Source organism: Rattus norvegicus, chromosome 18, assembly GCF_021556685.1.
Source record: "Rattus norvegicus strain SHRSP/BbbUtx chromosome 18, alternate assembly SHRSP_T2T, whole genome shotgun sequence".
Classification (NCBI taxonomy): Eukaryota; Metazoa; Chordata; class Mammalia; order Rodentia; family Muridae; genus Rattus; species Rattus norvegicus.
In genome coordinates, this window is record NC_141551.1 from 55,327,914 (window position 1) to 55,390,885 (window position 62,972).

The 62,972-nt window shown below is 39.0% G+C and overlaps 1 long non-coding RNA gene across 1 annotated transcript; it reads right to left on the reverse strand.

Moving 5' to 3' along the window:
- Positions 1-35,028: 35,028 nt before the first annotated feature.
- Positions 35,029-58,567, reverse strand: LOC147999816 (uncharacterized). Its single transcript, XR_015642991.1, has 4 exons — positions 57,606-58,567; positions 52,931-53,043; positions 50,841-50,944; positions 35,029-36,612 (listed from the first exon to the last, which is right to left on the reverse strand). It is a non-coding gene; the product is annotated as an uncharacterized LOC147999816 (long non-coding RNA).
- Between the last annotated feature and the right edge of the window lie 4,405 nt (positions 58,568-62,972).

Consider the following 62,972-nt stretch of genomic DNA (forward strand, 5'->3'; position numbering starts at 1 on the left):
ATAATTTTGGTTCTTACCACTATCTGATTCAAAAAAAGGATCAATGTATTATTTTGAGGATGGAAAAGACATTATAAAATGTAAATGAAATTGTATAGCATTCAACATGAATGAGATGGATGCCTAATTGTCTTTCTCTTTAAATCAAAATAGGATCAAACTATTTTTCTGTTTAAATCAGGTACCACCATATTGTTAACACAGGAAAGTATTGTAGTAAGCCAGGAAAAAAATCAGATTTTCTTTCTAGGGCTTCTATTAATGTTCAGTTCCCACATTTAGTGTCTTGTAGCCAATATATTAGAGACTAAAAGTCCAAAGTACTATGTTCACAGAATTAGTCCAGGACCAAAATGAGAAGGTAAAATACACAATCTGGACAGATAGTGGGCTCACATTCTTGGAAATTCAATGTAGAGAAAAAGATACTTAAAGAGTGGGACCAAGAGTCAGAAGGAATGGAGGGTTTGAAAAACTAAGTTCTATGAGACATAGAGCCTCAGGGTCAAGGTGTTTATAATAGGCTCTATGCACAAGCATGCCAGCTCTTTTTATAATGACGCTGTAAAGATACTGGTTGGTGCTTATACAATTTAGGTCAGGGCATTTAATCTTTACAAGTCTACTTTTTTTGTCTTAGATATGTAAAATTGTTTAACAGAAGTGATGCACATCAAGGATTCTTACAACCATCAAATTACCATTGATTTCATTCACTGCCTCTATATCACAAGTGTACGGCACTAGAACAGGACTCCCTCCTGTTTGCAGAATTCAACCTGACTCGCAATGAACACGGCAATGGTGAAATCCAGTCGTTAGCGTTTTCTAAGGTTGTGTTTCATGGTGTCCTGAAATCACTTGTAACCTCTGTCCTGTGTTGAAAGTCTCCTGCGGCTTCTTCTTGCAATAAGTTCATTGCTTATAATCTGACTTTCCTGGTGAAGCCATTAACTTCACAAGACTAACTCAGAGCTGTTCTTGGCTGCTTTTGAGGAAATCTCTATATAATTAATAGTAAATAATAGTTTTATAAATTATGAGAGGATCAAATATAACATTTTTATACAGCTCTGAAAAATCAACATTTCCATTGTCTCATACACTGCATGTGGTGGGTCTTCAAAATTCCTATTTGTTAAATTTTATTACCTTCCTTTGTTTCTAACAGTACACAGTATTGCAGGAAATAAAACAACTTTAATAAATGTCTGCGGTGTGATGCCAATCAGTTCTTAAATCCAAATCGACATCTCTGCATTGTCATTAGATTTTACTTACAGATCTGTAACTTGTCAAGAGACACAGATACCTACGCTGGACAAATACACAGCACCTTAAGACATGTGGCAAAATGAATCATTGCAATGGGAAAGAAGAACACATTAAAATAATAGAAATTTGGGCCCTGTTAAATGCAAGTATTTACCACAAGAGATCTAATGTGGTACTAGAGATGGTTAATTGCTTCCCAATTCCCCTTCTCCCTCTCTACCCATTTTTATCTAGGCAGTCTGCCACCCAGCTAAAAAAAATCTGAATTCCCCAGTCTCCCCTGCTGTGTGGCAATTCCTTTCTTTAGTCCCCTATAAAAAGCAATACAGGATGAATAAACACACATATGAAAGTTGTCTGTATACTTACTTCTTTGTTATATCCACCTGGAGGATAGTAAATCCTTCCAGGTAGCAACCTCTAAAACATGACCTCAGGAGCAAAAGTGAGGGCTCTCAGGGAAATAAGTAAGTTTGTTCTATCTGAACACGTATTTACATTAATTAACCAAAACAAAACAGAAGAGGGGGAAGGAAGGGAACAAGAGAAGGAAGGGAAGGAGGGAGGGAGGCAGAATCTGGATTGAGGTATATAACTTTAAAGAAGGACTTCTGCTCTAGGCTGCCCCATACTCTTCTGAGTCTAAAGAAGAAAACTAGTGAAGAAATATAGATGATTGGGGAAAGAGTGAAAATGCAGGTTCAAAAAGGTGTCTCTCTTGCAAGTTCAGACCATCATCTAGGTAGACAAGTTCCTCTGTTCATCTTGGTTCTCCAAATCTTAGCTCAATATTTATCCTGACTCTGCCTGTAATTTGTCTAGAATCTCACCTATTCCTCTTTATATCATAACAGTTATAAGAGATTCTAATTAGTGATAAAACTATAGGAGTGAATGAAGTTGGAATTTCATGTCTTAAGAGAGATAAAATGGAGTCCACTAGACATAACATAGCTATAGTCTCTGTGAACTCAGAGCAGCTGTGGTTATCTGCATAAAACTATGGCACCCAAAATTCTTGCACCAAAAGAGAAAATGATATTCAGGCCACATTCCCTGCTGTGATGGTTTGTATATGGATGGCCCAGGGAGTGGCACTGTTGGGAGGAGTGACCTTATTGGAGTAGGTGCCGCCTTGTGGATGTGGGCTTTAATACATTTGTACTAGCTGCCTGAGAGCCAGTATTCTGCTAGCAGCCTTCAGATGAAGATATAGAACTCTCAGCTCCACCTGTACCATGTCTGCCAGGATGCGGCCATCTTCCTGCCTTGATGATAATGAACTGAACTCTGGACCTTAAGCCAGCTCCAATTACACATTGTCCTTGTAAGACTTGCCTTGGTCATGGTGTCTGTTCACAGCAGTAAAACCCTAATTAAGACACCTGCTAAGTAGATATTAGCTGATGTAGGTGGAATAATTCTTTATTGAGGACATGGCCACCGATACGATGACTATCCTTCATTTGATAGCCCTATAGCCATGAGTGTATAGCACTCACTGGATTTACTGCTTACTATAACAAACAAGACATGCAATTGAGAGGGAGGCATGTTAATGAAATATGGGGTAGGGAAGATGAAGAGGAGAGGAGTGTACATTGTGAGAAGCTGGATCTCCTCTATCAAATAGAACCATTTTTCTTATCACTGGCAAAAGGGACAGATGGTTATCCATGGTACCTCTGCATGCCGGAACACATGCTGACCTCCAGGCTCCCTCAGTATCACAAGTGTCTGTTACATATCTCAGATTCCATGCTGGCATCCTAGCTCTTCTCAGCTCTTCTCACCTCCTCCTCTATCCTGCACTTCATTCAGCTCAGGAGCTTCCTTGCCCTATATTCATTCTCTTTATAATCCTGCTATATCTCTTCTCTTGTCCATGAGCTCTTTTTCTTTATCTCCCACCTCTCACTATCACTCATCTCTCCAATTCTCTCTATCTCTCTGCTCTGCTCTGCTTTTGTGTCTCTCAAGGCCAAGTCCAGTCTATTGGCCAATTTCAGTTTACTACTTTCTCTGTACTTTCAGACGTCTCTAACTGATCTCTCTCTATATCGTCAATAAAAACTTTCTCCTTAACTATACCATGGAGTGGTCATGTCATCAGTTTATACATATATGACTATATTTCATTTTATACATGTGTGAAATTTCTAGGAATAAACAAAACAATTAAAAACAACGTAAGACTTCAATTTATACATAAAATATAAAGTTTAAGTATGGGACCAGCTTACATTTAGAAATGTGTTTTTCCAGTTTTTAAAAATGAAGTATGTTCATAGCAGCCTTATTTATAATAGCCAGAAACTGGAAAGAACCCAGATGCCTTTCAACAGAGGAATGGATACAGAAAACGTGGTACATCTACAAAATGGAATATTACTCAGCTATCAAAAACAATGACTTTATGAAATTCATAGGCAAATGGATGGAACTGGAAAATATCATCCTGAGTAAGGTAACCCAATCACAGAAAAACACACATGGTATGCACTCATTGATAAGTGGCTATTAGCCCAAATGCTTGAATTGCCCTAGATGCACAGGACACATGAAACTCAAAAAGGATGACCAAAATGTGAATGCTTCACTCCTTCTTTAAAAAGGGAACAAGAATACCCTTGGAAGGGAATAGGGAGGCAAAGTTTAGAACAGAGACAGAAGGAACACCCATTCAGAGCCTGCCCCACATGTGGCCCATACATATACAGCCACCCAATTAGATAAGATGGATGAAGCAAAGAAGTGAAGGACTGAAAGGGCTTGAAGGGGCTCGAGACCCCATATGAACAACAATGCCAAGCAACCAGAACTTCCAGGGACTAAGCCACTACCTAAAGACTATACATGGACTGATACCTATTCATAGGTAGCAATGAATAGCCTAGTAAGAGCACCAGTGGAAGGGGAAGCCCTTGGTCCTGCCAAGACTGAACCCCCAGTGAACGTGATTGTTGGGGGGAGGGTGGTAATAGGGGGAGGATGGGGAGGGGAACACCCATACAAAAGGGGAAGGGAAGGGGATAGGGGGACGTTGGCCCGGAAACCAGGAAGGCGAATAACAATTGAGCCCCTTCAGCTCTTATAGTCCTTTCTCTGATTCCCTCAACAGGGGTCCCGTTCTCAGTTCAGTGGTTTGCTGCTGGCATTCGCCTCTGTATTTGCCCTATTCTGGCTGTGTCTCTCAGGAGAGATCTACATCCGGTTCCTGTACACCTGCACTTCTTTGCTTCATCCATCTTACCTAGTTTGGTGGCTGTATATGTATGGACCACATGTGGGACAGGCTCTGAATGGAAGTTCGTTCTGATTCTGTTTTAAACTTTGCCTCCTAATTCCCTGCCAAGGGTATTCTTGTTCCCCTTTTAAAGAAGGAGTGAAGTATACACATTTTGATCATCCGTCTTGAGTTCCATTTGTTCTGTGCATCTAGGGTAATTCAAGCATTTGGGCTAATAGTCACTTATCAGTGAGTGCATACCATGTGTGTTTTTCACTCAGGATGATATTTTCCAGTTCCACAAATTTGCCTATGAATTTCAGGAGAGATGGCTCAGCTGTTAAAGGCTAGGCTCACAACCAAAAATCTATAGTGTTTTGAAAGAAACTGGAGATGGTAGCCAGATGAGTAGTTGGTGGGGTAAAGACAGGCACGTGGATCACTCCTCGTTTGAGATCAGCTTGGCTAACATAGTGGTTTTCAGGCCATGCAAGGATACAGAGCAAGACCCAGTTCCAAAAAAGAAAAGAAGGGGAAAGGGGAAGGGAAGAAGAAGAATGAAGAAGACCAAGAGGGAGAAAAAAAGAAAAGAAGGGAAAACAGATAGGAGTTTTTATAAAGTTATAGCATTTGCAATTAATATCTATCATAGATGAAGTCCACAACTGGTTTTGAACTCTTTAAAATTTTCTTAAGTGATTTCATATCCTAGCAGAACCAGGGGTGGAAGAAAACTCCTAATAACTTTAGGAAGAGAACTGGCATGAAGCCAAAGAATACGATTGGTAAAAATTGATAATCAGGAAGCTGGAGAGATGGCTCAGTGGTTAAGAGCACTGACTATTCTTCCAGAGGTCCTTAGTTCAACTCCCAGCAACCACATGATGGCTCACAACCATCTGTGATGGGATCTGATGCCCTCTGTTGGTGTGTCTGAAAAGAGAAACATGTACTTACATACATAAAATAAATATTTTTTAAGAACAGTAATAAAAGTTGACAATCAGTGATACTTTTACAAAGTGAATAGTTTAAAGAAGCAGATCAGTGTTACTATTTATAAACTTAAAGTTTAAAAGGTTGAAGTTGCATGAATGCCAAAAATATTTCCAATGTCAGTTAGTCTGAACAATAACCAATAAGATGTGTTCATTTTTATGCATATATATATATATGCATGTGTGTACATGCATTTTGCAATTAATCTGTATAAGATACCCAGCCTGAAAGATCATTGATTCATGACACTCTACTTTTTTAAATTATACAGTATATGGAGAGAGGAGGACAATGTACATGCCCTGGCTTACTTGTGAAGGCCAGAAGACAACTTGTAGGAGTCAGTATTCTCCTCCCATCATATGGGTTATGGGAATTAAATTCAAGTGGTCAGGCTTGGCAGCAAGCACCTTTACCCACTGAGCCATTTAATTGGCCCTATTTCATGATATTTTGAGAAGTCAATTTTTTGGTGTGTGTGGTCAGCTGTAAATGGGACATCTATAAAGCCCACTGTGCTCTGAGGCTCATGGAATGTGATAGAAGAAAGGAAGGAAAGAATGTAAGAAGAATGTCAGAGTCAAGTAATGGGGAGAGAGACAATGGAATGCTGTCTCCTAGACACAACTTAACTCTTTCCTTTCCTCAGAACATCTTTATTTCTATCTAGGCCCTAAGTGGGTATATAATCACTGAAAATTTTACAAACCAAGAAACAAAATTCATACATGCGAAAACCTACTACTTTGTAAACTAAAAATTATAATTAAAATACACAAATTTTAAAAATAGCTAGGAACATAGATAGTTACCCTTCATGGATGGGTAATGCTGTTCCGAGAAGTCACCACTTCTTACCCAAGTAGTGGTGGCTCATGCCTTTAATTCTACCACTCAGGAGCCAGAAGCAGACTGATCTCTGAGTTCATGGCTAGCCTGGTCTACAGAGCAAGTTGCAGGACAGCCAGGGCTACATAGCGAAACTCTGTCTTGAAAACAACAGCCAAACAAACATACAGGAAAATGAGCAAAAGACAATTATTAATCACCCTTGGTCGTCCTCCAGAACCTGAAGCTAATATCCTATTGCAGAAGAAACGGGACACAGAGAAGTCAAGTTGGAACAAGATGGAAACCCCATGCCTAGTGAAGGGTATCCACAGTCTGCAAGGTGTTAGGCAAGCTGCTTTGGAAGAAAAGCCAATAGCCTCACTCAACTGCAGATCACGTATACTACCACACTGGCCTGGCAAGTGTGACAAGGTATGCCTACCAATTTGATAGTGACACAACTATTTGGGGATACCAACTACTTTATGATTGGAGTTGAAGCTGCTCCACTAGAGAAAGCACACACCTGTTATTACCTGACCAGAAGCATATGAATGGGAAGAACTTGCTCAAAGGGAGAAAAACACTATTTTCCTAAGTAGGCCTGTTATTGTATCTACTTTCTAATTATAAATCTCATTTATGTTACTTCCATCCTCGTTTATTATAGATGTCACTAAATGTGGAAATGAACATATAGATTCAGTTATTACAGATTATCTCATTAGGCTTGATTACAGAAGTACGATTACTGAGCCGTGAAATATATGAGTAATTTTTAGACACTTTATTTGAATTCTCAAATTCATTCCCATGAAGACCTATAATTACTCTCACCAACTTTACACTGGAATAATAGCCATGCATCCGACTTACCTGAGCTAGCTTTGCCTTATTTTAAAGAAGGACTTGCTTAAATTTTTAAAAAAGATAGTTTCTTAGCTTTCTTTAAATTTATATTTGTTTCACTACTTATAAGGTTACTTTATTCATTGACATTTATCCATAATTTATTATTTGTGGATATAAAATACCCAAACTTTGATTGTCTAATTCCTAACTTCCCTGAAGAGTTTGGATGTGCTAGCCCCACAGCTGAGCAAAACGGCGTTTTAAAATGTACCTATCCTTTCTTTCCATCCTCCTCCACTGCGGGAAACAACCACCCTGGAGAAGGTCGCCCTGTATTATAGATACCACGTGGAGGCAGCCCTAGCAAGACAGTAGGCAGCATTTTCTTGTGGTCTCTCTCTGCTTCAGTTTCTGCCTCCCGGTTGCTGCATTGGCTTCCCTCTAGGATGCAGTCTAAGCCATAAGTGAAATAAATCCTTTCCTCCTATACTGTTTTTGGTTGTGGTATGTCTATTACTGCAACAGAAACTAATGAAGATAGTCTGATATGTTTATGAGTCTGTTTCTCGTCATATGAGTTTAATAAACCCTGGGCCCCTACAGTCTTGATTCACCCCCCCCAGAAGATTTATGGAATGCCATCCTTTCTATTCCAGGAATAAGTCATTGATCAGTCAGTGCTTGGTAGGGGCAGGGGGAGTACCAGATAGATGGTGCCATTCACATGTGCACCTAGGCACAGAGTCATTCTTCATCCTCAAAATGGAATAAAACACTCCTTGTAAAGGGGAGCCTCTCTAGGCAAGAGATGCTCTGAAAATCCAGTTTTACACAAGAGAGACTAACTTGGGGCCAGTACACCATCTGACTTCAACAGATTGCCAAGTATGGTAAATAGTCATTTATTCACAACTCCTCAAAAACTGTTAATTCAACAGACAGTTCTTTTATATGAATTTGTCATGGCTCTTTTCAGCTAAAAGAAATATGCACCTCAGTATCTGATCTATACCTTGTCACTATTTTCATTAATTGCTGTGAAATTGTGAAATTGCCAAAAATTTCTGGTCTATTCCTGCTGAGGTCTTCTTGTAGCCTGTGGCCCAAGTTCTCCTAGGTATGTCAACTCACCTCTGTACTCCCTGATAAGCAGCACAGCCTCTGGTCAACTATCTCACACTGCACAAAGTCCCTGGTGACTCTGGGGGCTCACCAGCCATGAGGCAGCTTCTGAAGCAGGGTTCTTTGAGTGAATAACCGTGAGTGGTACACTATATTTATCAGATGGAATCCCATGGGCATCCATGCAGAAATAAATACTGTAAAACAGCTAGGCGTTCCACCCCTCCAAGAAGTCCTAAATAAGCAGGACATCTTATTCTCATCATTGGCAATGACACTGATCCTCTGGTCTACTGAGACGGAGCCAGATGTCTGCCTAGCCAGGAGGCTACTTGCATTCTGATAACATGTTGGAAAGACACATAACAGCTTAACAATCCTTCCTCAACTACGTATTGGTTGGCTGGTTTAAATGCATTGCCAGGCCCTCCTCTGAGCTTCTCATTTAGTTTAGTAAGCCTAAAATGGACAAAACACGTGAAGTAAGACCAACGATATGGATGATTCTGGTCTGAGGACCAAAGCTGAGAACTAAAACAGAACCCTTTCACCCTTCTGCTTGCTGCCTCTGGTCTTCCTAGGCTCTAGTCAACTATAAACTCTGTACTCTGTACAAACTAGGCCTCCATTCTTGTCTCTCAGTGCATTATGCTTCATGGGCTCCTTCAGCCTGGGTTTCCTTTTGCTTCTATAATGTCTCCCAGGGTTGATTTGGGGGCATGGAAGATGAAGTTTCTATAATTTCATGATCTTGGTAAAACTTCCTTTAAAATCATCCTGTCTCTTTAATTTAATATTTTCTATAACTTGGTAAGGTTCCTCTCAGATTACAATGGAAATACTTAGCTAAAATAGCTAGTCTTAGTCATTTGAACAACAAAGTTTATTATGAGAACAATCTCAAGTTGTTTAAACTACTTTTGTACTAGAATTTGAACCTGTTACCATGGGTTCTTTCTTGAATACCTATAAGAAACATTATTTCACGACAAAGAATATAGTAAAAGACTATGAAAGTAATCAGAAAATTCTAAAACTTTTTAAAACCTGGTAGCCTGAGATTAACACTGTGGTTGTATCAGTTGTAGACCAAGGATTTTCAAATCATGCAGTGTTTCTCTGAAAGTAAACATCTTAAGAATCTTTATTTTGCAACAATGTTTTTTAAAACATGTGTAGGACTTTTAGCCTATTTTGATCTATGTAAATAACATGTACAATAACTCACTTTAATAAAAATAATAGTTTATGACTACTGACTTAGAGGGAAAACTAATACTGTCTTAATGAAGGAAAACAAATAATAATAATAATAATAATAATAACAATAATAATAATAAAAGAAACAAAGGATTTATATGCAATAATTGTACAGAGAGATTGGGGTCTTGATAAAGGCAAACCAATCCTCATTATCCAAATCACAAATCAAAATTGACAGCATGACCCTATTGCTGAAGACAAGAAATGCACAACCCATTGAACATGAAGAAGTCAAACTGGTGCCTTCCTGGAGCCTTCACCCATATGGGCTTTGGTACAGGAGGATTCTCTACACACTACCAAAGGAGAACTATACACACCAACCCAGCCACAGTCTTTGATATTCAATGCTGTCCTTCTTGTAGATATGCTAGTGCAATGGTAGCACAGGCATGTGGGAGTAGCCAACCTATTTCTGATTTAACAGAAGGCCCATTCCATACTTAACACTCCTGGGTGATGAAGAACCTCAGACTAGATAGCCTGGCAACTTAGAGTAAAACCAAACTCTACTGTTCTATTAAAACAGCAGCAATAAAATGACTCCTAGTAACGTTCTGCAGTACTCATAGAGCAGAGCCTTACTCAGTCATCATTACAGAAGCTTCCTCCTGCAGCAGATGGGAACAAATGCAGACCCACAGCCAGACAGTGTTCAAATGAGAAGGCTGTCCAGTCCTAAATGGGAAATCTCTATCAAATCGCTCCCCTCAGTACTTGGGAAACCCTGCAGATGAGGAGATGGAAGGAATGTGAGAGCCAGTATAAGGGGATGAAGGACACCAAAGAAACAAAGCACTGTCAATCAACAGGAATGATGCACATATGAATTCATAAAGACTGAGGCAGCATGCAGAAGGCCTGCACATGTCTGCACCAGATGGGGTCCTATAGCCGAAAGGAAATATGGACACATGCCCCCATCCCTAAACCGGAGGCTATTGTAGGATATTCGATCGCACTGTGAATTTCAAGTTTGTGTTATTTATTAAAAACAAAAGCAAGGCAATACTTGTTTCTACTTATGGTATAGCTCAGTCCTTAGCACTCATCTTTAATCCATCTGGCCAGAATCCAGACACACCCTAATCCCAAACATGGAAGGTAAAGTTAATTTGTAGAAGAAAGTAGCCATGTCTGAAAATGATGTCTAATGGAGTGACAAAGTGATGAATCAGAAAAAAAATTTGATAAAATAGGAGACACCCAACTCTCATAAGAAGAAAGAGGAAACGGAAGCTACTTGAGGGGCAGAGTAGAGAGAGAAATGGAGAGGTGTTATTTTTATTGTTGTACAGAGACAGGTTGCATAGAAAGAACAAGCTAGACACAGGTGAAGACAGAACAAGTCAGAGAATGAGAAGGAGCCAGAAGATAAAACAGATTGCCAGAGTTAGTTTGAGTCAAACACAGCAACATTGAGAAGTTGAGAAAAGCCAGATTGAATCAGCTTGGAGAGGAGTTTTGAGGCAGAACAAGCTAGCCAGAAATAAGAAAAAACTAGAAAGGGGTGAGCTTATTGGGCAGTAAGTCTCAGAGGCAGAGAACATTCTAGGGCTAAATTAGCCTGTATGGAGGCCAGAAGCTTCCAGGACTAGCCCTAGGTTAACAGACTGAGACAGTAAACCTCCAGACAATAATTACATCAGACAAATAAAAGTTACATTTACAAGAAGCTATCTCCAACTGATAACCACTTACAAATGAAAATTTAGTTTTCTCCAAGGTAGTCTCCATGGGGAAACAAACTACTCTTAAGAGTAGACCTCGGCCAAGCAGCAGATGTCAACAATAAACTCAATAGCATCTTTGAAAGCTCCTTGTCTCAGAGTGTTCAGTAAATGTTCTCCTCTTTCTCTCTTTATTATTTCATTGATCTTTCTCTCTCTTTTACTTTATAGGTTCATTGAGTATATATTATGGCTTCCAGTTTTGTGTTTTTATGAGATTCCTGAGTGTGCAGTAAGTAATCTCTGTGCCTATGACTGTTTCTCGGGCCTTTTCCATTGCCCTTTTTCTTGGGAGTCTTCTCCTTCTGTGTTCTTGGATTGTACTGTTCCAATATAATAGTTTTTGTTTTGTCTTATCACGTTTTATTTCATTTCATTTTATTATTATCCCTATAATGCCTTACAAGTCTGTTTGTTTTCTAATGAGAGACAAAAAGCTAGTGGATATAGATGGAAAGTGGAGTGTGGATGAACTGGGAGGAGCAGGGAAAGGGGAAACTCTAATATTAATACATAAAATGAAAATAAAATAGAACTTTTAAATGTACAAGGTATGTGTTGCCTTGTAGTCTTTCTTCTGTTTGTTTTCAGGGCAGGTCCTGTGATTAGACAAAGTCTATGTGCAGTGGAATGAAGATGAAACTTCAAATAAAGGACAAATTGCTTTTAAGCTACAAAATTTATTAAACTTAATCATTATAAATATGATTTGTTATGGAATTTTCTCATAGTATCCACTCTTCTTCCATACACTGAACACACTCTAACAAGCCAAATATATGAAATCTGAAATCAGGAACAAGGCTTTTCTGTTTAAGTTAGAAAGAGTTGAGGATATTTTCACAGGTCTTGGGAGGTAGCTCTCAAAGGTACACAAGCTAAGAGCTTGGTGTGTAGCACCTCACTGCCACCAAAGGAAGTTTAAAATGGCCCTTTTCTCCTTGTGAAATCACTGTAAGAGGTAAATGCCAAATTACAATAACTTAAAGTATTTCATGATCTCCTAAAAGGAGGCAATTAATAGACAGATAATTAATAAACATCAGAGGAGGGGAGTGGGCTTAGTGATTCAACTGCTTTTGGATGATGAAGGTATCTTACAGACAGACGCTGAAAGCTATAAAACAATAAAAGAGCCATTTCCAGAATTGTTGGTACTCAAGACTCCTGAGAAGCACATTGTTAAGCTGGTTCTTTGCTCACCAGGTAAACAATTTCACCTCACCTAGGAAGCTCAATTGCAAATTCCTTAAGGCAAATTTAGTGAAGAGTCAAATCTGCCTCCTATGGTCTCGATTGTGCTAAAAATTTCCTTACTGCCTACCAGAAATGTTTGTCAAAACATTCATTGATGGAAATGCCTAGCCTTAAAACCTACTCTCCTCCCAGCACCACTTCTTGGCACCGTTTGGCTACAGTATAAAAAGGACAGCTGTTGGGGAGCAGCAGAGGTCAAAAACTAGGATAACAGCAATAAGCATCAGTATCTGTCACATGCTTCAAAACTTCCTCACAAGACTCTGTGTCCTTGAAGAGAACCCTTCTTTGTGGACACATTGCCAACTTTTCTCTGGACAGGATTGCTCCAGCTACCTATGGAGGGTGTCACGGGCACAGGAACTTCACCTGTACAGTTGCTAAAGGCAACATCAACAAAAAACTTTCAACATGAGCGACAGCAAACAGTGCAATGCCTGCACTCAGGATACTGCTGTTCTCTGAAATGTGCAGCTTGGAAGGCTCACGGGCAGTTTTATACACAGATAACTTTCTCATTAACGGACTATAGCTATATATACTACTTGGCTTCCCAATGTTGAAAGTCCAGTCGAGGGATTTAAATTGGTCTAGAAAATTCCTCAGTTCCTTCCTCTTAGACAGTAGAGGAGAAAGAGTCCTCAGACCAAGAAATAAAATAAAATAAAATAAAATCCTAAAGAAAAATAATAACTGCTATGCTATTAAACCTGGCCATGTACCTATGGTGGTTTGAATATGAATAACCCTCATTGGTTCATATATTTGGATGCTTGGTCATTAGTGGTAGAATTGGGGTTTGTAAGGTTTACATGCACAGCTACAGGTAGGCCCAGGAAGGAAGCAGTCCAGTTCCAGCTGCTCTCCGATGGTATTTTTGGGGTTTGGACATGTCTTAACCTCACTGTTGCTCCAGACCATCTCCATGAATCTCATGATTTTCTGGGTCCATGTTTCCCAGGATGCTGATAATGGACCAAGTCTCTGAACTATAGGTCAGCCCCAGTTAAATGGTGTGGTGTGTTCATGATGTCTCTTCACACCAATAAAATCCTGACCAAACAGTACCTGTGCTAGTGGAGGGTGTCTAATACAAAGTACCCTTATTCAAAATAATCTGAGTTCTTTTAGGCAGAACAAGAAGGGTCCCTGTGAGCTTGAAGCCAGTCTGGTCTACATAGAAAGTTCCAGGCCAGCAAGGGCTACATAGAGGGTCACTGTTTCAACATGAGTAAGTAAAAATTAAAAAGCAAAGGGTTCTAAGCCCTGGATTCTATCATATACTGGGGAAGATCATCTGCAGCCAGAAATAGGAACTAGGACTTAGAAGAGTTGTTCAACATTCCTGGGTTAGGTCCTTTCAGTCTCTAAGGATGATTGTTTTACGGTTCGATGAAATGAAGCCTGACAAAATTTTTTTACTCCTACTGATGTTTGAGTACAGTGTCTAAAAACCTTTTCAAAGGTTTAAATGAAAGATCAGTCAGGATGTCACACATGATGACATTTTTGGCTGAGAAATTCAGTTGAGGTAGTGTTTGACCAATGAAAACTAAGAAATCTCAGACTAATTTTTACCCCACCTGAAAAACAATAAAACTGGGGAACCCTGTAGTACTTTGAGTGGAATGACTCTCAAAGGTTCATATTTTGAAACTGGTTGTAGAACTTTCTGGGAAAAATTAGGAAGTTTGACCTTGTTGGAGTTGAGTCAGTAGGAGCAGGTGCTGAGAGTTCAAAATACTATATTCCCAGTTAGCTCCCACTCTTTACCCACTTGTGCATCAAGATGTAATATCTTAGTCATTTCTGCCACCATGACTTTGCTCCACCATAACGAACTCTAACCCTCTGAAATCATAAGCTTAAACTTGACACTTTCTTTTCTAAGCTGCCTTGATTGTAAAGCCTTGGCACAACAATAGAAAAGTAATTATGACAGAAGTTGATGCCAGAGATAGAACCTTGCTATGACAAGAAAAACTGTGAGAGTTTAGGGAGGAAAAAGGTTTTGGGACTTTGGACTAGTAACGTCCTTAGTTAAAAGAACAGTGCTTTGTAAGGCTTAATGGGCCATGCTAGTAGAAATTTGAATGACAATAGTGGTGAGAACAATGTGAACTATAAAGGCCCAGTTCAAGAGACTCTACTGGGAAGCAATATTAGCAAATAGGCTAGAAGCCATTCTAGTGATACTTTGATGAAGAATGTAGCACCTTTTTCTTGTTGTCCTAAGAATTTGCCCTGCGGCTAAACTGAAAAGCAATGAACTAATTTCTTTGGCACAGGAGACTTCAAGACAGCCTAATATTGACTCTGTATCATGGTTACTAGTAATTACACCTTTACAGGTCTACAATGAAGAACAAAAACAACAACAAAATACTATGGGACAAAAAGACATATAAAATCTATAGTATACAGAGGAAAAAAGAGTGTGCCAGGACAGTTAATGGTGAATCTATTACTTGTGCTGAAACAGATAAGAAGATTAAGCAAAAGAATGTTCTGAAATGAAATAAACTGGAGGTACCCTCATGCAAAGATTCTACATAGCTAAGTTTTCAAACTTTAAAAAGGAAAGGCCTAAGAAATTGTCTGCTTCTCAAAAGTAACAACAATGGAAGCTTCTGCAAATGTGATTCAAGGGAGTCAAGGCTCCATCCCAAGTAATCAGAGCACTGGGCAGTATTGCCCAACCCACATAGCTATGGTTTTAGAGTTCTGAAGTATACGCAAGAAAACAGATTGGTGATTATTTCTCCAAGGTTAAGAACCACTGAGGCCAATATAGTGGCAGGGTGGTCCTACATGGAAACCCCGAGAGGCCATTGCATGAAGTTTTTACGTAAAGTCTGCATTATGTTGGAAACTTCAAATTGTTATAGATGCCAGAGCCATGAGACACCTTCAAGAAAAGGTTCTCACAGAGTAGACCCAACCCAAGAGAGAGAAGTGTCTTGCAAACTTGAAAGAGAAGAGCCAATTTAAGCTCTCTGATACCAGACATGGAGCCACAGAATTTGGAGTTTGTACTATTTGGTTTCAGTCTTGCTTTGGTCCAGTGTTTCCTATCTTTTAGAATGGTAAGGCATATTCTGTGTTAACGTATGTTAGAAGTGTGTCATATGTTCTGTTCTCTTACAAGAGGTTACAACAGAGATTTCTCTTGAGTTCCAGAAAAGACTTTGGAATTTGGACTTTTAAACTCCATTATTAGGACTGTGAAAAACTATGGGAACTTTTGAAATTGGACTAATTACATTTTGCATTTAGACATGACCACAATCCTATAGGGGCCAGGGAATAGAGTGTGTGTGTGTGTGTGTGTGTGTGTGTGTGTGTGTCTGTGTGTGTGTGTGTATACATGTGTGTGTATACATGTGTGTATACATGTGTGTATACATGTGTGTATACATGTGTGTGTCTGTGTGTGTATACATGTGTGTATACATGTGTGTGTGTCTGTGTGTGTATACATGTGTGTATACATGTGTGTGTTTCTGTGTGTATATACATGTGTGTATACATGTGTGTGTATACATGTGTGTGTATACATGTGTGTATACATGTGTGTGTGTCTGTGTGTATACATGTGTGTGTATACATGTGTGTGTCTGTGTGTGTATACATGTGTGTATACATGTGTGTATACATGTGTGTGTGTCTGTGTGTGTATACATGTGTGTATACATGTGTGTGTCTGTGTGTGTATACATGTGTGTGTATACATGTGTGTGTGTGTGTATGTGTGTGTGTGTGTGACACTAACTAATTGTGATGCAACATCTCAGCTATTCTCACCACCATGTTTTGGCTCCACCAGCATAGCCTCAACCCTCTGAAACTATAAGCTCAAATTAAACAATTTCTTGGTCATATTGTCTTATCACAGCACTAGAAAAGGAACTAAGACAGGCATGGAAACTTGTTGGGAGGGTTAAATATGCGTTCATGCACATAGTGACTTTCCAATACCATGAACATGCATGTCTTATCAAATAATTACAAAGTATCGCTTTGCAATTGTTTCTCATGGGAAACAGACATTGACTTGCTCCTATGCACCCTTGGCTTTCGGCATCAGTACATCCTTTCGGAGCTTTTCAGAAGTCTGTAAAACTGTCCATTTCAGTGTATAAGATTCTACGACTAAAAATAGATTCTGATCCATACACTTTGCTGCCTTCTTTTTTGCTCTAGATGTTTGTTTCCATCGCATCCACAATCAAGCAACGCAGGAAATAGTTCACTCATTGTCTGTAACCACAGAGACTTTTTATTTTATCCAGTACTTTGTATTGCAAAACTAAATATTATTCAGAAAGCTCTTAACAATTATGTGTCTCTATTTTAGGTTTCTAAGATTCTTCATATGCTGTCTGGCTTTTAAAAAATAAGTTCTTAGGAAGAAAGAGAAAAAAACAATTTCTATAAAAATAGAATGGTTCGCTTTTTTATAACTAAGAAAAAAAGTAGTGCAATTTTGCTAGAAAGAAAGTAGGAATGAAGTCTGTGATTAAGAGTCTGTCTATCAGGTTTGAGCTGAAGAGAAAAGAATAGGAAGTATGTTAAGGTACAGAAAATGGAACGTATTGAGGGACTAATTTAAAAGAGAATAAACTGAAGAGACGTAAAGGATTCAAAACAATATGAATATGAGCAACCAAAATGTTGAGTAAAGAGAGACTGAAATTCTATGGCAATGTATATTTTTGAAAAACGTTCGTTTAATGTTTGAGTAAGAATGCAGAGATTTCAAGACCACTAAGGAAGGATCTAACAAAGGTTCTTATAGAAAGATGAAAATTCTTTCACATAGACTTTATTTTGTCTACCTAATATTTGCGCAAAGTATATTGTCCCAATTTTCTAAGACTTATGTCACCTATGCACCATATCCATCCCTTCTAATATGATGTTTAAGATATATAAATACATTGAAATACAAACATGTATTCTATTATTAAGCAAAGTTTCTATCTCTATCCCAAGAAGGTAGTCTCACCACCACTTTTTCATCTATAGAAATTATTTAAAGCATCAGAGTAAAAAAATTATACTTAGGCTTCTAGGTCTAGTGTATGAAATCTTATACTTCCAGATGTCATATTCACCAAAATCTAGAAAATACATATACATATAAATTCACACCCAAATTTAAATGGGAAATCATAGAACAATTCATGGCCTGATCAAAAACAGAAGTGGATGGGTCCTGACAAATGATTCCAGGGATTCACCACTAGAACGCAGGTACATGCCTGCAGGATGTTGGGTAGCAATTTTCTCCAAAGTTAAAATTTCCCATTTTGGAGGGAAGCTTTTAAAGACACAGGAGGACATTTCCGTGGAAAACATCAATAGGATGTTTTAAAGGGAGGTAAATCATTTTATCCCTATACTTACCACATTCGCTTGTCCCCTCTTCCTCAAAGGGAAACACTCCTAGACCAGCTGAGCTGCTAGGAAGAAGTGCAGACCAAGCAGCCTGGAAAAAGCAAATGCAAAATGCTGTCTGAAAGAAGCAGAGAGTGACTGGGCTGTTGAGAAGACACAAACCTCTAAGGCTGCCTGGAAGAGGCTCAGACCAATCGAACCACCAGGAAAGGCCACCCAGCCTTCAACTTATTGAAGGTTTGCATATGCTGTGCAGTGTACTCCAGGTTTCCAGCTTTCACAAAACCTTTTCTATCCAGGCTTTTGATGGGGCTTTTGGTGAGGTAGCTGCCTTTGAATCATCTCTGCTCCTTATATAACTTTATATAAGCTTATTAATAAGTTGGTCTTTTTGAGCAGTAAAACTCATTGGCTCACCAAGTTGGGTGTTCTTGGTATCTTGTAGTTTTGCCCGTCATTGGTTCTCTGTCTAGAGTTAGTAGATAAATGTTCATGTCTACATGGGATAGCATTACATGATACCTGCACACACACACACACACACACACACACACACACACACACACACGCATCTGACCATATACATAAACTGAAGCAAAGGGAGAATTCATTTTAAAAAGAAAAGAAGGAAGGAAGGGAAGGGAAGGGAAGGGAAGGGAAGGGAAGGGAAGGGAAGGGAAGGGAAGGGAAGGGAAGGGAAGGGAGGAAAAAGAAAGTAAACTACCAGCTATGCTAGCTTCTACCTAGATATAGCTGCTCTTTCCTTATTATTTTGAGTTTCTGTTTTAAGGCTATGGAGGAAAGTGGACCATGACAAATCTTAGGACATTTTAACTGAAGCTGGATCTTCGGAGGTCTGAACCCTTAGTTAGACACAAACCACATTGTTGAGCACCTCTGCCTCCTTGGTTGACAGAGGAACAAAAAGAAATGTCCTTCCACAGTGTGAACAGAACAGCAGATCTTTGGACAGGTTTAGAACCAAAGTGCTAGAAGGGATAGAATCATGAAGTACTATTAATCACCACTTTAAGATATTCATTATCATGACAAAATTAAAAGGACTTGTGTCAAAAAATATAAAGCAGATAAGAATATTGAAAACAACTGCCTCTTTTACTGGAATTGGAAGACACTAAATTTAGCACTGGTTAAAGACTGCTTGTATTTTGAGGTTGGTAAGACAAAAGGACTTATCTAAGAAATGTACATTTTCGGTGACAGCTAAAGCTATTTATAGTGAATAGCTACACAGCAGCTCCCATTGCATTTCTCACTCGAGGTCCCTCAGAATCAGGACTTTCTGAAGGGGCAGAGCATTGAGCTCAGAGAAAAATAAGAATGTCCTTCCATGTTTGCCTTGTGGGATTCTAGGCTGCTGACATCACATGATCCCTTTCTTCTGTCTCAAACACACCCATGTCTGAATTAGAAGCACCTTCAGAGTGCACCCTCTGAAAATGGCAGCTAGGCAAACAAAGGCAAGGTACAAATTAGCGATGTGTGCTCCAAGGACTTCAGTCTGGGAAGTGGAAGAACTTAAAACTGGTTTGTGCACACAGGAAAATGATGCAACCAAATATGGCTTGGCCAAGGAGGGAAGAAAAACAGGAAATGGAGCAATTTTGCTTTTACAGACAGAAACACTGGTTATTTCTCAGCAGAATGAGAGAAAGACCATCATAAAAAAAATGAACTGATCATTTTTGGTAAGACTAAAATATAGCAGTGTGGCCAGGAGAGGAGCCTGGAGAAATGCATGAGCAAGAAAAGACTGCATGTCTGTGTAAAGAGAATGTTCTCTGGTAAAACGATCACCAAAGTACCTAGTGTGAGTCCAACCATTTCCCCAGTAGCAACCATTTCAAATTCTCCACAGCAGAGTAAGCTAACCACAGATGATTCAGATAGCAGAAAGTGCCAGAAGATACATATCCCTAGAAAAGCCACATTACACATTCATCTAGAAAATAAAAAGTGCTTTTTGAGATCTTAATATAATGAATTTTTTAAATTCTCTGACGCCATGGACATAAGTAACAAGGATAGAGGTAAAGCCATTCTTACCCTGAGGATGCTCCTTGCAGTTGAATACCACACAGTATATCCTGAGGATAGGAATCCACACAACTAAGACTGTGACTGTTTTTTATGTACACACAATCAAGTTAAGAAACTATAGTTTGTATCTATTCTAGTGGCCACACTTTTGACCACTTACTCTATGCTATCTGCCAACTACTAAAGACAGCAGTGAAGAAGACAGGCTAAGCAATCAGTGCCACTTACGTTCTACAAAAAAAAAAATTCCCTCAAAACTAAAGAAGTCTGGGGTTGGGGATTTAGCTCAGTGGTAGAGCGCTTGCCTAGCATGCGCAAGGCCCTGAGTTCGGTCCCCAGCTACGGAAAAAAAAAAAAGAAAAAAGAAAAAACTAAAGAAGTCTGATAGTATTGGCGGCAGTCATTAAGAACACGTGGTCTAACTGTCATTGGACAATGGCACATATCCACATAAGCTGGAGCAAGTTCTTACTATCCAGGGAACTTGGGTGTGGACTCAGGGTAGGGAAGTAGTAGTTCAGGTCAGTGTGTCTGAAGTCAGCTCTGGTATTGTTCCAAGACTTAGTTTATGGGGTGTTTTCCTATTCGTTTTCATTTTTACTGTAATGAATAATGTGTTATTGTATATACACAATTGTGCAGCAAGCACTTTATATCTGGGCCATCATTGCAGTACCTTATGTTTTGCTTATGTCCAACCTAGGGTAGACCAATACTCAAAAACACAATGGAATACTACTCAGCTATCAAAAACAACGAGTTTATGAAATTCGTAGGCAAATGGTTGGAACTGGAAAATATCATCCTGAGTGAACTAACCCAATCACAGAAAGACATACATGGTATGCACTCATTGATAAGTGGCTATTAGCCCAAATGCTTGAATTACCCTAGATCCCTAGAACAAACGAAACTCAAGACGGATGATCAAAATGTGAATGCTTCACTCCTTCTTTAAATGAGGAAAAAGAATACCCTTGGCAGGGAAGGGAGAGGCAAAGATTAAAACAGAGACTGAAGGAACACCCATTCAGAGCCTGTCCCACATTTGGCCCATACATATACAGCCACCCAATTGGACTAGATGGATGAAGCAAAGAAGTGCAGACCGACAGGAGCCGGATGTAAATCGCTCCTGAGAGACACAGCCAGAATACAGCAAATACAGAGGCGAATGCCAGCAGCAAACCACTGAACTGAGAATAGGTCCCCTATTGAAGGAATCAGAGAAAGAACTGGAAGAGCTTGAAGGGGCTCGAGACCCCAAAAGTACAACAATGCCAAGCAACCAGAGCTTCCAGGGACTAAGCCACTACCTAAAGACTATACATGGACTGACCCTGGACTCTGACCCCATAGGTAGCAATGAATATCCTAGTAAGAGCACCAGTGGAAGGGGAAGCCCTGGGTCCTGCTAAGACTGAACCCCCAGTGAACTAGTCTATGGGGGGAGGGCGGCAATGGTGGGAGGGTTGGGAGGTGAACACCCATAAGGAAGGGGAGGGGGGAGGGGGATGTTTGCCCGGAAACCGGGAAAGGGAATAACACTCGAAATGTATATAAGAAATACTCAAGTTAATAAAAAAAAAAAAAAAGAGAAAAAAAAAGATTAAAAAAAAAAACAAAAAAAAAAAAAAAAAAAAAATTTAAAATAGCATAGACATGTGAAGAAATGGCCAGAAGTTAAGAACACTTAGAGGGGCAGAATTTGGTTCATAGGCGCACATCTCAGGTAGCTCACAGCTCCCTCTAAATATAGTTCTGGGGTATTTGACAACCTCTTCTTGCCCCCACAAGGACTTCATACATGTTTGGTATTCATTCAATCTCTCTCTCTCTCTCTCTCTCTCTCTCTCACACACACACACACACACACACAAACACACACACACACACACACAAAAACACAACGGGGCAGGGAGGCAGAGAGACAGAGGCAGACACACATTTTAATGTTTAAAAATAAACAAATAAACCAACAATCAAATACTGGTTATCTCTCTCCCTAATGCCCAGATGCTATAAAAAATGCTGTCAATGCCCCGAGTTCATTCCCTCTCGCTGACAGATACCAGTTCTCACACAGAACCCAAACATATTGAAGAGAATGCATCTGAATTCTAAGTGGGTCTGGAATTTAAAAAAAATAATTTGTCACAGTTCTATCATTACCCAGAAAGACAGCGGGATATGGAGAGGGTAGAAAGGAGAGACATTCTTTTAGGAAAAGTAACATCCACAAGATAGTGCTTTACCTCTGAAAGCAGATGCCAGCCAGCCAGCAGCAAACAATGGTGAGGCACCTTAGTTTCTGACCTAGGGAAAACACAGTCTTGCTTCAGAGAGACTAGACATCTAAATCAACGAAAGAACTGAAAATAGCTGCTGTTGGTACAAGACAATGTAGATATATGGACACAAGACAAAACTAGGCCTAGATACATAGTTGTACATACAAATGTGCATTTGACATACTACAAAATATGAAGAGAATATGTACCTTATACATGCCTTCATGTTTTCTCACTTGCGTGGGGACACTCATCTGTTCTGGAGTATTGTATATGGAACGAAACTAGTATTGACTTTCCTCTCTTCCATAGATCGTGTGTAGTTAGGGAAGAATAGGGCATAGAAAAAGTATGCTAGAGCTGATTTGGGTTAAACATTCGTTTATGCATTTTTGAATTTTTAGCTTAGTGACCTTTGTCTTTCCTAGAGCTGTTCACTGCCAAACCATTTTGTGTGTTATGTACAAAACCATCACTGTGGTTCAAATAGAACAAAGTTTCCTAGACAGAATGTATTTCTTTAGTTCACTCAGGAGGCCGTTTGAGTATTCATTCTGCTTCCAATAGGATCTTCAAGAAAGCAAATGAAATGAAGAAGCAGGTGTTTGGCTACTGAGAGGTCAGGCAGGAGATTCACTATTCTTCCTCCTGCCTCAGAGAAGTTCCCACTGGTCCTAAAAGCTGATGGTGCTCCTAATGTTACACAGTTGTCTTCTGGCAAGTCACTTAGTAACACCCAAAGGCATCTTCCTGTGGGTTCACACCTGACTGAAGCTGGACAAGGTGAGACACTTGTCTCAGTACTCAGGAAATTACAGCAGAAGGATTAAGAGGTCCAGGCCTTCCTGGACTACATAATAAATTTCATACCTTCCTGGACTGTAGTACAAGAACCTGTCTCAAAAAGAAAATAAAAAAAAAACTGGGTTGGAGAGATGGTTCGGACTGCTCTTCCAGAGGTCTTGAGTTCAAATCCCAGCAACCACATGGTGACTCACAACCATCTGTGATGGGATCTGATGCCCTCTTCTGGTGTGTCTGAAGACAGGTACAGTGTATTTATATATAATAAATAAATAAATCTTTAATAAAAAAAGAAAATAAAAGTCAAAAGTGAAACAAAGAAAAGACAAACCAAACAAACACCCAATTAAAAATAAAACAAAGCCTTCTGATAATTAAATTCAAATCCCTTAGGTAATAATTTTTTTCAAGAAGGAAGACTTTGGTTAAGAGAGACAAGTTTAATTCCTTTATAATAAAGTATGTTTTCTGTAGTTTCTCTGCTTTCATGTTTCCATTTGCTCAATTCTGTGTCTGAAAGAAACCTTTTCCTTTTAAATAGAAAATTATTTGTATTTGAATTCCCAATATTAAAATATAGATTACAGATTAAGTAGTTGCCTTTGTTAAAAGACATATGTTTGTAGCCATAATCTCAGTTGTTTATCTGTCAATACGTACAAAACATATTTGAACAAGTTTTAACATTCTCAGAAGGAGTTAGATATTATTGTGGGAAGTACACCATTCTCATGGGAATGAAGGTGGCTGCTAATTCATGCCCCGTGTTACACAGGCCTGGGTTTACGGTGATGGAGGCATTACTTAGGTAGAAGCAGAAGGGAGACACAGAAGTGTGGCAGAGAAGGTGCTGGCACTGAAACCAAAGTGTTTGGTGCAGTTTCTCACCTCCCAAGCCTTCTCTTTGCCATAAAGGGTGGAAAGATGATTTCTACTTGAAAGATTATTTAAAAACCCAAACAGTCACTTCCTGTGAATTTACAACTCAGCTCATTGGCCCTACATGGAATTTTCCTTTTGAGTCAGTGATTTTTTTTTCTTTGTGTCTTTCACATACCAGTCAAACTACCTGAAATTCCATATATTCAAGTTAAGGAAGATCCTGCCTTTCATTGTATTGCCTGGTCCATGCTCGTACTGCTCCATCACTTTAAGAAGAGCACATTTTCATTTGTTCTCTTACGATTTTAAGAATCTCAGGAGTAGTGACCTAGTTCAGAAAGAAATAAAAGACTCCCTTGATTCCTAATGGAAGAACTGGATGTAAATCACATTAGCCAAGCCATTCTTGATACATTTGCACATTAAAAAAGCAGAGACTTGAGAAACTCCCATTAAATCATAAAAAGGATTTTTGTTAAGTTCCCTGTTTGAAGGACATTTTTACTATGTCACTTAACATGCCTTAAGCAGTAAGTCCATTTTACTAAGCCTTGCATAAATTGCCTACTGAGAAAGCATGGTGGAATGGATATCAACTACAAAGGGAAACCATTAAGTAATACTGCCACATCGAGTGCACGGTAAGTTTGGATCAAAAAATCATTAGAAAATATTAAACAAAATATGTTATACTTTCTTCTGTAAATTAAGCAGAGAATGAAACATGTTCTGCAAATCTCCAAACATCATTCTACAAATCACAAGTTTGAGTACAAATTAAGCACCATAAAAAAGGTCACCTAAATGGAATATGATCTAGAAATCATTTTCATTTGGTTCTGAATGGAAGCTTAGGTTGGTTAAGGAGTTTCATACTGAATCGGAGTAAAGCACCAGAGGGTCTGCTGTAGAAGCTCCAGTCTCTACCCCAGAAGGTTCATGTGTGGATCATTTACAAGGATCTTCAAAGACAAGCTTGACAAGCACTCTATGTAAGAAGAAGACTTTCTCACTGGTCCACATCCAAGAAGAGAAAGAATGAAGGGGAGTTGAGGAGTCTGTCAATTAGCACAGTGGACATGATGTGTAAGGACCAATAATAACACAGGGCAGGGAAGCAGTCATGGTCCTCATGTACCTGCGCTTTAGTCCCACACAGACTGTGGGAAATATCTCTTTAGCTTGAATTACACATGAAAACTGCCTAGCTACTAAGGAACTCCCTACACTTTATGATCATAAACACCTCAGCAGTTACTTCTTCTCACCTACAGAGAAAAAAGTCCCTGGAAACCAGTTTACAGTACTGTCTGAGACTTGAATCTCTTTCTGCACTTTTAAGTTGTCACCTTTAGGCAAATGAGTTAGTCTAAGATGTCTTTCTTTGTCTCTTAAGTCAGAGATATCAGTGATCAACCCTTAGACTGTGTCTAGTACCTAACAGGACGCAATAATGAATCAATGATGGGGGAAAAATACTTATTTTGCATAGGTTTTATAAAACCAACATAAGGAAAAGTGTATACAATGACTGAAAACTTAGGAGCAAAAAAAGAAAATAATTATATATTGTGATAAATTAAAGAATAATATAACTAAAAAATATCTTAAACTGTGTTATGAACTCGTTTCAGAGGTCTAGTGTCATTGGCTCTAAGGGTCTTAAGGACATAGACTTTGGTACATTACATGAAATTCTTCCAGAAGAAGTTGGTCAACTAAGTTTTCATTCCTCTAGGAGTTCAGAAACATGTTTTAAACTGGAATCCAATAGCCATGTGCAAAGTGATGATTTTCAGGGTTATGTTGGGGGGAAAGCACTTCAGAAGCAGACTTCACTTACAGGTTATTTCAGCAGTTCTCAAGTTCTGAAGAAATCTCTATCTGATATAAGGAAAGACTCGCACCTCTCTCATCTCGAGCACTTGAACAGCACAAAGGAGTTTTAAGCCCTGGCTCCAGAGACATGCAAGCACATAGTACACACAATTTTTTGGGTATTCAATATCTTGGACATGCCTTGCTGACCTCCACCGTTAGCAGCATTAAGAGAGTCCTGAAGATGCACGATGACTGTATGATGACGTATTTCCGGTTCTACAGCACCTACCACTGCACAGTTTGAAGCAGTACAGTGAGGATGAAGCCTTCCTGATGAAGAAAACTCAGAAGCAGGCTGAGCACTGTGGATACAATGTGAGAAATGACCTCACTGAACAGTGTCAGGTGCTGTGATGTTACAATCAGATCTCACAGCAGCTTATGAAAATTGCAGGGGTGTTGTTACAACCTATAATCATTTCTACCATGGTAGGAAATGGACATATCCAGGGGCTCTCTTGTGTGAAACCTGAAAGAAAAGAAAGAAAAAAAGAAGGAAGGAAAGAAAAAAAGGAGAAAGAAAGAAACAGAAAGAAACAAAGAAACGAAACAGAGAGAGAAGAAGAAACTTCAAGCACATTCTTACAATCTCAATTTTTATTTAAAACATCCAACATTAAAATATTTCATTTTTTACATCTAAATTTGTAATATTTGGAGAATTTTAGCCACAGAAGAACATAAAACAGAAACTCTGATTGTTTCAACACTGGTGAGAGTAGTGGACATACTGATTAAGGATTACAGCAAAACAATAGTTATTTCAAGTGCCTAATGCCAGAAACTATTTCATTTACATCATTTTATTGTACCATAGCACAGCCTCTATGCAAGTGAGAAAAATGAGTTTAGCAAGGCTGTCTCAATCTACTTCCTACTGTAGCATGTGTATGTAATATGTATATGTAATAAACAGTACCCAAGGTTGGGTGATTTGTATAGGAAAGAACTTCACTTAGGAGCACAGCCCTGGCAGCTGGCAGACCAAGGTGGAGGTCTCATGCTGCTTGGCAGAAGACAGGACTTGACTGGCAGCTGCTTCCTCCCCAGCCATGCAGTCACTGTCTCACCCGAGGAGAATTAAACCTGCTCACTGGTCAAGCCCTCATCCAATCTCACAAGAAAGGCATTGACTGGGCTGGAAAATGGCTCAGTGGGTAGGGCACGTGCCCCACAAACTTGACAACTTGAGTTTGATCCTTAGAACCTGAGGTTCCATGAGCCGAAATAATTCATTTCTCCGGTAGAACATTGCCTCGGGTACATATATGTTAAAAACAGATTGCTTAAGTAGAAGGGGTTGGATTTTTGAAGGAAATGGATACAATTCACAGATATAATTAATGTAGTGATATATCTATAGAGGAAATTTTGTATTTATCAGCTTCCCCCTTCTTGTGTCAGACGGTCGCACTAGGCAGGTGGAAGGAAGGAACACACTCAGGAAACTTGTGTTTTGATCACTACACAGGTACTGTAGCTCTGTAGCAAATAAGCACACATATACAAAGATTTTTTTAAAAAAATAATAAGTAATTAAGAAAAATTTAAAAGAAAGTCATTGATCTACACATGAGTGTTTTGACCATAAAATACGTCCCAATGGGCCCCAACCTACCTCAAGGCCACAATGAGGAGTTAGAGGTCAGTGTGTTAAATTTGGAGAGACATGTTTAAACCAAAGGAGAGGACGAGCAATTGCAAACAATGAGTAGCAGAGACCTCGACCGAAACTTCACTGAAGCCCAGTCCCCGTCATGTGCAGACATCATGCGAGGTCACCACAGGGTGATCAGGCTATCACTCTTGGCATAAAGCACCTCATACATGGCTTAAAATATACATAGGACTCAGCCAAGTTCCTCTTTTTCTTTTCTTTTCTTCTTCTGTTTTGAACTAAAGTTAATGACCACAGTGTTATAATTATTATAAAGTATCAGAAAGGGATGACTCACAGTAACTAATGAATTGTTCATAGAAGCTGTAAGATTAAAAAATAATAATAGGTCACTGCAAATAGGAGCTTAGTTATACGAGCACATGTGCATGTCTATAACCAACATACACGTGCCATATGTTCATATGCACACATCTATATACACATAGATAGCTAACTCATTGAATGTGAGATTGGTACAGAAAATAGTTTCCATGACAATAAACAAAAGCAAGCATTATGGTCTGACCACAAAAGGGCAGCATGATGCCGTTCAATGTTCACGTGTCAAAGGCTTGATTCCCAACTGGTTGTGCTACTCCGAAGTGACTAGACTAATAAGCTGACTATTCTTAGGTGGGTCCTGGCTGTGGGAACTAGGTCACTAGGGGCACGATAGAGGCATGACTGTGAGCTGAGGATATCTTGTCCCTGGTCTCTGTTTCCACGGCCCCCAAACCCCCTTGTCTTCTTGGCTGCCATAAAGGAGGATGTTTGTTCTACCTCAGGTTCTGAAGCATGGTGACCTTCCTGACCTGGGACCCAAAAGCAATGGAACCCTCCTAACATGGACTGAAAGCATAATTGCGTCCCTTCATAATTCTATGCCTTTATTATTAGAACCTGAGGCTTGAACAGTTCCCCTCTCTATCAGAAGCAAAAACAAAGTAACTGGAAGACAGAAATTAGCAGAAAGTTGGTCATGAGGAAACAGAGAAGCCTGGTCAAGGAATGTGAAAGTCTCTTAAAGTTACACAATGGGCTACAGGAGATCTTTCTCTTTAAACTATATGTCCTACTCCTTCTCTGGAAAGTCTTTGCAGACCTGGAAGCAGGAGCTCCTATAGCCAGCAGCTGCATCTTCTTTCCAGGCCAATCCCTTACTGTTCTGCAAATCTACTAATATGTGCTGGGGGTGAGGGGTGGTGGGAGGCGACAGAACCTCTTAGAATTGGAGCATGTAATAAGATGGTTTGGAAAGGATGGAGTAAGGAAAGGAAGGTGATGGCATCCTCCTCCTCTGAGACACCTGGCCTAGAAGTGCTTGCCCAGGTGTGTGCGTGCCATCTAGGTGAATAATCTCAGTTACCAAATCGGATCTTCTTCGTTTACAGTTCATCGCGACTGATGCTCTTGTCAAGTGTGTAGGCTTCTCTGCCTTCCTTAATTGGATATGGGCTCAGCCTGAGGCAATGGACAGGACATATTAGAAACAAATTCCTCAGAGTATAGCAGAGCCACTCTAAGCATGATGTCTATCAGATAGTCTCATGAACTACAGATAAATGACCATAAATCCTTTAAAGAGTTCTGTTCAAGCCAAGGAGCTTGCACGGAGGTCAGAAGATAGAATGGAGAGAAAAGGATGTGGAAAAGCCCTGAAAGATAATTAACCTGCCTTGAATATCTTTCTTAGGCTCACATTTGTCAAATCCCACTTTATTAATTATAGCAGACTCAATCAGAGAAGGCCTAAAAATAGAAGGAATTTAGCTACTATTTCACTGTGGAGTCATAGTTGAATTGATAATTTAGGGTGAAGTACAGAGTTGGTGAGGTAGGGATATACGTGCAAGAATAATGAGGGCTAGCAGCCTGACATGAGACAAAAATAACCCCCAAACAAACAAAAACAGCAATCCAAACACTGTATTCATGTCAAGAATTTTACCAGAAGATGGGAGAAGATACAAGGTCAGAACTTGACTCTTATTCAGTTCCAGCTCAACTTGGAAAACCCAGTTCTCTGGCCAGTCTTACTGATTGCCTACCTGTCTATCAGGTACTGGTTTCTCAGCACTCTGGTCTCTAGAAGACATAAACACCGACTGGAGAACATGGTTCATGTTCATTTCCAACACACAGTGGATGCCGTGATCATCCTGGCAGAACTGAAGATACTCTAAAGAGGGAAAGCTATGCCTCTCTGTGGATCGAAGCTCCTAGAAAGAGCCATAGATTATCCTGAACCTTCTGCAAGGCTGGTGGACTGACTGGAACCTCAGTGATGCACAGATGGTGCAATGCTGCAAGTTCAATGGCAGGGCACTGAGGACCATCTCTAACCCACTTAAAAGTCATCCGTTGCCCCCTTGTGCATGCAGTCTAACATCTTTGGGACCATGAGGTAAATCCCCTGGAATGAACACATCAACCCCTAGTTCTACCAACCGAAAGGCTATGAAGATCATCAGCTATTGTCTAAGGCCTGTCTGGTGGGTCCCAGCTTTTCTGAGACTTGCCTACACGATGCTTCCATCAATACATTCAAAAAGACTTATGATTTTCTTTCTTCTGTTACTATAAAACTCCAAGGAACTGTTACCACATTGGAAAACAGAATTTGGCATAACTTGAATTGTTCCAGGGCCATCGTTGCTCATATTTGGTTCCAGAACAAAATACCTATCACCCCTGTGAGGTGAAAGTTGTCTTTTGGAATAGCCGTTTCTCTTTAGCTACCTGATTATGAAAACAGTGTCCTCAATGGATTGACACTTCCTCAGAATCTCATGTTGGAGGAAGAAATAGTTTGATACTCTGAACCTAGCCACAGGAAGAGCTCATCTTCCGGGGAGAGATTTCATACAGGGCTGACAATTTCCCAGACCACTTGCAGGGAGCACAAGAGTAAAGACAATGATGGACCATGGATGGAGGAAGGGAATGCATTGCCTAGGACTACTTAGGTACGCAGTCCTTTGTCGTCTGCTGAAGCTTAAACCTCATGTCAGGATCTTGAGGGTGAACTGTGTGCGTGGGTGGTAGTATCCTCTTAATTTCTTCCTCCGTCCAATGTGATTATGCCGAACAAACATCGTTTCTCCGGTCTTCTCTACTACAGCTCCTTACTAGCATATGGAGAAGGAATGGCCCAGGCTCGTGCCTTGAAAACTCCAGTAACAATATCTGAACTGTCAGCTCAGACTTAAAATTAAATTCCGGGAGAACAGAGCAGATTTCACAAGACTTGTAAGAAACTAGCTATCAATCATGAATTGCCTAAAGTGGTGGCAGACCTTATATACATTCCTTGAAATTCTTACCACCACCCAATGAGATGGGCACCGCAATCCATCATCACAGAGAGAAAGCCGAATGTAAGTAATGGCCCCAGGTTACACACTGATGGAAGAACGTGCGTTTTCAGCCCGACCCTCTTCTGCATTCCACCAAGCCACGTAGAACCTAATCATTTTTAAACGTGGCGGAAAAAAAAAAAGACCTTCATACGAGCAATAAATAGCACCCAGAGGCTCTAGGTTTCTCTTTATGGGACACAAAACCCCAGGCACCTGGAAAAGAAAAACAAGAAATAACCCTAAAGGCTTGGTGTGTATTTCAATAACAAGACTCTGCAGTAAAAGGCGCTAAGGCTGCCAAAAGGAGTACAATTTTCTCTGAAGCAGCAAGGTGAAGACAAAGCTCTTAGCAGCACTGTGCATAATGAAAACCATTATCAAGCTCCCACCCCCGCCGCCTCTTGCTAATTCTTTTATCATGCAGATTGCTTTAATTCGATTTCAGGATTTTTCCCCCCTTCTGCTGTTGCCAAGGACTATAAACAGGATGTGATGTGTGAGAGTGGTGTTCCTACTCTTCATTGCCCTTATTATGGCCTTTTAGTTTAGGGTCTAAGAAAGACTCTACTAGCTAAGAGCAGAGCGCCCATCCTTTCCTGTAAGGTGTGCCAGTCAGAACCCCGTGCCGCGCCAATTCTGCTCATCAGCTTTGCAAAGCTGCCCTAGAGGAAAAGCCACACCGGACTGAAAAGCACCTGGGAAACTCATTAAACGCTCTCGCAGAGAGTGATGTTTCTCTGGGCTCGAGCCACATTTATTAGGTGATGGACGCACCCTTCTGGGCATCCAATTTATTGGTAAAGTACACCCTATTGCTCAAGTCTCCACGCAGCCTGCATCTCCTGCCTACCGTTCCTCACATAAGCATCTTTTCCTTTAAAAGGCAATGTCATAATTAGGAGATTTAACCCCTGTGCTGAGGAGAGGAGAAGGCTAGGCACCTGGAAAACAGCAGGGCGCACCAGTTTTAGAACCTTTTAGCCCAAGCTCCCAAGTTTGCCTTAGGCTCCGAGCCGAACCAACTAATCATTCCCAGATGAGTTCCTCATCTCTCCTGAATTCCCACCTATAAACTGCAGCTTACAATATCTCAAAGAGAAGTTTTGAATGGAAAATGAAAGTGTGTCTTCTAAGCATGTAATGCAAGGCTTGGCGATTATGTGAATTGAGAATAAACCTCTTTGTCTGTATGAAACCTTAGAATCACAGGAAACGTGATAAAGCATCCATTTCAAAATTGAGAATCGTATGACCTGGTAAATGAGAGAATATTAGATAGACAAATAAAATGAAACAGATTTCTTTACTTAAAAGTTCCTAAACTTTTTACTCAAACAACACAAGTTAGGCAATTTCCAGAGACACTTGTTAAATTGTCATTTAAAAAAATAGCTTCAAGGAAGCCATCAGTCAGATGAAGAGAGACACCCAAAAGTTAAGGTGGCATTCCTTTTTGCTCATTTTAAAGATTTATTTAAACTGTCGCTGTCTTCAGACATACCAGAAAAAGGCATCAGATCTCATTACGGATGGATGGGAGCCACCTTGTGGTTGCTGGGATTTGAACTCAGGGCCTCTGGAAGAGCGGTCAGTGCTCTTAACCACTGAGCCATCTCTCCAGCCCTCAGATGGCATTCTGAACGGCTGTCCCAGAGTGTTCTAAGGAAGATACTGAGCAATTCTCATTTCAATCTGAAGGAAAACACACTGAAAACAAGCAGAGCGGGCCAATAAGAAACTCCACAGCAGATTCAGAGATAAACAAAATCCACTTAATCGAGGATGCTTTATGCCACTTAGCCTGTGATGCAAGGGAGTAGAGCAGAGTGAGGTCCCAAAAACACTTCATGCAAAGCATAGGATGCTTGTTATAAAAAAGGAAGCTGGGAAATAGGGAGGCGAGGACCTCTCTCAGTACCACCAGGCTAACAAAAGCCAACTCAATCTATGACACACGTGCAGAGGAGCTCCAAAGTATCTGCTGGTAGCCTGTGGCTCATTATAATAGGAATACACATCCCCCTGTAGAAACACATACCCTGTGTGGAAATTTAAGATGTTAATGAGACACAACACACATGATGTTGCATGCAGAACTACAGGAAAGAGTTAGAACACACATAAGAAAGACTGCTCCATGCAAATGAGCTGGACAGCCCCAGTCTTTGGTGGTGTGGAGTCTTGGAGCTGCTCAACTCCTTTGTTTCATCCCTCTGCCTCCATTGGAAGGACATTCCTTCTTAATGCATGCCCTCACTCTGCTTGCTACTGTCTATGTGTCTTTGTCCTAGGACACGAGAACCTGGGACTCTCATAGAGGAACCCTACAAATCACGTTGACCAGTATTACCCGGACACTCCCCGTCTCTTGAGGTCTGAAGCAGAAAGATGAAGAGGAAGAGATATTTGGAACATGTCTCTATTCTCCATTGGGATCATGTCTCCAAGTGAGGTAAAAAAACTGTCCAACTTACTGAAGACTAATGAGAGTGAGTGGATTTGTCTCTTTGTTTCTTTTGGTTTGCTTTGCTGTTATGCCCATTAGAAATAGCTATACTGAGTTTAAATTTCGGACTCTTATGCACACCAGAAACATAATATAACGAAATAGGAGCTTGCTACTCAAGGTATGGTCCATATAACCAGAATTTTGCCTTACCTCAGAGCTTGCTGGAATGTCCAAGACCTTCAGAAATACAAAAGCTGGAGCCATAAGTAATTCAGACACATTTAGAAGTGAGGGAAGTACTGAGGAGAAGCTTTTCCACAGAGCACACTGAAAGCCTGGTAAAAGCTGACTGAAAGTGGTACCAGCAACCTGGGGGCAATCCCACCACAATTGCCACATTACCCGGGAACTTGGGGTGTCTTTATTGCTCTTAGTCTCATTAATAAAAGAATCTAACAACAGACTCAGAAAAGAAAAAGCTCAGCAATTTCATTAGAGTTTAAGAGAAAAACTCCAGAGCAGCAAGCTGTAAATGTCAGCAGCTGCCCTAGGAGGGAGATGGAGATACTAAAGAGAGAAAAACATGCTACAATTTGTAACCAGTTACATGGTAGGGAGAAGGGCTTCAAGAAAAGACTGAGAAAAGCTCAACATGCCAGAGGAAGCAGACTTTAGAGGAGTCTGGAGAAGGGACTGTGGGGAGCAGGGTGAAGGAGATTGGGGTTGTGGCAAGCTGGTTCATTCTGTGCCTCAAGAGATTATGCCTGAGTTGGTGTCAGAAGCCAACAGGCATCCCTCAACAATGCCCATGGGTCAGTAAAGGGCACAGAAAGAAACCACTCCAGAGACAGTTTCTGGAAACAGCAACTGTTTTGTTGCATGTGAGCAACCACTTATACAATGGAAGTTCTTCAATTGCGATTGAATAGCGTGATAGCATGTTACCTTGAATTCAATACGGAGCATCCTGGTTTCCTATTTACAAGTGCAGTGTGCCAAGTAAAATTTTAATTGTCAACTTGGTTGGAATAAAATGCTTAGAATACAAGCCAGGTATACCTTTGGATGTATCTTTAAGGATGTCTCTGGAGAAGATTGACTTGCAGGAGAGAGAGCCTTGCTTTGAATGTGCTTAGTAGCAGTTTGTGGGCTGGGCTCCTGGCGTAAAAGGAGAGCCAAGGAGAGGATCAGCAAGGCTCCAGCAACCACTGCTTCTTGCTTACTGCTCCATCCACACATGAGCAAATAACCCATGCTTCTGCTGCCACAGCTGTAAGTCACTATTCCCAGCACACCTTCTCCACCATGATGACTGTCTTTACACTGTGAGTCAAAATAAGTATTTCCTTCCTTAAGTGGCTTCAGGGCAGACATTTGGTCATCGCCACAGGAAAGTAAATAGTATCATTTAAAAATTTAGTGACTTCAAGTGGGGCGCAAAACCCTGAGATGATCAGATTCTGCTTTGTAACGTATTACGTGGTAGGGATTGGACAACCATTCATCTGGATAACTCTGGAGCCCAAAGAGCTGTGGTGCAAAGTTGAATGCAACGCAAAGCAAAACTGTGTCCTGGAAAAGAGAAAGTTAAAAACTTACCTTGCTAAACTTGACATTGAATGAAACACAAAACAGAAGAACAACAAAAACCACCAGCAAAGAATTAAAATGTAAGACACATTTGAATGGAAATTAATTCAATTTATTATCAACAATCACTATGAATTCAAACAGAATACCCCATCCACCTAAAATGCATAATGGGTTGAATCAAGTTAGTTATTTATAAATATTCAAATCTATATCTGCTGTTAAAAATGACAGACCACAGTCATTTGTCCGGAAGAATGAAGACAGAGGTGGATTTTTACACTTAAAGCAAGGTGGCCAAGGAAGTCCAACCCTTCCTAGTGATTACATACCAACAGGATGGCTTCCAGCTTCCTGAATAAGATGTTCCTGGGCTGTGAAAGTGGCAAGAAGCTTCTTAAAAAACTTGCATTGCAAAGGAGGCTTAGGACGACTCTATAAATTTGCTAAAGTGAATTCGGTAGGAAAAAGAAGAAATCTCAGAACCGGAAGAAACCTCCATAAAGTTTACTCAAGCTGGAAGCACACTGAAGGTTGTCTTTAAAATAACAACAACAACAACAACAACAACAACAAAAAACAAAAAACCTGTTATTGATCATTTATTAAGAGCTCTCTCTCCAATCCTTGCAATCACTAGATCACTTTTTCTGTTTGTAGATCATTCTTGCTAGCCCCAAGAAGATAGTTAGGAACAGTGGCAGGGTACGTTGCTCTATGAAGCTTTAAACAGGCTGTGCCTGTCTTCCTCACACAGTATTTCTCCTGTGCCACTTTCTCTGGGTTCTTCTGCCTACAATCCTCTCCTAAGACCTGTGGCACTGTTGCAGAATGGCTTGTGGCAGCCACTGAACGACCAGCTAGCTGTATTTGCTGTCCTAGATGTCAGTACCAGCCTTTCCAGTCATAATGAGGTCCCCAAAGAAGTCAAGGTAGTCACGCTGGCTATGAAAGAAGTTGCCCATCTCTAGCAGGATCTTCATGGTGTTGTCAGGCTTCTTGCAATCCATACCTGCTGTACACATACCAGCCATTATGGAAAAATAGAAGGAATAGGAAGCTATATTGCTCAATGGATTTGTGCTTCTTTTTAGTGTAGTAATAAAATCTTCATGGCACTGGGGTGTTCTGATGAGGTCCAGAGTGTGTCTAGTGTCAGTGTAATAGAATTTCTGCTGAGAGAGCTTGAGCATGTTTAGTTAGGACAGCAATATGTCAGCAGTAGAACTCTGGCAGAACATAACTATGGGCTTCCAAAAGCAGAGCATCATTGTTGCCATCCAAAACCAGACTTGGTTGTTGATACCAAGAGGTATGGCCCTGGAGAGTGAAGGATGTCACCTGTCACAAGGAAGAAAGCTCTGAGCTGTTCTACACACCTGTCCACAGTCAGCAACCACTGGAGACTCAGCATCCTCTTTCCTTGACTCCACCAGCTCCAGGAATGTTTGCGCCAGAGTCAAACAGGATTGTACTTGCCACTGAGGCATTGTACTCAATGCCAAGTAATAGCGTCTCTCATCTCCGAGTGTCTTGACTCATCCTCAGTCAATGCCTGGATTCAGGAAGAGCTGCATCCAATCCTGCCTTTCTTGAGTTCAAGCATCTAATTTCTGGTTTTGATTCGTTCTGAAAAGAGAGCACGTTTGTCTGTTCCTAGATGTGGGTTCTAAAGGCCTTTGTGATGGAAAGAAAGAAAGAAAGCAGCAGCTGAGTCAAACATCACTAAATACAGAATATTCAAAATATCACAGGTTTGAATTAATGGGCACGTATAAGTTAGTGTAAATACCAGTTGTGGAACTGGCCCTTGCAAGCACTCTTGTAACTCAAAAAAATAGGGAAAAGCTCCTTCCTTCAGCTACCAGACTACTTAGAGAATGAAAAGCAGAATTTGGAAACTTTGCAGAAATCTTACAAGATAGAGAAGAGAGAGAGAGAGAGAGAGAGAGAGAGAGAGAGAGAGAGAGAGAGAGAGAGAGTCACTTATGTATTTTTGTAGCATTATAGTTGTCTGGTTGTAATGCTAGTTACTGTTGTTCGTCCCTGTTTAAAATTGATCTACAAATTCAGTTTCACCGTGTGCATTTACACACACTAAAGAGTATGATAGCCACGGGGTTTAGTATAATTCCATGGCTTCACTTATCCAGTTGGCATTTGGATAAGGAGGGACCACAAGAATGGGAATTCCATCAGCAGGAAAAATGAGCTTTGATTCTGTTCTGCAAATTGATTTATCAGTCCTATTTCACCACTTTATTGGGTAAAGAAAAGCACATCTTGGGTGAATACATTATCTTGCTTTAGGTATTATAATTTCTAAATAGGTAGTATGACTGGATTTTGAATATATACTACTTCTATTGCCCATTTGCCCATTATACCGCAAAAATACTTTTATATTCATGTTCAATTTTATCTCCTTCCCATATGTCACATCCTCAAAGCTCTGAAATACCACAGTCCTGTTGCCCCGTTGCTAATTCTAACCAGCTTAAAGAGCTCAAGGAAACCTGTGGTCTTACAGCCAGCATAGCAAATAACTTTGCCACAAATTGCATTGAATTTAGTCCAGAAAACTGACCTATTTATTTCATAGACTAATAAATAGAAAGGTGAAGGTCTGCCTCTGCCAATGTGGCAGAAACTAAGAAGCAAGCGAAGTAACCTGGCAAAGGATTTTGTTCATCTTAATATCCAATAAAGGATGTGGAACACAATCAGACATTGCCTCACAGGGGATGATCTATCTTTTTTTTTCCTCTGGAGAAAAGGGCCATAATGCAAGATCGCTTGGGTTGGCATTATTCCAAAGAGAAGGTTATGTGTACTCCAGCCAGAAACTTATTTCAAGGTTTTAACAATGACAGCCTGTGAAACATGCCTCCTGAGTGCCTTCAGACACTTCAGACATTTTCACACATGTGACTGAATCTCGAACAGTGCATCTTCAGTGAGATGTCCCTCTCCCCAACAGCCTAGTTCCTTCACCTTCGACAGAATGACTACTTCAGTTGTGTGTCTGGTGCTAACAGCACCACTCACAAGCATCAGTTCTCTTCCTCACAGAGATCTTATGAGCAGCTGCCATGGATTGCACTGCACTCTAGATTTTGGAAGATTTTCTATTTGTTACTTCCTGGAAAGAAAGAAATAGAACAGGAGAGGAGGAAGCATCCTCACATAAGCTATATATGCCTAGCTAGCGTCTCTTGAGAGCCAGCTCAACAGATGGGAAAGATTCTTTTTATCTCCATGGCATTATTGTAAATTCCTGAAATAAAGCACGTTTGTTCTGTCTCAACATACCATTATTACCAACTATGACTTGTTTAACCTTTCATCTTCAGAAGCACACTGGCTCTATAAAGACAAAATAGACTTGTTTCCTTTAGACCCCCTTATTCTTAATGAAAATTTGCTCTCATTTCATACATAAAATTGAATTCTTTAAAAGTAAGCAAACATTTATTTAAATGTATAGCGCCAAATCTTCCAATGGATTTTGAGAACAAGAATTAAATGTAAAGGATATGACACAAACGCATAGTTTCCTCTCTATCGACACTAAGAATTCATATCTATCGCCTTCATATTTAGGCACAAGCTCTACTTCAGCCATCACGGAAATGCAATAGGTGGTAGTTAGAAACTTACGTAAAAATGTTATAGTGTTTCTTTCCTCTGATAACAATGATTTTTAGTTCAGAACCCATTAGGCGAGTGGGAAAGGCTGGAAAAATAACTAAAAACTAGACTAGTAGAGGCTGGAGAGACAGCCCAGTGGTTAAGAGCACTCACTGTTATCACAGAGGACCAGAATTCAGTTCCTATCCCCACCTCAGACACCTCACAAATACCTCTAACTCCAAATCCAGAGGATCTGATTCCTTCTGGCCTCCTCAGGTCCTGTACACATGTGCCATGCACGAACTCACAGATTCCGATACACACACACACACACACACACACACACACACACAAACTGTTTTTTAAACTCCTAAGAAAGAGATAAGAATAGCATCAAAAAAAATCAAGTGATAGAAGAACCTGTGGGGAAAACCCAATTCAGCATGAAGTTACCACTTTAAAGTACCATTGGATAACGAGCAAAAAATTTCTAGGGGAAATAGAAATCTTACAGACATAAGAAAAAAAATCTTGGAAACCAATTCAAGTGTGGTATTTCTTATGTCTTTTCAATAATGGGGTGGACAAGGAATATCGGCATGAGTTATTAGAAACTGTTTGAAGGTGCTACAGGTCCCTCCCAGGAATGTTTCCTCCTGTTGGCATTCACTGATTTTCTAAGACACTGCACAGTTCAACCCTCCTTTCTTCTATGTCATTTCAACAGTGTGATAATCCGTCACAGAGAGATCCTAAACCTTGGCTTTTCTCTGGTTTCTACATCAAGCCCTTCAGCATCTCCTGACTCTGGATGTGGACCTACTCTTACTCTGTCTTGCTTCTTTCACCCCCTAGGAAAAAAAATCCATTGTCCCTAAACACCTCCCCTTACTGGATAAACATAATTTCTCAAGATGAGTTTACTATCTTCAGTCCCCATATGTTTATGAACAGTGGATATTGTTGGGTAGGGATGGAGAGAGATGCGTATCAACCCTATGCAAAATCTCACAATGCTCACATCTTTAAAGATTTATTTATTTATTTATTTATTTATTTATTTATTTATTTATTTTATTTATATGAGTACACTGACTGTCTTCAGACACACCAGAAGAGAGCATCAGATCCCATTACAGATGGCTGTGAGCCACCATGCGGTCGCTGGAATTCGAACTCAGGACCTCTGGAAGAGCAGTCAGTGCTCTTAACCTCTGAGCCATCTCTCCAGACCCACAATGTTCACATCTTATCAAGCAAATTTCTGAGACGCTGAGGATCATCAAGATGCGATAACTTACTAGTGATAGCAGGAATTAATTATTCCAGATACTTTTAATATAACAATGTAACAATGATTTCTTAGTGTAAATGATGGAATTAAAGGCTAAGTGTCTAAAGCAATGAGTCAACGCATGCGTGCTAGCTTGAACATTAAAGTAAGAACCGCATCTTGTTCGTGGGGACATGTTATCAGTACATACTGTGTTTGAGGAGTCTTTTGTTTCAACTTTCTGAACACATTTATATGTAAGAAAATGTAAGCTTCAGATCAAAGGGAAAGGAGGGAGTGAGATGTGATTAGGAAAGAGAATACAGAGGCTGTGAGTGCCCGTGAATTTATTTCTTAGGCTGCTTGGTGAACGCACAAATGTTTTACACATTACTGTACTATGTAAGAGTGTTACAAACACCCTCACCAGAACGATTTGTGGAAAGTTTAATAAAAATTTAAAGACTCTAAAAATTGGCCCTAAAGATATATAACAAGTTTAAAAATACCTTATAAAACTCAAAATTAACTAAAAGTTTTTAAGAGCAGTAATAATCTATAACCCACTCTGGTGGTTATGAAACAATGTGAAAATATCTCTTACATCCCAAGGGTCTAGATTTTTTGCTGGGCCTCAAAGCCAAAGTTAATAAGTATACAGTCAGGTTATTTAAGATTTAACACTGCTATCCTACTGTGTGCCCAGCCTGATTTTTAATCTGCCCTATAGAGAGCAATGTAGCAATCAACCTTACCTGCCTTGAATTTCCCATGCAATCAACTTTTACAGCCTAAGCTAATGCCCAGCTATTATCGTAATTATGTACTCTTCCATAACCCTGACCCCAAATAATGCATGCCCAATAATATTTACTGAAAAGAGCAAAAGTAGAGGTTGAAAGAAATCTCACAATCTGAATATACACCGTAAATGTTGAGCACAGCATTGAATATTGCTTAATAAACAATGACATTTGCAATGCTGTTTGTTATGTGGTTCGGTTTGAGTCAGTGACGTAATACCTTGTAAAACTCTGCTAAAGATTTCTGAAAAGTATTATTCATTCCTTCTTAATAAGATACTTTCTATCATGTTCAAGAAACACAGGACAAAACTTTTTGTTAGGGAAAGACAGAAACTGTCACAGAGAGACAGAGACATACAGTCATATAGAGACAGAGACAAAGTCACACAAAGACAGACAGACAGCTACACAGAGACAGATACATAGTCACACAGAGACAGTCACACAGAGACAGTCACACAGTCACATAGAGACAGACAGAAAATCATACAGGGACAGACACACAGAGACAGATACTCACAGTCATTTGGATCCAGACACACGTAGTCACACAGAAACATACAGGGACAGACATAGAGATAAATTCACAAGGCAACATTAAGGGAGGCACAGATTCAGACTCATTTATCAGGTTGACAGAGGACATAAGACACCAGGAGCCTGAAGTAAATAATTTAGATATGGTTTCACTTTTGGCTAAATGACACCAAGAGGAAGTGCATTGATTTCTCGTTAATCACCAATGTAGTATTGGTGACTCAGAGTTATTGTTAATGCATTTAAATTGATTGAATTTGGTGCCCCAAGTGAGGACTGTGTGAGGCTGAATGAGAAATCCTTCATGTGTTTAGTTCTTATTTGTGAGTTCTTTTTTTTTTTCTCAGAGCTGGGGACCGAACCCAAGGCCTTGTGCTTGCTAGGAAAGCGCTCTACCACTGAGCTAAATCCCCAACCCCTATTTGTGAGTTCTTAATGTGTGAGTACTTAACTTCTACCCACTCCAACTGTTGTAATCAAGAATGTAGACTAGTTTTGCTCCTCCTGCTGGTAGAAGCAGATCAGAGTAGCCACACCTCTCTACTACTACAGGTTGTACCACCAGAGTCCTGGTGTGTGGCTCCAAAGGCTTGAAGACTCTTCCTCTCAGCCCCTACTTATGAGATATATGTTCTGACCATATGCCTAGCAAAGAATATTAGGGTACTGTTTACCCCATCCATGACCATTCAGAAATCAGATGTTCTAGACTACAGAAGCCAAGCAAGGAAACCAGATGCTACCAATAGCCACCTAATTGCAAGAAATCAAAACAAGAACATCATGTAAAGAAAAATACACTGAGATATTCAACTCCAAATCCATAGGGAGAAGCAGACTATACACTTGGGAGCTCTAAGGTCTTAATGAACAGAAACTTAGCACATCCTATAACCTCATTACTGATCAGACCTACCGTGGGCCAGCCAATTTATCACTGAGAATGAGGGCCAAGGAGAGCTAAGGATAATGGCTCCCCCAGAGTTAAAACAAACAGACATGGTCTTCAAACACTGTCTGTGCAAAGAAGACTGGATTTAGATCCCTCTGGAGACAAATGTGTGCTTCACAACGTTATTAAAAACAACACAGTAATCAGCCAGGAATTAGTGGACCCGGCTGCAGACAGAGAGATAGTGAGACACAATTCTAAAAACACCTTGGCATTATCCAGGGCTGCGGTTTAGAGATAGCAGTGGCTTCTCACTGCAAGGGAAAGAGACCAGAGTAATCTAACCAGTCTCATTGTAAATAAGCAAGCAGTTGACAACACCCTTAGGAGATTAGGAGACCACTCGAAGGGCATTTGCAATCTATCATCTAAGATGCTGACTTTGCAACAACAAAGAGTCAGATCTTCTACAGAACTTTTGGCCCTCACATAGGGAAATAGGGCGATGATGAAAGCTGCTTCTAATGGCAACTCCACCACAGATCTAACTTACAAAAAGCTTCAAAGCAGATATCATAAATGCATACAAAGAACCGAGGATAATCAACATTAAGGAACTAAAAGGGGAAGACAATGTCTAATCACCTAGACAACATCAATATAGAGGGAGAAACCATAAAAAGAAGCAAAAGGAAATTCTGAAATTAAAAGTTCCAATGACTAAAATTTAAAAATCCCATAACTAATTTGGTAAATGCATGAGAGGCACACAGCTTCTGTTTGAACCTGCAGAAGAAAAAGTCAACAAACTTGAAGACTTTAGTAAACACAGATTGCACGATTTCAAAAACAAATATAAGCATATAAAAATAAACAGAGCTGTTGAGAAGTGTGGGCTTATCAACATACACAAAGTAGACTATCAAGAGGAATAAGGAAGAAAATATTTAAAAAGTCATAACATAGCATTGATTTAGGGATCCTAATAAAATATTATTTTTATTAGGAGTGCTAGCAAGATGGCTCAATGTATAAAGTTATTTGCCACTAATCCTGACAACCTGAGGAAAGGACCCATTTTCCAGTAGCTGTCCCTTGAAATCCATACATGTGTTGTGACACAAACAAGCCTATGTACACACACAGAGAGAAGAAATCTGTAAATATAATTAAAACTAATAGTTGGAACAATGGAGATCAGAAGCTAGTGAGAAAGAAAATGATGACCAGCAGGAATTTTAAATTCTGTAATAACAGATTTCAAAAGCACGGCAAAATAAAAGATCACAGTAAATGCAAATTGAGATAACATGCTGTTAGCAAAAAGACCTTATAGGGGATCACAAAGGAAGTTCTGAAGATGGAGAAAGACAACCCCAGAGATGAATTTCAAATACATAGGAGAAAAAAATATACCAGTAAGTATAATTAAATAAATATAAAAGACAGTATAAATGCATATTTCTTCCCCTCTTTTCTAATTTTAAAAACCAATTGTATTAAATAATATACTTATAACCGCATATCCAGGATTGTTGAATGGAATGCATTTCTTAAAAATGACTACAACAGAAGGTTAGAACACCGTTATATTTGATTAAGAAAATGATACCTAATGGTTGTGAAATTCACCAAACAAATGAGAAGTACCAGAACTGCTAAATAATATGGCCTGTGTATCATATACATGCTTTTCCATTTCCTTCCAAATGCCAAAACCCACAAACTTATATAAAGTAATAATTACTATAATTCTTTTAATTAATTAATCAATTTTCACACTCAAGATTTTATTCCCCTCCCAGTCCACCCTCCTACTGTTCCACATTCCATACCTCCTCCTCCCCAACACCTCCCTCATCTCTACTAGGATGTCCCCACCCTCCCACCCCCCCCCCACCCCACCCCCGGCAGACTTCTAAACTCCCTGTGGCCTCCAGTCTCTTGAGGTTTAGATGCATCTTCTCTGATTGAACCCAGACCTGGCAGTCCTCTGCTGTATATGTATTGGAGGCCTCATATCAGCTGGTGTACGCTGCCTGGTTGGTGATCCAGTGTCCGAGATATCTCAGGGTCCAAGTTAGTTGGTCCTCTTACAGGGTCACCCTCCTCCTCCTCAAATTCCTCCAGTTTTTCCCTAATTCAACCACAGGGGTCACCGGCTTGGTTGGGTGAAAATATCTGCATCTGACTCTCTCAGCTGCTTGCTGGGTCTTTCGGAGGGCAGGGGAGAGGAGAGGTGGTTCACAGGAGATTCGGAGACAGAGTGTCCTTTTAGGGTAAACAGAGTGTACTTTTAAGCTTTCCTGGGCAAGGTAAGGACTTATACCCTAAGGAAGCAGGCTTAGTTCACATGTGACCTATGCCCCATGACTGGGGCTAGACAACAGGGTTCACTCTTCCTCTGGGTAGAGGAACAGTGCTTGATTAATGTGTTCTGTAAGACAGAATTGTGTCCACAGTCAGGCTGTGAAACCCTAGCAGCTGAGGGGCTGGGCATGTTCCTGCTATGCTTAGGGCATGGTTACCTAGAAGGTCTCAGCTCTAACAATAACGGTGTAAGTTGGGCTTAGAACATATAGAAGAAATGTGTAGAAGAATACATAGAAGAGAAATGAGACAAACATATAAACTTAGCATTTCTATATCTTGTTCGAATGAAGTATATCTGAAGCAGATTCTGTTCAATTTGTAGGCATGTGCACACACACACACACGAACATAAGAAAATCTTTACAAAATATAATAATACCAAAGAGACATGTGTTAGACGCAAGATTACAAATATATTAAAATAATGGGAAAACCCAAACAAAGCAGAAAAGACTACACTAACATCAGACACAACACACTTACAAACAATAAACACTACTATATATATGGAGAGAGGAAATTTGTAGTGTAGGTGGTAAGTCTTGAAGAAGACTTAATAATCGTAAACAGATATGCATCATAAAAATGAAAAATTACATCAAGTTTTTTTTTATTTCAGGATGAGACTAAAAGAAATAATCCTCATTGGAGACTTCAAGGGCATTCCTTAAATAATGGCTAGAAAACTTGTAGAAGACAGAAAGTGACATGACCCTTCAAAGACGCTATGAACACACTAGAACTCACAATCTCCCAACACTATACCAACCACTGCAGACTGTGCATTCTTTTCAAGCGTTCTTGAAACATCATCTAGGACAGATCAAATGCTAGGCCACAAACCTTGATAATAAACTCCAGCCACCATGAAATGAAATTGAACATTTAAACAATAGCATTAGAAAATTCACGAACACATACTAATCAGATCATTAGGTAAATCATGAAGAGGTTAAAAAAATACTCTGAAGAGAAAGGCCTGGAAGAGCTTGAAGGGGCTTGAGACCCCATATGAACAACAATGCCAACCAACCAGAGTTTCCAGGGACTAAGCCACTACCTAAAGATTATACGTGGACTGATCCTGGACTCTGACCTCATAGGTAGCAATGAATAGCCTAGTAAGAGCACCAGTGGAAGGGGAAGCCCTTGGTCCTGCCAAGACTGAACCCCCAGTGAACATGATTGTTGGGGGGAGGGTGGTAATGGGGGGAGGATGGGGAGGGGAACACCCATAAAGAAGGGGAGGGATGGGCTAGGGGGATGTTGGCCCGGAAACCGGGAAAGGGAATAACATTCGAAATGTAAATAAGAAATACTCAAGTTAATAAAAAAAAATACTCTGAGATGACTAAAAATGAAAGCCCAGAATACCCAAACATGTGGTCGACATTTATAAAACAACCCAGAGGAAAATTGGGAGCACCAATTAAACAATAAGAAAAATCTCACATCGGCAGTTCAACCTGGTACCTGAAAACACAGAGGGTAAAAGAAAAACTGAACAAGAATGAGAAGAGAGTAATTGAGACTAACTGAAGAAAAAAGAACAGGAAAACACTAAAGAAGATTAGTGGAACTGACTAGCTAAGAAAACAAGAAAAAATAAAGAAGACTGACATGATTTAAAACAGGAAATAAAAACAGCATTACTGCTGAATTTAGAAAAAGAAAACATTATTATAGAGAGGTCATAAATAACATTACAATGATTTAGAAAAATGAACAAGTACTTAAAAATAAAATATACCAAACTAACACTAGAAGTGGACAATCTCCATAGATTCATAACTAATGAGACTAAATTGACCAAAAAAAATCCCTCTAGGAAAATTTATTCATGAATAATGTTGATTTTTTTTAAAGCACTGATACCAATAACTCATAGAAAATAAAGGAGAAAGGGGCACTTCTGTGCTCAGTCTGCAGCGCTGTGATAACAGAAACCCGTGAAAGCATCAGTCACACATATAGGATGAGCATTAGTTCCAATCAATGTTTGTTTGATGTCAATACATTTATTTTTGGTACCTATTGTTTTAAGTTTTGCCTCTCTGTCCCATATAGTTTAAAAGACTTACGTACATACAAAAGAATTGTTACACACAGGAATATATGAATGTAAATCAAGAAAAAATGAAATGTAATATATATATATTCACCATGCATAACCATGATGGATTTATCTTGGCTAATATAATTAGTAATAAAGACAGCAGATTTTACACTAAGATCAAGCCCACTTTTACTACTTCTCTATTTGACATTGTAGGGGAGGCTCCAGCCAGTGCAGTGAGGTAATGAAATGTTAATGAAAGCATCCTGAGGTAGACATTTCTAGTTATATCATCAGATACAGACTCACGTGGTATTTGGCTGAAGCAGATCCATGTGATGTTTTGCTGAGGTCAGACCCACAGGAGGACACATGCTATTTGGAAAGAGTATAAAAAGGACTCAAAGAACAGTGGCAGGGCGCTTGCATGGCTAGGTGTGCAGCTCTTTGTTTTCTTGAGTCTATGCTTCCTTGAAAGGCACAGCAGAGAACTCCTGGCTTCCCAGCTGATTCTGGTCACTCCTGCTGACTCATGCCAAGTCAGTGGAAGCCTGACTGTTTCTTCTGGATCAGGCCACTACCACTGATTAGTGTTTGGTATCCTGACACTACTGAGTTGGACTGCTGGCATCCTAACAACAGATTGAAATTGCCCCACAGATTGACTTTTAAATAGGTCCACATAGCCTTATGCTATTTACCATTTTTTCTCCCCTAACTTTGGACAGAGGGCCAGAAGGGGGTTTGAATATTGGTAACCCTTCTAGTAATGGCTCTGATATTTATACAGAGGTTCAAAGGATAAGCTTTGGCTTTTTGATCTTTTGCCTTGACATTTTATTATTGAATAGATCTACTTGTTCATGAGTTTACCTACCCTGTTGCTGCCACAGTTCCCTTAGTGCTATCATTTACTCATATCAAAGCCCAGCTCCTTCTGTATTCTAACGTGGGCTGAAGAGCAGTGGCTATCCAATAATCCTGCATGCATTCAGGGCTGATGTATCCATCCTAAAGCATCTTCCATAATCCCCTATACCTTTGGTGTTAAAGTATCCTCCCTAGAGGACTGAGCATCCTTAGGATCCTGGACTCTCCAGAGGGAAGATAGCCATCATTGGACTATTCAGACTGTATCATGCAAGGCAATGGAATAAGTCCTCTTCTAATAACAGTCATTCTATCAGCTCTGTTTCTCTAAGGAGCCCTGACTAATATGACAAGGCTTAAAGTTAGAAGATCAAAATACAGAACACCATTGTGTTATATTCCCTTGCTATGTGTAATTGAAAAAAAGGAAATATATTAACTTCAGGACTAAGGAGATGGCTCAGTGGAATAAGAGCTTATTGGACAAGCATGAAGGCAAGAGTTTGGATTCTGAGAACCCACGTAAAAGAAAACCATGAAGGAGAGAACTTTGCCTGGTATCCCAGCAGGACAAAAACCAAGGAATCCCCAAGGAAAGCCTGCAAGAAAAGCTAGCTGAATCAGGAAGCTCTGGGCTCAACAGAAAGCCATATTTCAATAAGCAAGGGGGAGAGCAATCAAGGAATACTACAGATTTCATTTCTAGGCTTCCCCATGCACATATACAAAGGTGCATCAGGACCTACACACACATGCATGTCCACACATACAAACATGCATATATACATGTGCATACCAAGACACATACAAATACAAAAAAATGAAAACAGTCCTACTAGATTATTAAAAGCAATAAAGACAATGTAATAAATTTAACAAAAGCAGCACAGTACTTACCTACTACAAGCAAACCATTGTTGAAAGAATTTAAGGAAAATCTAAATAAATGGAAAGGCACCCATATTCATGAATCAGAAGAGTAAATACCATAAAGATAGTCTTGGGGTTTTACTGCTGTAAAGAGGCACCTTAACCATGGAAACTCTTATAAAGACAAACATTTAATTGGGGCTGGCTTACAATTTCAGAGGCTTAGTCTATTATCATCATGGCAGGAAGCTTGGTGCATGCAAGCAGACAGTGCTGGAAAAGAAGCTGAGATCTGTAGCTACATCTAGATCTGCAGGCAGCAAGCATGAGAAGAATGTAACACTAGGCTTGGCTTGAGCATTTACAACCTCAAAGCCCACCCCCAGTAACACGGTTCCTCCAACAAAGCCACACCTACTCCAACAAAGTCACTCCCTATGGGTCAAGCATTCAAACACATGAATCGGGGGAGGAAGCATTCCTACATGTGGAATAATACATATGTCAGGGTTTGGATAGGAATGCCCCCATAGATCCATATATTTAAATGTTTAGGGAGGGGCAATATGAGAGAATTAGGAGGTATGGTCTTGTTAGATGAAGTATGTCACTGGGGGTGGGGAGGTAGGCTTTGAGGTTCAAAAGCCCAAGGTTTTTCTCTCCCTGCTGCCTGTAGATCTGGATGTAGAACTCTCAGCTCCTTCTGTAGTTCCATGTCTGCCTGCATGCCACCATGCTTCCCATCATGCTTATAATGGACTAAACCTCTGAAACTATAAGCAAGCTTCAATTAAATGTTTTCTCTTATGTGAGTTGTTTTGGTCATGGTGTCTCTTCACAGCATTGGAACATTGACAAAGACAGAAGTTAGTATCAGGAGTGGGTTATGGATCTAACAGTCCTGATCAGGCTGCTTATTGGTGGAATGTGAACGTTTGGAGCCTTGTATTAGAAATGCAGTTGGACAACTTTAAGCAGAGTATAGTGGGCCATACTATTAGAAGAATAGAAGACTGCTGAGAACAATGTAGATTATGATGACCTGGCTCAAGAGGTTTCGGGATAAAAGAATAATAGTAAATAGCCTGGAGACCATTCTTGTGATATTTGGCTGAAGAATGTGGCTGCATTCTGCCCTTATCCAAACAATCTACCTGGGGGTACACTGAGGAGTTCGTAATTAATGGCACTGGCAGAGGAGATTTCAAGACAACCTAATATTGACTTCAGATATGTAACTTCAGATCAAATATGCCAAGCAACTAAAAATACAAAATGTACAGTTTTAAGAGAAAAGGAGCACCAGGAAGTATAATGCAGCTCTATCCAGGGCTCAAGGAGAAAAAAAATGTTTAAAAAAAAGTCTAATGCTAAATGGAATAAAGAGAGTAGTAATCTCAAGGCAAGAGTCTATGCAACTATCCAACTTGTAAAAAGGGATAAAAACAGCTTAAGCCACGAAGGAAACCATTGAAAACAGAAAGATAACGAAAATGTATTTAAATGAGAGGACAAGGTTCCAGTCCCAGCAAACAATAGAATGGCTTCAACCACATGGTCTAACATTAGCGTCAAAAATACAAGAGTTGTGGAATCTCCCTCTCTGGCTAAGGAAAGCTGTTATATCATATTCCTGTGTAGGCTTTAAGGTTTTCAAAAGCTCAAGCCAGGCACAATGGCTCTTGTTCTTCCTAATGCCTTTGGATGCAGATGTAGAACTCTCAGCTACTTCTCCAGGACTCTGCCTGCCTACATGACACCACACTGCCTGTCATGCAGATAAGGAACTAAGGTTCTGAAACAGAAAGCAAGCCCCAATGAAATGTTTTCTTTTAAGAGATGCTTGGGTCATGGTGTCTTTTCACAGCAATAGAACACTGACTAGATACATAATCTACTCATTGATATTTACAGATAACATCACTTTATTAGACCCTTTCAAATGGACCCGTAGTTAATATATGTAACAAAAGAAATTGTAAAATACTCAACAGAAACAATGCACATACAAAACTCTTGTGGCTAAAGAGATTTTGAAAACTAAGTTAACCAAAATTAAAGTGCTTTGTTTAATGCAAAGCTTTTAAAATCGACTCTAATAATCAAGTAAGGACAACGACTTGGCATTTTTAAGGTTATTTGAATACAGGAATATTTATTTGACCATTTACTAACATATGTCCCACAAATTGATTTTGTATATATATATATATATATATATATATATATATATATATATACACACACACAATGTGTGTGTGTGTGTGTGTGTGTGTGTGTGTGTGTGTGTGTGTGTGTGTGTGGCTGGTCTGGAACTTGCCATGTGGCCTTGAACTCGCAGAGATCTGTCTTCCCTTTCCTCTTGATTAAAGCCATGAAATACCATGCCTAACTTGTTTCTATTGTTAGGTTTTGTCTGTTCAAGAAAGGCTATGTTAAAGAAAATTAAGTCACCCTGTTGGCCTCTCTCCTCTGTTGTTTCTCTGGCAAACAATGAGATCATAACAAACAGAAATCAGGTCCATGTGCATAAGCACACATATCATTGCTTTTTATTAAATAAAAATACCATTAAATATGCTTATTTATGATTACCTCTCAACAGATTTATTGAAAGCCTCTCCTAAATTCCCCATTAAAAACATGTGCAGGAGTGCAGTCTTCTATTAAGTGTTGGTGCAGAAAAGCTCTCAGCAAAACTGGAAAGGAGATGTGCAGTCATTAATGAAGAACGAAACGAGTCTTACCATTATTCCAAGGTTCCCATAACTTCCCAATTGCCTAAAAATGTTCACAGAAGTAATGGATATATCAACATAAGATATGCTAATGTAATATCCACATAACATGGAGCATAGACTAGCTTCACATCAGATCATCTGAGATATTCTATGAATTAAGTAGCTAGGATATATAAGAAAATGTTTAGATTAACAGAAACTTTAAAATCACTTTCTAAAATTAAATTATAAATTTTAATAATCAACCAAAAACACGCATCCATATTAAAGTACTAAAGTTTGTACAGCAATTACTTTTTAAGGGAAACAGTTGTAACTGGAATAGAGGATGTGGGGTGGCAGTCAAAGTCGTTGTTCTTCCAGTATGCTATAATAATCTTAGTGATATATCATATAATTAATAGGTTGTCCTTGTAAATTAATGTTATAAATATATGTTTTATTTTACACATAAAATGTTTCATTAAGAAGTTTGCATCAAAGTGTGTATTTCTTCATCCCACTTCTTAAAAAGAAATAGCCTTTAATGGGTAAATCTCAGCCTGCTGTCCTGTGACAGTGGGCAGCTTCTCATGTTAACATGTCTCATGTCCAGTCTCTTCTCTGTCCTTCATATAATGCATGGTAAACTTGACAAGTGGTAATGTAAAATACGACTGAAATTTTAAGATCTTTCTAAATAGTTATTTATGGAAGCTGTCAAGATTTGTTATGAAGTGATTTGTTTTATTCACTACAGTAAGACATTCATAATATGCCCTTCAAGTGGTATGATTCATCCTTAGCTTGTGCAGTAAATGAATAAGGTTTATAAGATTGTTCATAATTAGGTATTGAGATATGGAAGGACAAGTGGTTCAAAACCTGACTGGTATTGTTTAAAATGTCACAAACACTGAAATGTGTATTATAAAAGCATACAAAAATAAAGATTTTATTATAGCTAGTGTAACATAAAAATATAAATATTATCATACATACTTGAATTTGCTAAGGTAAAATAAAATACAAGTCCAAGTACTGGATATAAAACTGACACTTAAAATGAACTTGAATTCTGTAAACATGAAGAGAAAAGTCAAGTATGCTAAATGACAAAGCACATAATTGTATATCATCTTGATAATTCATGAAGACACAGGATGCAAGTGATAACCATTACAGTTAAATATCCAACATCTAAATTCAACGTAGCCAGTTTAGTCAGGCCTTTCTTACTTTAACAATTATGTAAGAGAGGAACGCTTTAAAGAATGATTTATTTGGGCTGAGGGTCTCAAATATTTTGGTACATGTCTGAGAAGCTCCTTACTTTATGAGAATGTGGGAGAGCAGAGCTGCTACTCATTTCACTGTGGTCAAGAAATAGAGACAGGAACAAGGGAAGATTTAGGGTGGTATTTCTACAGTGTCATATTTCACCCAGCTAGGCTCCATGAACCAACTTTCAACATAACACCACCAGCTAGGGATTAATATGTCAGTATATGTCTGTGAAAATCATTTCTTAACCATATTGAAAAGTTTCAATCAACGAAACATTTTTCTTCAGAAAAGAAAAATTTAAGTATGCCCTTAGGGACTGATTAACTACAGAACTTATCTTCCTGTCATTTGTAAACAGATGACAGAGGACAAACCAAAGTTGAGAAGATGGATAGTGATAGTCTATAAAGAACACAATCTATAATGCAGAACAGAATATGTTTACAATATAAAGCATTACACTCTGACCCATACATAACAAGAACACAATATCCAATGACATGAGTCCCTATGCATACCACAATCCCTTATCGGTTGGAAAATACTCTATGTGAAACAAAATGTCAATGCAAGTCTTGAAATAAAAGCTGAGACCTTGTGTGCATGGTAGATTTGGCAAGAATGGTTCTTGTAATTACCTAAGAAAACAAAGTACAAAAGATAAAACTGGGAACATACCAGGATAAACCTCTCTTCTGCTAATGCCATCAGGCTGCCTTCATAACAGTAGTGCTGGGCAAGGATATCTCTAGTTATAATCTCAGCTCCAAAAACTTTATTGTCTTTTGTTCCTGGAAAAAAAAAGAAAAGTCCTATGATGCAGAGTGTTAAAGAAGCAAATACTTGGATTTCCATGGTTAGCTAAAGCATTCATAGAAAACAAAATGCAGGACACCTACTTCTCCCAGCAGTCCATCACGCTTATTAAGAACAATATTAAAAACTGAACAAAATACAAAATCCAACTTATTTGAAGGACTTGTAGAAAAATAAGTCAACCAGGATGTGAGGGTATAAACTGCAGACAAGTAAAAAGCATATTATTATAAACTCACTTTTCTTCACATTTCTTCTCCTCTCAGGACATTTGACAATTCTCACAAAAATGCATTAGGCTTGGAAAACAAACACAGGTTGGCATAGGAGACATTAAAGCTTGGTTTTGGGCTGCTAAGGTGGTCAGAATATAAAGAACGAAGCCCAAGGAAAGGGCAGTCAGTACTGAACACAATTACCCCATCAAGACATTTGCTGAGTAAGCTTTACAGGGGAAAATGTTGAGAAGCAGAGTCAACTGAAAAAAACAGGGAGATTTCCACTCTCAGGTTATTAGAAGAAAAAACATTAGAGATGGTGACTTCTTAAGAAAAAGAATCATGGGAAACATCTCATGCCCCCCTTTTTAATAGAGTATACTTTCGTTTTAGAAATCAGTGAAGAAATAAGAAGCTACCAACAGATAGTGAAGTGCTTCAAGTCATCCTAGGTTTTTATCACAGTCCATTCCTAAGCTACTAATCACACAAGTGGAGAATGCCCTCTGGGCAATTAAAACCCACCCATAGTCTACAGATCAAGAAATGCCCCCACTCCCCACAGTAATATGAAATGAAAGTAGGCACGATTATTGGTACCATTTCCCATTAACTTAAAATACTTGTGATTATTATATATACAAAAAATTTCAATGCGACTTTAAGTGAAAATTGTAAACCAGAAAAACATGATGACTAGAATTTAAAACTCAAGAAAGTTGTGATCTTGGATATAGGAGCTAAGTTAAGAAAAAACATTAAAACTCAAACACAAAATGAAAAAGTAAAAGAAAAAAATAAAATACAATAGAATTTTTTTCTTTTTAAATTTGTATTCTTTCATAATTTCATACATGTATATATTTTGTTTATCTTCGCCCTCTACTACCCTCTCTCCCTCTGCTCCCTCTTACTGGATTCCTCTTCCTAACAAGTCTCCCACATATTTTCATGATGTTTTGCTATTTTTGCTTTAGTTTTGTTATGACCCACTGTGTTTAATTAGAGCTGCTTGAATGAGCATGGTGAGTGGTGTTTATTAGAGTACAGTTAAAACACTGAAGAAACTGACTTCCCCTCCCTGAGAAGTTGTTAATTGCCTATAGCTCTCCTGGGAGAAGTAAAGCTCAAAAACACTTCACCAACTATGATCAAATTTCAATGTGGAAGCCATCTTGTCCAGGATCCACATTTGTTTTGACTTCATGAATGCGATATCCACAACAGTGTTTCGCAGCACCCTTTTCTATCCTCTGGCTCTGTTGACTGTCTTCCCCATCTTCTGCAGTATTCCTTGAGCTTTGGAAAGATTGTTACAGATGTTATAGAGGCACTCAACACACACTTTTTCTGAACACTTTGAGCAGTTACGAGTCTCAGAATTTACTGTCACCTGCTGCAAACAGAAGACCTCCTGACCACAGTTGAGAAGTAGCATTAATCTATGGATATAAACATAAACATTTAACAGGTAGTTTGTATCATGTTTTGTTTTGTTTTTTTGTTTTGTTTTGTTTCATTGCAAAACAGCAGTAGAAGGTTGTCCCCACCCAGGTCTGTCAGCCTCAATCATGAGCTTTTGACCGTGTTTACAGCATCAACCATGAATTTCCTCCTGTCATACGAGCCTGAAATCTAATCATTGAGTAGTTGGTTATTCATATAGCAGCTATGCCACTATTGCCCAAGGGGTACATCTTGTCTTGTAGATTGGTATTGTAGCCTCAGAGGGGCATCATAAGGAAGGAAAAGTAAACATATCTTGAAATGTAGATATAAAATTTTTAAAAAGAATTTATCAAACTTAACAGGTAAAAACTAGTACATTTAGTTCTACTAGGTCTCTAGTGGACAGCATAATCAGTTGTAAAAAGCCAAAGTCACTAAGGATACCCATTGCTATCAGTCAGTCAGCAGTGTTAGAAGAAGTCTTTTGCAATAAAGATTATGCAGGAGAAAGAAATAAAAGGTACCCATCAAGAAAAAGAGAAGTGGAATGATCCCGATCTGCTTACAAGATTTTAAGGGTGGGAAACCATTAAAGCTCTGCCATACACATGCCAGAACTAATGAATGTATACAGTAAAGTTACAGGATAAGAAACTAAGGTACAAGACCCAGTGGCATTTTGCACAATAGTGATGGGCTATTTAAGAAGAAATGAAGAGAATGATTATATTTACATCAAACTATAAGAATAAGTAAGATACTTAGCTACAAATCAGGTAAATTAAATCTATACTAAAACTACAAAATAATGACGAATGAATTAAAGACCCAAATAAATGATAAGATATCTTGTATTCATACATTGGAATGGTTAATATCCATATACTTTTCACACTTTAATGTTTGATAATCTTTTTTAAAATTCAAAATTCACGTGGAGCTATAAAAACTATATATCTGGGGGTTGGGGATTTAGCTCAGTGGTAGAGCGCTTGCCTAGGAAGCGCAAGGCCCTGGGTTCAGTCCCCAGCTCCGAAAAAAAAAGAAAAAAAAACTATATATCTGGGGTCAACATTACAAAATAAAACAAAACAAAAACAACAAAATGCTATTTATTGAAGAGGTTGCCTATCAATTAAGAGCACATATCATTCTTTCAAAGAACCCAAATTTGGTTCCCAGTATCTATATTGAGCAGATCACAGCCACCTATAATTACAGCTCCAGGGATTCTGGCTTCTTCTGGCTTCTGCAGTCTCATGCTTACATATATAGCACGCATACATGGGCATGAATATAAATAAAAATAAATCTATTTTTAAAGATTCAGCTATATATTGATTTCAAATTACACTACAAAGCAGCAGTAATGAGAATAATGTGCTGTTGATATAAGAAGAGATATATTGACCAATGAAACAGAATATAGAGCCCAGAAATGAACCCATGTTTATATGGTCAATTGATTTTTGGCAAAAGTGACAAAAATATACACTGCTAAAATATCAGTCTCTTTGATAACTACCCTTAGAAAATTAGATTACTAAATGTCATAGAATTAAATTTGACTATTATACTATAAACAAAAATTTATTCAAAGTGGAATAGTTAAATGTATAAATAAAAACCTTTAAAAGTATTATGGGAACCCATGAAAGAAAAACTAAACAGCCTAAGTAGTTTTTATTTTGTTTTGTTTTAGAAGTAAACATCAAAGCTCAGATAATTAAAAGTAAAAGCAGGCAAATAGGACTACTATCAGAATAATTAATATGTAATAAGAAAACTTGCAGACTGAAAATATTTGCAAGCCAAACATCTGAACAGGGATTAATATCTGTACCATACAAGAAATTTCTCAATAGACAGATAATAAACCAATTATAAAGTTGGCAAGGAAAATGAATAGATGTGTGTTAATAGAAGTCATACAAGAGGTATTTGAAAAAATCATCAACAATGCTAGTCATCAGGGAAATTAAAGCTGAAACAGGAGATGCCACCTATGGAAATGGCTCAGTCAGTAAAATGCTTGCCATGTTAGCATAAGGACCAGAGTTTGATTGTCAGCACCCACCCATGAGAAAAGTTGGTTGTAGCAGCACATGCTGTAACCCTAGCATTAGGGAGGCAGAGGCAAGAGAATCCCTAAGGTGCAAGAGCCAAGTATAACCAGACAGGACGATCCTGGTTCAGTAAAAGAAGTGGAAAGCAACTGAGGAATACATTAATATCGACTCCTGTCTTCCCCGTGTATCTGCACACATGTGAGTACACACACAAACACACAAATAAGATACCACTGCAAGACAAAGATGGTGGTTTTCCAGGGAATGTATAGAAAAGCAAACTTTTGTTGGTGAAACACAACAGTTCAGTAAGAATGAAAAACCATGGGGGAGCCGAGTGTGTGGCAGCACAGGCCACACTTGAGAGGAGGAGCAGGAGGAACAGAAGTTCAAGATCGATCTCTGCTACATATCAAGTTTGAGACTATTGTGAGCTACACGCGACTCCTTCCCCTGGGTGGGTAAAAACATATGGATGTTTCCCAAAAACAAAACAAAAAAGATAAAGGTAGAATTACTAATCAATCCCACTTCTGGTTATTTTAGATCTGAAATCAGTTGAAGAGATTCACCTCTCTGCCATGTTCAGTACAGTGCTACTCACAAGAGCCAAAGCATAGAATCAATTAGGTGTCGGCCAATGAATGAATCAATAAGTGAGATGTACACACCATCAATGGCTGCTCAGCCTTTAGTGGGAAAAACATCCTGAGACTATGACAACATGGGTGGGACTGGACAACATTGCACTTAGTAAAATAAGCAGCCACAGGAACAGTAGTAATGCATGTTCTCACTTACACAGAAAATCTAAGACAACTGAAGTAACCAGAAGGAGCAGAGTGATGACTCTAGTCATCTGAGTTGGGTGGAGCGGCAGATGGGAAATGCTTCCCAGATCAGGAATGGATTCAGTTTTCTGATTGGCGGATTCCGCTCTATTGCAGAATATAACGAATACAGTCAGTAACATTGTAATAAGTTTCACAGTTTCCAAAGTATAAATTTCAAATATTCTCACCACAAAAATGTTTTGAAACAATGAATGCATTAACTTGCTTAATTAATTATTAATCATTCAACATTGTATTCCTAAGTCATAATAATTCTTTAGTCATATGCAATTAATAGATACAAGATATCCATGCACAGAGACTTTAAAATATGTGTAGATGCAGAGAGGTCCTACCTCATTACATGAGCTAGAAAAGAAAACTTACAAGGGTTTGAAAAGAAGTAAGCATAACAAAGTATTCATTTTAGCTATCAATAATCCAAAATCATTCACAACCAGGAACTAATATGTGAAGACAGAGATACAAGCTCATGGTTTGACACACGTAAGAACATATTTTATATACTTACCTGAGATGTTCTCAAATTTCCTTTCTGTAATTTTCAGAATTAGGAGAAGTTATGTACATGAGTCAAAATATTACATTGTAATTCATATATCAAATATGACATTAGCATTGATAACAGCTAAAATAATTTGAACGTAATACTTCAAAAGACTCCAAAAACTGATAAATTCCTAGGCATAAATGTGGCAACTACAAAACCAGTACAGAAAAAATTTACAACATTGTTGATAGAAATCAACAGTAACAGAAAACTATGAATCTACAGGCATAAACTTTGGCATACATATATCATTTACATTAGTGAGGTAATTCTGACATTTAATTAGGCATGCATAAAGCAAAAATAGTCAAAAATCTCTACAAGGAAAATGCTCTTTCCTAGGCACTATTTTTCGTGACTGGCATCATATATATCTCTCTATTTGAGAGATAAATTCCCCCACTCCAGATCTATCACATGGCTAAGATATGAAGCCAGATGTACTCATTTATGCAAGTCCTCATTCAGATTTGGCTCAAATTAGAAGACATGTGTGTACAAGCCCTCAGGCAAATGAAACCATCCAGGTTTTGCAAAAGCAACTCTGATCCCCTCAGGAGTATACAAGATGAGTTTAATGTTGACTCTGCTATTGAAGGGCTACAAATATGGATGAGCAGTTTAATCTTTCAAAGCCTTTATTTCTTCAACAATAAAAATAAGATATTTTATTGCAAATAGATTTTGAATGCATCGTATCATTCTCCAACTCCACCCAGTTCCTCCCCGCCTCCCCGTTCATCCTTATCCATACCCTTTCTGTCTCTCCTTAAGAAACAAGCAGGCATCTAAGGAACAATGATAAAACTAGAGTAAAGAAAAAATCAAATGAGTCAGATTAAGACAAAGCAAACCAGAAAAAGAGCCAAAGATAAAGGACAAGAAATACATATAGACACAGAGACAAGAGACAGGCATGTTTGCACACTCAAGAATCCAATAAAAACACAAGGCCGGAAGCTATAATGTATACACAAAAAAACTGTAGAGTTTGAAAAAAAAATCCCTGACATGACAGGAATCAAAGAACCTCCTAAAGCTGCTGTTGAGTTCACTTTCTCTTAGCCATATACTATTGGGCATGTGCCCTACCATTAGAGTATTTAGTCTACCATTAAGTCTATTTACCCAATGAAACTCCCTACAAGAAAACACTTGTTCATTTGTAAGTGGTTATCAATTAGGTCTAGCTCCTGGGTACGTGCTTCTCTTTTCAGCTCTTAGACTTATCTGTCACAGAGCCCTGCAGCTCCTGCGCATGCTACTTCTGTCTCTTGTGAGTTTATATGTGAGTCAGTCCTATGTTTCGAATGCCTTGCTCCCTGGTGTCCTCTATCCCTTCTGGCTTCTCCACTCTTTCTGCCTCCTCTCGTGTAGGCCTAAATTTCATTTTAATTTGGCTTTGTATATGTATGTATTTCAGGAAGCTGCTACTGTACTAGGTTCCCATACAACCCCACAAATGGCCCTTATTTCAGGTGAGCCTTGTCTCTGCTCCCCCATCCACTTGATCTTCCCACTCCAGTATTTCCTCCCCCACCATCCACAACTCTTCTCTTTCTCCTCCACTAGTCCCTTACATTTTTACCTAACTTCTGTGTCTATATGGATTGTACCGTGCTTACCAATGACTTAACAGCGAATCTGTACACATAAGTGAGTAAATACCATTGTGTATTTCTGGTCCAGGTTACCTGACATAGGATGATTCTTTTTCTCCATCTCCATCTATTTCCCTGCAAACTTCACGCTTTTGTTTTTTTTTAATGGCTGAGTAATATTTTGGTGTATAATTGCATCACATTTTCATTAGTGTCTATCTCTTGATAGACATCTAGGACATTTCTAATGTTTGGCTATTATGAAGAGAGCAGCAATGGTCATGATTGAGCAAGTATTTCTGCAGTAGGATGAAGCATCCTTAGGGGATATAACCAAAAGTGGATCAGCTGGATACTGAGGTAGATCGATTGATTCTCAGCTTCCTGTGGAACTGGCACATTGATTTCCATAATGGCTATACAAATTTGCACTCCCGTCAGCAATGGATGAGTGTTTCCCTTACTTCACATCCTTACCAGCATGGGCTGAACACCTTTAATTGATCTTGGTAATTCAGGCAGGTATAAAATGAAATCCCAAAGTAGTTCTGCAGTTCCCTGATGACTAAGGATGTTGAATGTTTCTTTAGGTGACGCTCAGTCCTTAGAGTTTCCTCTATTGAGACTACTCTGTCTAGATTTAAAGCTCGTGTTTTACATTATGTTATTTGTTTCCTTGCTTCTAGGATTTTGTTTGTTCAGTTCTTTGTATATTTTACATCTCTGCCTTCTAATGTATGTATAGTTGTTAAAAAATAGTTCCCTATTTTGTAGGCTACTGCTTTGTCCAAATGAAGGTGTTTGGTGCTGTGTAGAAACTCTTCGATTCGGGATGTCCCCTTTACTAATTGCTGATCTCACCGCCTGTCTTATGTTCTATTCAGAATGTCTTTTCCTGTGCTGATGAGTTCAAGACTGTGCCCTACTTTCTCTTGTGTCAGGTTCAGTGCATCTGGTTTTATGTTGAGGTCTTTGATTCATTTAGAATTGAGTATTGTGCAGGGTGATAGACATGGACCTATTTACATTCTTCAGTATACTACCATCCAGTGTGACCAGCCCATGTGTGAAAGATGCTGTCTTTCCTCCAGTGTGTATTTCTGAACTCTTTGTCAAAAATTAGGTGTCCATAGCTGCATGGATTTATGTCTGGGTTTTCAGTTTGATTCCATTGACCAATGTGTTTGTTTTTGTGCCAGAAGCATACTGTTGTTTTTTACTATAGCTCTGTCATCAAATTTTAGATTAGAGATGATGATAAAAAAAAGTCCATTTATTTTTGCTGAAAAGAGGGAAAATAGAAAGCTTATCTCCTTGGGTTCTGTAATTAATTAAAAGCTATAAGTGACATTCATTCCCCCCCCCTTTTCTTCATAAGTGATTGGCTCATTCTGAAATGATCTGAATCATGATATTGTTTATCATGGAGTTATAATTATTTTATAATTCAGGAGTGTTTTAACTATCTGGAGTTTTGTTTCTTGTTTGCTTTGTTTTTGTTGTTGTTGTTGGTGGTGGTAGTGGTGGTGGTGGTGTGTGTATGCGTGTGTGTGTGTGTGTGTGTGTGTGTGTGTGTTTCTTCATAGAATGTTGAAAAGTGTCCTTTCTGTGAAGAATTATATTGGAGTTTTGATGGGGATTGCATTGTAGACTGCTTTTGATTGGATGACCATTTTTATTATAATAATCCTGTGGATCCATGAGCACAAGAGATCTGCCTATCTTATATCTCCTTTCATTTGTTCTTCAAAAACTTGAAGCTTTTATCAAATAAATCTTTCACTTCCTTGGTTAGAGCTACCCCACGATATTTTATATTGCTTGAGGTTATTGTAAAAGGTATTATTTCCCTTACTTCTTTCTCAGGCCATTAGTTATTTGTGTATAGGAGAGCTACTGATTTTGTGTGTTAATTTTGTAGTTTGCTACTCTGCTGGATGTTTTTATCAGCTGTGGGAGTCTCATGATGCAGATTTTAGGGTCGCATTCATACTATCATATCATCTGCAAATAAACATACTTTGACTTCTTCACTTCCTATTTGTATCCCCTTTGATCTCCTTCAATTGTCTTCTTGCTCTGGCTAAGACATCAAGTACTATCTTGAAGAGGTATGTAGAAAATGCACAACCTGGCCTTGTTACAGATTATAGTGGATGTGCTTTGAGTCTCTCTCCGTTTAGATTGATGTTGTCTATGGGCTTGCTGTAAATTACCTTTATTATGTTGATGTATGTCTAATTTTATCCCGAATATTTCCAGGACTTTTATCATAAAGAACTTTCGGATATTTTCAAATGCCTTATTGTTTCCTGGAATAGTTTTGAGAACAAATTCAAAATTTTTAGATTTAAGTTTCTGGCAAATCAAAAATACTCTCTAATTTTTGTTTCCTCCAAATTTGGATAAATATACTGACTTAGAATAATTGTTGGAAATATTTAATTACCTGGGTTGGGTGACAATTAAACCCAGACTTTCGAGTTAAATTGAAAAATAGAAATATACTAGACTCATTTCCCTGTAATGTGAAGTTTACAAAGTAGTTTTTGAAGTCTTAAGGAAATATGCATCAATTTCTTTTAATAAATTTTGCTCCAGGCCCTTGGATCTCACATCCCCTGAACAGAGATGAAAAACATCAGGGTTTTGATGCCATCACTAATGAACTGATGACGGCCTCCTGTTGGAGGCTGAGACTAAGTCTCAGCTCTGCAGAATGAGCATAAGCAGCTGTTGTGAGTGTGGGAGGTGGGTGGCAGCAAGCGCGCTGTGTTCTTTACAATCCTACCCTTCCCCACTGGTTTGCAACATTCAGCCTGTGAGAGTTATACTAACGAGAAAAATGATCCTCAAACTCCAACCTTCTAAAAGAAGAATTACCCCTTGAATGCATACTGAGTACCCAAATATTTGATTATCACAGTTATGCTCAGGATGGTCTTACTTTATTAATGAAATAAAAACTCATATTCACTTGATAGATACTTTATACTTTCTGTTTGCTGTCATATTCTTTACACAAAATGCCATCCATTAGTGAGTTTGTGTATATTTGCGACTCATGTATACATGAATTACATCATTGTAATTTATAAATATGTACCAAAACTATGTCAGTCTAAAATATTTTTAAGCCAGTGGTTCTCATCCCAGAGGCCCC